The sequence below is a fragment of the Sipha flava genome, unplaced genomic scaffold, assembly GCF_003268045.1.
Source record: "Sipha flava isolate LNK unplaced genomic scaffold, YSA_version1 236_pilon_pilon, whole genome shotgun sequence".
In the NCBI taxonomy this organism is placed as follows: Eukaryota; Metazoa; Arthropoda; class Insecta; order Hemiptera; family Aphididae; genus Sipha; species Sipha flava.
The window spans coordinates 1817464-1889552 of record NW_020272878.1 but is presented as its reverse complement, the minus strand read 5'-3'; the positions used below and the strand labels follow the sequence as shown (position 1 = coordinate 1889552).

Genomic DNA, 72089 nt, shown 5'->3' with positions numbered 1-72089 from the left:
AAATGTAATTTATATATTTATATACCTATAAAAAACGTTTATTTTTTAATGCCCTTTTTAAAATTATAAGGTCATGTAGTTATTATCTATTCATCCATCCATCTCTATAGATATTATAATATATTAGGTATTATGTGTGTGTGTTTTTATATGTAAATGTACTTTATTTATACACCTAAATATTCTAATATATTAGTTATCTTGATTATGTTTTTTTTTCAGAACAATAAGTCAAAATCTCTATCACTGGATTTATCAAATTTAAATACTGCTAGTTTTAAGAATTTATTAGAAGAAGTGGTCGCGTACGACACGGCTAAACAGACTAAAAGTGAATTGTACAATGTATGTATAATTTTAGATATCTTATGTAAATTAATAGTTAATGATCTCTGCTTTACTAATGTTTATAAAACTGTGTGTAAAACTATCATAATCTTAAAACTTTAATTCATAGTATCAACTAGCATAGTATTAAGTACAAAAACATTGATCTACTTACATAGAAAGTAAAAAAAAAATTTTTTTTATTTTAAAAGTAAATTTATTTGAAATTTAATTTTAATTCAAAGTTGTAGAGTAGGTATACATGTTTCTTAAATACTTAAAATTTTAACCAATAAGTTACAATATTCCGATAAATACCTAATATCAAAATTTTTTTTGAATGTTTATTTTAAAATTACATACCTAATGTTATGCTAGATAAATTACATAAGAAAAATTGATGAATATTGCTTACCATCCTTAAGTTTTATATACCTGATAATTTTTCTCAGGTTATTGGTTATTGGTTGTTTTTTTTTTTTTAATTCAAATTTTTAAACTAGATTATATATTGCATAGTCTGTGTTACAGAATCTGCTGGAGGATGTAACTCAAAATGGCGAAGATGATGTTAAGCGACCGTTGCTCAATCAACGTTTAGTTGATAGCCAGACTGATCTTGATAAGTTATCATCTAAAGACCAACACATCAAGGAAAATTCATCTCTTGAAGCTTTTGATTTGGCACCTGACTTCAAAAAACGTCTGTCTGGTGTCAGTACTAAAGTTAGTGCACGTCAACTAGAAGGAGGTTCATTGCCAAGTCATGTTAACCATGCACAAGCTCTATCTGTACTGATAAACAAAAAAAATATCCAAAACAATCGCAAGAAAATTGCTGAGTCTTCAAAAATGGCTAAAAATGTAGACAAAGTAGTTGATCTTGGAAACTTTGGGTATGAACAAGTTGAGGAAAAAGATATGTCAAATTATACTAGTCATGCCAGTTTGGAAATTTTTCCTGTAAAAGATGAGACTAAAATAGATGATCGGTTGACTACACCTTTATTAACCAAGGTAAAAATTGTACTAAAAACTGTTTCTGAAATAATTAATTTAGACTATTGTAATAGTATTAGGTGTATGAAATAATATACCACCTAATTTATTTTATTTACTCCTTAAAAGTAAAATTTAAGTAAATTTTTTTCCTTGTTTTTCTTATGTTTATTGTCAAGTTATGTCAAATCCTAATGTCTAAAGTAAATCAGTATCTACATATAATTAGTCTGTTTTACCTGTGATATTTATTTATTGTTTTATCATTTATTTGTTACATTACTATTCTTAAAATTGTAAGGGTACATATTAAATAATTTTCATAAATAAAATATGTCTTTAGAAAGTTAAAAAATAGAATTTATATCAGTTTTTAAAGTCTTAGCATTCTATGACCATTTCAAAAAATGTACTGTCGAACATTTTATTTTTGTAATTTAAATTTTATTTCATTTTTGTCTAGTATTTTATATGAATTATTCAAAAATATTTGGTCAGTTTTTACTAAAATACTCTAATTCTATTATATCTTATAATTAAAAGATTTTTTTTTTTCGTTTTTTAGGAAGAATTAATTTATAATATAAATAATTTGAGGAAAAATTGTTCAATAATTTGATAAGTATAGTTTTTGTATTAACAAATGAATATAATTAAAATAATTTATAATTTTTAGGTAACATAACTGAACATTCATTTTTTTAATTTTTCATATTTTACTATTCTCATTTTATAGTATGTAAATTTTTTGATTTTTTTTTTTCACATTTAATTTGGTTATAAAATGAGTTTTTCTTACAAGTAAAAAGTTTTCTCATTTGAAAAAAATATTAAACTTTATTATTCTTATGAAATAAATAACATTATTTAGATAATTCATATAAATAAAACTATTTTATTAAAATTTCAAAAAAATTGAATGTATCGATTAATAAATTGTTATAATTATAATTATCAATATATCATATACATCTTATACATATGGATTATTTATAAAATGTTGTATTATGAACATTAGTATTTAGTAATTTTTTTACTTGTACTTTACAAAAAGTGGGTCGATCACTAAATATATTATTTATGTTGTGAAATATTTTTTACATTCTAAATAATTTACTATAACTAATTAATAAATATTTAAAACTAAAAAGACAAGTAAATACTTAATGTCAATATGTTGATTTTTCCATTGTTTTGTATTTTATTTTTTTTTTTTTTATTATATTTTCTAAACAAAACTATATAAGTAGAATTTTTACAAATTAATAAAATTTTATTAAATCTAATAATTTAGTGTTAATGTAATATAATGCAACAACGCTTATGAATGTGGTTCATACTTTTTATTATTGGAGACAAGTGTTTAAGATATGCTAATAAGTTTTGAAAAAGTAAATATTAAAGTTTGGTATAAACATCCTAGTCTGGGGTTTTTAATAAAGTTACATATCTAAAATATCTAGCCAGAATAAATATTTAAATTACAAACTTTGACCATAGATGTTAGATATGACTTCTAAGTGGTCTATTATCAAACGCTATAGACATTCCTGTTTTCCTATCTCTTATTGACTCAAAAGTTCCTTAATGTTATATTTATTCACCTATGTCTTTTCATATTTCCTAATTCAAAAATAATAATACAAAAAACCAACCAATAAGACATTTAATGTTGCTCACCCTCTAACGATACCTCCTTTTTTATTTACTATTTTTATTTAATTAATTTTTTTGTATTTTGTTTATGATCATTATTTATATTACTATCTATTATGAATTATGTTATATTAATTTTATTGTATTCAATGGGCACCGCCTGTTGATTGAAAAATAAATAAGTTAATAAAATCAATCGAATACAGTAAGTTATAAATCTTATCAACAATTTTATTTTAATGAATTACCAAATTATTAATGATCAACTGAATTTAGATATTGAATAATACTAGAATAAATGATACAGTAAAACGTCTAAATAGCGGAATCTCACGGAACCATCAAAATTTACCACAATTAAGAAGGGTCCACTATTGTATGTTCCTCATATATATTTACAAATGTTTTACTGAATAATTTATCATTTGTCTATACAATTTTTTTTTGAGTATACAATTATAATCAAATTTTTTTATTATTAGTAATATTTTTATTTATAGCAATCAAGTCAAAATTATGAAGATCATGATGCTTATATGGAGATAGATGCTTCACCATACACTAAAGATTCTAAAGATGTAATGACTAAAGGTAATATATTTTTAATTGTTTTAGTACAAAAATATCAATTTGATTTTGCTTTAAAATTCAAATTGGAAGTATAATTCCTGCATTTATGCTTTATTAGCTTTTTAAATCTTTTTTAGATTTTTCACGGCAATAATATTAAATACACTGTTTTATTCAATAAGTAATTAATTGTGCTTTTCTTTTGTGATTTGTGACTAAAATGAATATTATACACTTGTAATTTCTTTTGTAATATTTTGTTTTAATATTAAGAATCTTACTTGACTATATATTACTTCATATTAAGAATCTATTAACTATTATATTTACATATTATAGATTTTTATATATATATATATATATATATATATATAGATGTACTATTTTGACACATAAACAAATTTTTTTACTATACTATTTATTGTGCTTAATATAAGTTTTTTTGAGTTTAAATTTGATTCATTTAAACTTGCATGAATTATGTGTTTAAAGTAAATTATTTAAATTTATTTTCATCTGATTGGGTAAGTGGTAAATTAAATTAGTTTTTTGCTTTTTGCAATATAATAATATAAAAAAATAAATAATTACAAGCTTAATTTATCCATAATAAACCTCAGCTTATGTGTATAAATTACATGTATTTTATTTTTTTATATAATAAATCTTATATTGAAGGCAAACATTATTTTTAAGTTCTTGTGTTTTATTGTATAATTTAATATATTGACAAAATAGAAATAAAAATAACTATTTTTTATATTCTATTGATATTTGATTTAATATTTGAATATTTGTAATTTTAATATTATTGTTAAATATTTCATTATTTATTTTAAATATATTTGATCTGAGAAATTATTGAAATACATGGAAAATATTTAAGAAACATAACATTTCAACCTAACCTTAACAGTTTTAGAAGTATATAAATATTTTCAATATTTTATTAATATTTTAAATCTAACTAAGGCAGAGGCACAATTAATTATATTTAAATTAGTGTAGAACTAATTATTTATCTAATAAAATGAATTTTTATTTCAAGAAATATTGCTAACAATTGATTCCATTTTTAAGAAATTAATTGTTTAATAATTTATTGGAGTGTTTGGTGTTTTTCTATAATTATTTATCTAACTTCTCTTAATGCAGAATATTTCTTGTTTTGTTTTTCATTTTAATTGGCATGCTTTTTATATTCTATTTGGAAGTACTGCCACGGACTTCAGGTGAGGGCGATCAAGGCGTGAAAAACTTGTTACATCAACCAGCCACAGTGGTAACGGATTTTAATAAAGATGCACAAATGATAGACCATCAATTGTTCCACCTATTTGGCAGCCAAATTAATTGCTATCAAAATCCGTATAACGGATATACTCCACCACTGAATTTCCATTTTTTAACACCAAATGGTAACTTGTTATTCACTATAATTCTTTCTAAGTATACTAATATTGCTTAAATTAATTTATTATTCTGTTAAAATTGTTGCAATGAGTTACTAATATTTATTAGGTGTTAAAAAAAAAAAATTTAAAATTAAAAAATTAAATTATGACTAAATATAAACTAACATTTTTTTTACTTATTTCTTTAAATTAAAATAAGTATTATTTTATTTTTATTATTAATAACTGTGTTACAATATTTCAATTATTACCTATTATGGTATTCTCTATTAAATATCAAATAAATGTAAAATATACATGTTTTCTGATAATTTGAATTTTGAAATAGTGAATAAAATAAATAGATAAATTTAAATTTAAATAAAAATAAAATTTTTCAATGACATAATGAAACAAAATTATTAGAATTATTTTTCAAGATATTTTTATTATAATAAATTAAACAACTATTATACTTTTGTATACAACTTTCATAATTTTTACATAATTCCATGTACATTATAAATATCTATACATTTTTATGAACTGTTTATTATTACAAATATTTATAATAATGGATCATAACTGTGCAATGTGCTTTTTTAAATTGAATAATATTATTTTTTTTAATATTACACTTAATGCTTCAATATTTAGGTTATCAGAAATTTAAATTTGTATAGGCCTTAGTAGTTAATAATTAGTATAGTACTTGAAATTTATAAAAAAAAAAAAATTGATACATTGATGGTTCTTAAACTTAATTTATTGCAGTGCTGCTATTTTTGTTTTATTATAACTAAATAAACATTTTAATTTTAAATCATAAATAATTTTAACTCAAAATTATGACAAAACTATTGTAAACTATTGTAATCAGAATAATTATTTAAACAAATTCATAAATTTAAATAAAAATAATATATGGAAATAATTTATAAATGTTTTCGTACATTTTTTAAAAAAAAATTTATTTTAGAAAATTCGTAATGGGCCACAGAATACTTTCGCGGGTTGGGCACCACTGCATTAAAGAATAAAAATGTATTGGTCTGCTGATTTTTCAAAAATTGTGTATTATTTTAACTATTTTATTTAATCAGTTAGGCAATTATTATAAAAAGCTATCATTTGGTTTGTAATTATTATAATTAGATAAAATTATTAAAATCCAATGTTGTGGTGAATAATAATAGTCAATTAAAATATGTTATTTAAATTACGAAAACATATTCATTTTAGCTAACCAGATGTCAAAACTACCATGCACATATTGTTTATAGGTTTTACGTATCACATTTTCAAATATTAAAATAATTTTATTTTTGCTTTAATTTTAATTGCTTTTAGTGGTTTTTGTTGGTTTATTTTATATTGCAAAGGATTGTTCACTTTTATTAATAAATGGTCTTATGCTATGGTATATGGTAAGAATTACAATTATAGAGTTTCAATTTATTATAATCATGGATATGTTTTTAATAAATAATTGTATTAGTTGAGTAGATATTTTTTTTAAGTACAAAGATGCATACAAATAATTAATGTTAATAAAGTTAGTAATTTCATTTATAAATTAAAACTTTATTACTATTATTAATAATATATTTATATTAATTATTATTTGTGTAGTTAAAGTGTTGTTTTAATTTATCTGAGCATTTTTATTTGTTTTATATAAATAATAAACACTAATTATTTTATTTTACTTAGACAAATATAAATAGTTTAAGAATAAAGTTAACATCAGTTTTACATTTTAATAAATAATTTTAACTAATTTAGGGCCTTTAAATTATTTTCTTAAAATTAATTTTATTTTAAACTATGCAATATAAATTAAATTTGATCAATTCATTTTAAATATTGTTCTAATATAATATTTGTATCATTAAAGCTTTAAATTTTTTAGAAATTCAGATAAATCATATTTTTGAATATGAATTAAAATGTTGTTAGGCAGTTGAACCATTAAAAATTGTTTTGTATTCAGATAATCATTGAATATATTTTCACAAATTTTATTTAATTTATTCATTTTATTCTAAGGGTTTCATTTAAATATTAAACTTTTAATTTGCAATGTTTCAGATAACCTAGGATTACAGACTGCATATAGTAATAATAGAGTAAGTTATATACTTCTAATATTTTTATTTATAACTTTTGTTATCATTTTTTATATTAGAAATTTAAGAAATCAATTTTTACTAACTCTTGAAATTTGGAAACTATAATTACTTAAGTATTTAGTATTAAATTATTACTTTAAATTATATTTTGATTTTCTTGTTTTTTATATCTACTGTTACCTTATTTAAAAATATTAAAAATTGAAATAGTTTAGGATTGAACTTTCAAAGAAAATAATTCTAAATATTTTTTATTTCCTATAGAAAAACAATTTTGAAGATACTAGTAATGCTACTGGACATAAAAGAAACAAACAAAAAAAAGAATTAAGAAAGGTTTGTAACATATTTATTTGTATTATTACCTATTAATCTTATAAGTTTTTTATTATTATTTTTAGAAAGATGAAGTTGTTCGTTCTGAAGATATTCAAGGTTATCGAGGGGACAAAAACATTGATGAAATTTTAAAGTTCATTGGTGATAAAAGTAGTGATAGTAAAAAAAATAAAGGTAGTAAGACCAAAAATAAAATTAAAAGTCGAAATGGCAAAGGTTCTGATGATGACTGTGAAAGATCAAAAAACCAAAAAATGAAAATGACTAAATATAATAGTGTAGAAGAAGTATCTATTACAGTCTTTCAACATATGGATAGTTCAGATGACGAGTCTAAATCAATTAAAAGTAATAAAAAACAAAAAAAAAAAGTAACTAAACAAAATAAATCTTCCAAGAAGTTTGCCTCAACAGAACAAAGACTTGATGTATTATCATCAGAATCACAAGATACTGATTCAGCAGATTTTTTATTGGTTACCAATAAGCAGAGAAGAAAAAAACAAAAATCACAAAATAAGTTAAATTCGACCACTAGTAACTTTCCTCCTCATGACTCCTATTTATTGTCACAGTACACACAACCTAAAACTTCAAAAAATAAAAAGAGAAGGAAATCTACATCTTCGATGCCTCATTCTGATAAATCTGAAGATAACTCTGATCTCGACTCTGTACACTCTCTACCCGCCTCATCTACACCTTCTAAACAGCCATCATATAAAGAAGCTCCTAAAACTGATTTGATTAAACCTGTCTGTGTAGTTACCACTTCTGAAGAGTCAATACCAACAGTTACCATTGCATTACCACTACGAAATGTCGACATTGCTAGTAATGTAAATGATGCTAATGAATGTGTCAATGGGGATGTGCATGTAACATATATTGTACATGAATCCCAGAGAGCGGATCTTGAAACCGCTAAAAAGACTGTCGTTTTAAACAAAGTTCCTGCACCGATCCCCTCACAGAGCGCCTCGCTAACTGTGCGTGTACCGTCAAAGAAAAAACAGAGCCCAATTATGTATAATAAATATGAGGTAGATACAAGCTTATCATTCGGATTTGAAATCGACCAAAATTTATTGTGTGATAATGGTGATGATTATTCACCTCCCGTACCAATTCCTATGCCTATAGAGTACAACTACAGAGAAGTAATATTGTTCATCAAACAAGGTAATATAATTTGTACAATTGAATGCTTAACATATTTACTATGTACTAATGTTTTAAAGATGTATTAAACATTTGGGATTTTTGGATTCTGTTTTTACATATATATATATATATATATATATATATATTTTATTTTTAAATTTCACTATGATATAAGTTTAATTTTTATATTTTTTATCGATATTAATGATAACATCTTCACAACAATTCTTATTGAGTATTAATGCCTATTAGTGTTTTCAGCATTAAAAAACATTGACACCAATTGGCATAATTCGCAGTGAATATGTTTGTAAAACTTGTATTTTAATCATCAATTAAATTATAGTTTGTAAGTTGTTAATTTTGTATTCATAAAAAGTTTCTTTTCATTTTCTAAAGTTTACTCATAATGGCAATCACTCTTTTATTATCAAAAAATCCTAATAACTTAAAATCTCATCAGTAGTCAAACATTCTGGTCCTGATAAATTATATATAGTTTCTATTATTACTGACAAAAATATATTATATTCTTATTCATATTATTATTAATTATTATATGATTTAATTCATACTATTAATTTAATGGGAAATATTAAAATATAGTTATTACAAATTCTATGCAAAGTAAAAATGTATTTGTTTTTCTACATTTAATTTATGTTCCCATGTTATTTTATTGTTCCATTTACTTGTAAATTATCTGAGAAGTGAAACAACAAATATTATTTCAGACAATTTTTTAAGATTTTCCCATGTTTCATTAAAATTTTTTTGATTTCAATATTTACAAATAAACAAGGATTCCCCCCCCCCCCCCCAAATTATACATAGAACAAATATTTTCTAGTTTAGAAAATTTGATTAGAAATTTGACTTATTAATAGTTGTTTTTTATGTTTAGCTTGGCAAGACGTTGAAAAAGAGAAAATCAATGGTAGATCCAACATTTTGGAGTACAAACGAGATAACAGTAGTGTTTCCTGGGACATTTGAAATTTCTGCCAAACATAATTTGTGTTCAACAACTAATCATATTTTGTAATAAATAAAGAATTTTTTTCATTCCATAGAAAAAAATTCTACTGAATTCGTTAATATTCTTCAAGAAGTTTTTATATATCATAGTAATTATTTATGTATGTAAATTGTATATAATGGAACAGTGTTGAAAATTACTTTTTCTTCTTCTTTACAAAAAAAAAAAAATATATATATTAATTTAAATAAGTGACTTTGTCACTGCAATTATTTCTTTCTTGGCAAATATTGTGTATATGATTGTTAATTTAAAAAGATCATTACATTTTTTTTTCTTTTGTTAAGTTTGTACGTTCAAGTTTGTTTCGCTTATATAAAAACAATAATTATATTATGGGGGCAACTAAAAAACTGGTCACAAAGTCAAATTTGTGAATTATTCAAGTTGTTGGAGGTTAACACGTCAATATTAACATTTTTTTAATGTACTTACATACTATTTGTTTCAAAACTCAAAAAAATGTATTTGTTATGTTCAGTTTTGGGATATATTTTTTTATTTTAAATTATCTTCATTGTGTACTATTATTGAGTACCTTATGAAATAATTTTTATACATCATGTGTTAGGATTTTGTTTCCGTTATAATTATGTGTAACTTTGTAATATACTGATTGATAACAGATAATTTCAAGTAATTTAATTAACCTAATTTGTTTTTATTATATTTACTTGATTTTCTAAGGTTAAATTTAATTCAAAAAATATTTTTTTTATTATTTTTACTAAACAGAATATAAAAGATTTCAAATGTCTTTGAACTTGCTCTGTGAAACTTTTTATAATTAAATAAAATTGTTGAATTGAAAATTTTTCTCAGGTACTAAATTAGTTAAGCTAACACGAGAAGCATAAAAATCTAATATAATATTAAATTATTTAAATTGATATAATTCAGTTAGTTCCTTTTTTAAAATTTAAAATATGTTTTTAACAAACATAACTTGAGGATAAACTAAGAGTGCGAACAAAAGACAAATTATAAGTGAAATTCATAATAATTACTTTGTAAATTTTAATTTGAAAAAACTTGTATATTGAATCACACCACAGAATCAAAAACTTAATTTGTCTTAATTCTGTTGATTTTATCTCAAATTAAATTATTATTTTTTTTTTTAAACTATGTTAAACAATGGTTGTTATGAAAATGTAAAAATTAAATTGCATAAAATATTTGAAATTTGAAGTTTCGAAAAAGAAATGAATATTAATGTTTGTCTTTCATTAGAATTTTCTTACTGATAATTGTAGAAAATCACATTTAAATACATTGATTGGTCATGGGAAATTATAAATGTGATTTCTAAACAGTGGCATAAGTAGTTCTAGTGTCCCAGCCTTCGCAAGCTTTGAAGATTTTGTGGTCCCGATAGAAGCAATGCTCAATTTAAGTCACTTTGTCCATAGATCATATATTGTATATTTAATATATATTTTATGCCATTGCACTTACATATGTGGTTCTATTAGTTAGATGGTTGCGTGAATGGTATACAAAGTATACAGAGCTGGATTAAAGGAGAGCATCTGCTCCCCGAGCACAAGACTTTAAATTAAAGGCGCTAATCTTTTAAAGAAAGTTCTATTTAAAGCCAAAAATGAAGTTAATTTGTTCTTAATATTGAAAATGTTTTGCTCACATCAATTTCATGGTATGAATGTATTGACCAATTTGCTAAACAGAAATCAAGAAAGTATTTTTATAAAAATAAAATAATGTACTCACGTAATTTACCCAGTATTGTACATAATAATTTTAATTAATTAAACTTAAATTTTAGTTATGTTTACAAGATTAATATTTTCATACATTTTTTCATTTTTATTATAAAATTAATATTGCATGTATAATTATATTAAAAAGATAATAGAATTATTTCATAATTTTTCTTTTGACTTTTAATAAAATATTTGGTAGGTAATTAAAATCTGTATAGTATATAAAATAGTACCCCCTTTTTTGTATGTACGCGCATAGCTCAAAAAGAACCCAATGGATATTAGTACAGTTTTCACTAATCAATAGATTCAGGCAAAATTTTAATGTATAATTCATACGAACGTAAGTTGAAAAAATTTAGTGAGAAAGGGGCTCTATAATAATCCATTTTACCTTTTATTAGAGAATAAAATTAATAAATACTGTTCGAGACGCACAACTATTTATCTCCGAGTGCCCGGAACCGGTCCAATATCTTATCGGATCGAGAATATATAACCTTGGCCGTCTAGAATATTCTTGAGATCGGCGGTGCTGTCGTCGAGTGACTCCCATTCGTTGCTGAGCCGTCGCATTCATATGATAGTATTTTTTTTTATTTATTTATTTTTTTTTTATGATTCGCCACTAACTACGAGGTTTATCTTCGGGATTTATGCCTGTTGGTTGGAGTTTCCGCCATTTCCAGTCATCAGTATACTTGAGCAAGGACGGACTGGCCCATCGGGAGGCTGGGAAATTTCCAGGTGTGCCAGTGCTTAAAGTGGCTAATGGTCATTGTTGTCATCAAAATTAAATGAAAAATAATCAATATAAAATTATATAATATTGCCGGCTAAATTACAACTCATCTGATGAATTGTGTGTACAGACATATTTTAAATAATAAAATAAAAATAGTTGTCGGTTTTTCGATCAGGGCTGGACTTAGGGAAGGGCCCAGACCCCGAGGCCACCTTAAGATTCAATTAATAAGAGGCCTCCACAAAATAATTAAATTTTATAATTTTTCTAGTAATTTGCAAATTTGCTATTTTTTTTTTAAGTTTGGCAAGTGGCGCTATTAGTGTGTAATTAAACGAATCACTAGATTGGGATTGGTAATTTTCTACCATTACTACTTCATTATAAATATAATTACAGTGTTGAGTGATGGGTCATAACAGTTATTTTAATTTCAAAAATAGAATTATTTCGTGTATGTTGTATTAATAAAAATATATGATTTTAAAGGTTACTTGTATTTACTTATTAATTGTATTAAAATTTTATAAATCTGTATTAATTATGTTCAATAAGCAAAATTGATGTGATAAGAAATTAAATAGCATGATGAGGGAATAACCCATCAGTAATATAATTTGAAATCTTTAGTTTTAAAACATTACTCGCTTAAAGTAGTGTCGATGGATGCCCCTTCACTCAAGCCTCCAAACCTAGTACATAAAAAAAAAATATATCAAATTTACTTATTGTTTTAGTATATTACAGATTGTAAATACATATTTATATCTATTTTAATAAAAAAAAAAGTTTTAAAACACGTAGATCAACTAAAAATTCTTATATTTCAATCTTATGTGGGCCTTGTATGATCGCATTAACTAATATATTTGGGTATATTTTGGTTTTATAATGGCTTTAGAAGAAATTTCTTCTGTCTTATATTTTAATTCATTGACGCGATTTACAGCATCATTGCTCGACAAATTAATTACATCTGAAACAGTTCTTACTGAAAAAATTTATCTAAAGTTATTTGAATTTACAAATCCACTTTCAAAGTACCTCTAAACTAATGGAATGGATGTCATTCAATCACATTGCATGGTCTTAAAAACTAATCAAGAACTGAAAAAAATTTAAATAAAAAAAATAAATTTCAAGTTACGTTAATAACGTAGTATTCGATACGGCTATTTTTAGTTTGGAAAAACATTTTAGTATTTCTTTAAAATTTATATTTGATTCAGCATGTTTACCTACACACTTCCAGATTTGAAGAAGTTTAATATTTAAGGGCATAAGTATATAAAATTTGATCCATCTATGACTTCATTAGAACTATGTTCTCAACTGAAAGATTTTGCACAGAAATGGTATACCTTAGGATTGTCACTAAACTATGAATATTTTAAAAAGATACCTTTAACATTTTTAGATAATTATTCAATTCATTAATTGACTTGACAAATATGTATTATACCTTTGTCATACAGTACCTACTGCATCATTCATCACCCTAACCAGACTTGGTATAGTGCAGATATTAAGGTTATCAGTTATCAGTGGCGTATATAGAGTGGACAAGTGGGCTACAGCCCCCCCCCCCCCCCGAAAACAAACTTAAAAATTATTTTAAACGTTTGTTATATTTTAAAGGCGCTTTATGCTTATTTAGAATTTGCGTCCAACGTCAAATCGTTTTGGGAAATTCTGTAAATTAAATGTAGATAAGTACCTACTGTGTCTTGTTAGTAATTCTTAGATAACAGTAGTAATTTAACTCTGTCCATAGTAGCCCCTCCCAAAAATATTTTTTGTATACGCCACTGGTCGTTATGTATGATAAGGTTACTTACGTATCACGGAGCTTTAGTTATTAGTAGGGCTAGAGATCTAATGCTCTAAAAATTCTTAAAATATGCATGTATTTATGCTCTAAAAATATGCAAAAATGCTAAAATATGCTATTAAAAATATTTAATTTTTCATTTAAAAAAACAAAAATTGCAAATTTATTTATTAATATTTATTATTCAAATGTTTCTTTTTTAATCTTGCTTTTAAACAAAACAAAAAGAAATAAAAATTTCAATTATAAATTCCTATAGTGTTTATAATTAAATAATTTTTTAAATCTTACCCAAATGAATTGTATTGTGTGACTAATATTTTTTGTTTATTTTCAAATGTGAAGGGGTAATAGCCCCCCTGAATCCATATTTTTAAAAATTTGTTATATGTGGGATACACATTTCAAATTTTTTTTATGTGGATCATTTTATAACGAAATCAAATTACACATTGCTGTGAATACTGAATTGGGCTTTTTGTCGGGTCCATACTTAGTGAAAAATCAAATAAAACACAAGCGTAACTTTCAAAACACAGACAGATGTTAAAAAATAACTACACAAAAGTCGATTCTATGTGGATCCGGCATTAGATTAAAAAAAAACCACATATTACTAAGGATTCACCTGATTTAAGTATTACCAAAAATTTAACTTGTACATTTTGAGCCTGAATCGAAGAAAAAAATTGAGTAACCCTCCCCCCCCTAGAAGTAAGTCTAAATACGCCCCTGCAACAGGTAAAGAGGCTATTTTTTTATCAAACGAATCTTTTAGGAACCAAATTGATTCGAAAAATTGTATGAGTATTTTTAATATCAAACTATAAGAATTTATTAAATCAATGAAATATGGGAGAGAAGAAGCAGAATTTACAAAGAACAAAATAATAATTTAAAAAATAAATTTAATTTATCGAAAAAAAAGAATGTACAATTTAGAATTTCAGTCTATTGAAAACTTCGTTAATAATATTCAAGGGTGCCCATAGAAAAATTCTCAAGGAGACAACAACATTTTAATTTATCAATTTATTCATAAATAGGAATGACCTACGATATAGGAAGGGATTTACAATTTTACATTATACTATTACATCACATATAGGTATCAAACTGGAAGACTATAAAATAATAATTATTTAACCAATTTACCATAAAAGTAATTTATTGAAATTTTTATTTAATTAATAATATAAATTGGACATTTAAAACATTAGTTATATTTATTAAAATATTAATTTACAAATATTATATAAATATTATGGTTGTGTACACACACACATATACATACCGTATTTCTGGAAATACACAATATTTTAAGAATTGATAATTATCCATAGAATAGAAACGAAAAAGCGTATCGTTATTTATAGCTGATAACCTGATTTTCCAAACTAAATAAATAGATTTTTTATAAACAAATTATAGATTTTCATATATTAAATTAAATTTTTAAATTATATTTAAATAAATATTTTTTAATCATAGTAAACAATTTTCCAAGATTTTTGACATTTTCCAAGGAGGGGGGGCATATTCCTCCGTTGCCACCATATGAGCGCCCTTGATAATATTGGATTTCAAGAAATGAATAATGAAGATTGCAAAATAACTAGTTATAAGTATCCAGCACTGTACGAGTGATCGATGAACAGGTAAATAATAATAAATATTTAAATTTATTATTTGAAAGTGGTTTTATCTATTTCATAAGCGTTTAGACCAAATTACCTATGTAATTTAATCATTCATGTTAGGCCATGTAATTTTAAATGAGATTGAAAACTTATCGAGGAAATTAAATACTGGTGTGATATTAACTAATTTAATTGTTTACTGTAAAATATGTTTCAATACCAAAATATATAAATACCAAGCAAAGTTAAATAAAATTAATATAATTGTATAAACACTAGGAGTGGAAAAATGCACCGAAACAGTAAAAACTATTATCGGGGGTTAAAAAAAAATAAAAAAGGAACATTAATGTCCAACGGAGACCATTATACTAATAAATATTAGTCAGGAAGTAAGTTATAGTAAGTGATCACGTGAATCTTAATTCATGTTCAAATTCGAGAGCTCTAGAAGTAACTGGATGATGATCATGTAGGTTCACGAAAGCAAATAGATGGGTTGCTGAAAGTGGATGATGCGACATCATTATGAAGAATATATTAATATATTATCATATTAATATGAAAAGAAAACTTTCATTTCGTAGAAAATAATTTTTGTGATATACAATTTAATGGTTTTATGGTTCTATGACTATCATTAATTTTTATGTTACATGTATTAATTAGCTTTTGAGAGATAATTATTTTTTCATTTGATGCCAGTGGCGTAGCTATCATAGGGCAAGGGGGGCAGTGCCCCGGGGCACCTTGAACATTTCTTCCCTTAAATAATTGACAATGTGTCATGGTGTTTAATAATAACTTTTCAAATCATATGTGGTGGTTCCAGAAACAATCAGTATTGAAGTAGAATAATAATTCACGCAATATCCTTTTGTTTTTTAAAATACCTAATAAACTGAATTTTCTTTTTATCTTGTACGACTGTTAATTAATTTTATTTGTCGTTTCGTAAAAAATAAGTATTGATATTAAAAAAAAAAAAAACAATTTTTTTTTTTTTTAATATTCAAAAGTAATTAACAATCTGTATCCATACTAGACACAATAAGAAAATATGATAAAGGTTAACATATCATGAGGTTTTATTGAAAGAAGCCACCCATTGATAGCACTATCTACTAACTTGATAATTATTTATTAAAAAAACAATAATATAGTTATAATATGATGTGTACACCTTGACTTTTTATGTATAGATAATATTAGTTAGGGGGTCTAGTTTACTTACTGCACCGGAGCCCTTTTTTGTGTAGCTACGCCACTGCTTGATGTGTTTTATACAACGCATGAATGACGTATACATATGTTGATAAATGTATATTATTATTTGTGTGGGCACTAAATCTAATTAATTTTGAGGTTTTATCATCATATATCTAATACAAACAAGACTACGAAAATAATAAGAATATATTTTATTATTACATGCTTGTAAATTAATTGAATTGATATAATTTAACATATTATGTACGATTTACGAGTACTTACCATAATATGTCAATATATCTATTTATTGTGAAATTAAAGAAAGTGTATATTAGAACCAGGCGCGGCTTCAGACACTTACCAGGGGGGGAGGAATTTTTTTAGCTATCGCTAAATTGTATAGGAGACTTAGAGAATATACTAACCTGGAATGCAAGTTTGCCAATAAATAATTTCTTGTATTTATATATTATACTTGGTTTTATTTAATAAAATATTTTATATTACAAACTCCAGCTTTAATAATAGTTGTTTCCCAAAATTAGTAGTGAGCCACTGAGTCCGATTACGTTTTTATATGATACACACCTCATATTACTGTCATATGGTGTTTTAACAAAATAAAATTGTTAGGTAGGTATCTAATTAAATAATCGGGATTTTAAAGTTCAAAGGACAAAAATATATTAAAAAATTTTAATTTTTGAAAAGTCTGGGTGCATTGCCTCAGTTTCCTCCCCCCCTTGAAGCCGTGCCTGATTAGAACGGTTATTTTGACATTTTTAATCTGTTCATGATTATGCATTTTATAAACGAACACGTTATTTTTCAAGCCTTAGGCTGTTTTTTATAAAAATAAAATAATGTTCATATTCATGTTATATTTCATGAAGATAAACGTATTTATTTGTTAAAATGATTTTTATAAATGCGTTATGTGTTTATCATCTGGTAGTACAAGAGTAAAAAAATATACGCTAGGCTAGTTACAAATATATCGATTATTATTTTGATAAGAGATTATCTATTATTAAGCTAACAGTTTAGTTACTTATATTTTTATTTATATCATTGCTAAAGAATTGTTATCTTTTTTTTTCATATAAGACCTATTTCTGGATAATTCCAAGATTACCTCATTAGTTGAAAATATTTTAATAAAATTGAGGTTAAGGAATATAATGTCATTATTCGTGAAAATATTCAATTTTGAACTATAAACTTTATAATTTAAAAAAATAAACTGTCAAATATTTTGAAATGAAGTAGATACTATATTGTAAAATGGTTAACCTTTCATGAATGTTAAGTTGCAAGAATGAAAAGCTTATTTTGTCTTTGGAGTATAAATTGATACAATTTAATATTTAATATTATGAACATTTTTTGTAGATTTGTATACTTTTATGAGTTCTTAATAATTTTGAAGTTCAATTTTCGATTTTAGAAAAAAACTATGAAATTATTGGTGTGGTTATACTAAGATAGTTTGATCTAAAATGAAAAATAAAAGCATTCAGAACCTAAGAACAGAAATCAAACGGTGAAAATTTCCTTCAGAATGAATCAGTTGTACCATAGAATAGAATAATTATTAATAATTAATAATATAAACAGTAAATATAATTAAATGGTCTACCTTTATATAAAAATCCAATTTTACCTGACGAGTGATAGGTTTATACTCGTAGTATGCATTTATATGTCGTGTTAATTTGTAGATATATTAGTAATAGAAGATAAATTATCTGTTGATGTGATTTCGATTTGAAAAAAATAAGTGCTAAAAATCTAGAGTGATTTGAATATTATGATATAGGCACGCATATACATGGAATATACGATTTACATAAAAATATAGACTTTGATTTCAATCGACCAACGCGATACTATATAAACATAGCTGGTCAGTGAATCTAACCCACGTTATACCGGTCGTTTCGAATTTTTCAAAGGTCATGTATTTCAACCGTTGCTGACTGCCGAGTGTTTAGTGTTTTTGAACGGCGTCGGCGACGTAGAAATTTGAGTGGTGGTCGGAAGGGAGTGGTCGAGAGAAGGATGGGGGGGAGGAAATCGCCTTCTGACGATAAAACTGTGAAGCGCATCGTAACTCCCATAATGATCGCATAATACGCGATGTCCGGACAGCTGGTTTTCATTGGCGTTATCGCGCGTAAATGCACGTATACGTATATGTATTTATATCCGAGTACTGCGGTGACCACGGTGACCGATTCAATTTGCGGGTATCGAGAAAACACCGTTTATCTTGACTTCCTCTGCCGTCCGTACTCCACACCGATCACCAACAGTCGTAGGTACTACGCGTTACTCGCGCGGTGTGTAGTTGCACTTTCCGCCGCACAGCGCCCGGCCGCTCCGCTATGACGTCACGAACGTACGGTGGCGATGGCGCGAGGACGGTGACGGGCACGCGAAAGCGGTACCGGCGGTGGCGACGGCGCGCGCGCGCGCGTCGGCCAGCCATCACAGAGCACTGCCGGTGATCCGCACGAGAGTACGGTCGCGACACCGTCGCTATCGCCAACGCCGTTGAGGCCTCCACCGCTGCCCCCTGTCGCAGTTCCGTATTATTATTAAGATATATCGGCTAGTACAATAACAATCACAACAACAGTACACGTTCGTCACGTACACGCAGATGCAGTCGACGAGATATTTTCCGGTTTATTTTCTTTACTAATCGGATTATTATGCGGATCGCTTCGGGTTACCACCGCAGCCGTAGTTCGGCGATCGAGCTGTGGATCGCCACCTCGGCCGCAGCTACCGCGATCACCGGTTCCGTTGCCGTCCACCGCAATCGGGTGGCGTAATCACGCACGACGCGAGGACGCCGCGGCCGACACGATGGACAACAAACCGGACACTATCGGGTTCTACACTATTGACCGGCGCATCGGCAAAGGAAACTTCGCCGAGGTCCGGTTGGCTACGCACCGACTGGTCAGAAGCGAGGCAAGTGGTCGGCACGCGGACTTATAATGCGAATCATCGCGCGATCGGAGGTGGGGTTGGGATGTCGAACTCGGGGTGCAGTGCTTAATTATAACTTTCGCGCGCTAACACTATCATATTAATGTAATGTAATTATTGGTATTGATGTAATGATAATCAAAACTTGGTGATGGATGTCTATAACTATTCCTCTCTAGTTGTGTCTGGCCAGTTCTGTCATTATAAACAGTTATATTATCAATATGATCACATATGACGTTGATTAATTCGTTCAGGTCTGCTTAGACAAGATTGTATTGGTCTAAGGGCTCTGTGAGGACATTTAAGAATTCAGTTTTTTCATTTTATTCTTATCGACGATCTTATTTTTTTGTTTATTATCTATTATTCGTTCTAATAAAAAATGTATAATGTATAATTCAAATAAATGTGGTTGGATATTTTGTTGGTCTTGCACAAAAGTTTACTTATAGAGTACTTACCTATAAGTTTATATATAGAAAAACTATCTCATTGTATTGATAATGATTGATGACTTAATACGAGTACATGTTATCAATAAAATATATCCAACTATAGGCAAATAGAAATTAAACGTTTTGTAGGTATTAGTTGGAAATGTATTCAATATAAAAATTGATGATGTATACATTCCTATATACGTAGGATGTGTAGCATATAAGTTAACTAGTTAACTAGGTACACGTACAAAATGTATAAATTAGTTATAGAATTTAGTAGGAACTAAAAAACTAAAGAAGTAGAAAATAAAATAAGAATTTTTGACATTCATTAACATTTGATAATGAATGCATTTTATAAATTATGAGCTAGATACACACTAATTGGTTATTGTATTAATCAATTAAAATTCAGTTTATCAAGTTAAGCTGTTGGTGTTTTCAATTTTTTGTATCAACATTTTTATATTTAATCTATACAATTATAAATTTTGTTAGAGAATATTTTAAAAAAAAACTTATGTGAATTATTTTTATTAAAACAAATCTCGCATCAAAAAATTGCTAATAGTGAAGATCAATTTATTTACTATTATATTTTCTGTTATATAAATAAAATTATATGCTACATATAAATTTTAAATTAGACAACTTTAAATGCTTAAAAATGACTTAGATTTTAATTGATATTGCAACTTTTATTGATACCCGGTAAAACAAATTTGATCAAATTTGTATACGAATCAGATTAATTACAGTCTTCCTATTGAATTTAATAATGCAATTTTTTTGCAATTTTTGCAATTATTTCAATATTTGTATACTTTACGTGATAAAATATACAAATTATTATTTTCAAAGTGATTTTACAAAAAAAAATAAAACTACGACGTAAATTTTTACATGTAGTTAAATGTAGTTTAGGATTTTTAAAATTATATTTATCTGAGTTATCCACAAAACTCACAAGTTTTGAAGAATCAAATAGTCAATTACTTAATAGTTTAAACATATTTAGTGAAATTGAAAATATTTCTATAAATATTCTAAAAATAATTCTAAAAATATTAAAATATGTCTTAGAAAAAAATGAAGGATATAAAACTATTAAAACTTACTCAGATTATGAGATTATGATAGGAAATCAAAATGTTTATTTAAATATAACACCAAATGTATTAAATTATTTTAAATATGCATCGATAACAAGTTTCGACGTTGAACGTACTTTTTCATTATAAAAACATATTTTAAATAACGACGTTACAATTTTCAAGAACACACTTTTGAGATGTATGTAATTATAAATTTTAATTCAGAAAAATTATACATTTTGTAAATATTATATTATTTAAGTAAGTAATTAATGATTATGAATATGATATGATTTTACTATGTAATTTTAATATGTTTCATTGCAATTTCAACATATTTATACTGCAATTTTGATACATTTTTATTTCAATTTTGGCATCTTTTTAGTGCAATTTTAAGATATTTTTAATGCAATTATATCAGATCTTTAATTATTACATTCTTTGGTTATAGTATTATACTTTTGAATATCAAATAATTATTAATTACACTTAAATCAGCTTGACAAATCTATAAATTTACTTATAAATAAAATATGGTTTCTTATTGTTGATGTTAATTACAATATCAACAATATAAAAATATTTAATTTTATTAAAAAAAAAAAAAGAAAAATGACACGTTATTGTATATTACCCGAGGAATTACCCATTAACAAAATTTACCTTATAGTTTTTGTTATTTAAAATGTCAATTATAAACCATACTGTCTTAATTTTTATTAAAAATCTACCTAATTATTTATTAAAATACGAATTAAATTTAAATCTTATTAGACATAGATAAGTATGCGTTTTCAATGTACTCAACATTTATTTAGTTAACAAGGACTTGGTATATTTGGTAAATCTCATAAAATAACACCGGAATAATGGATTTTTAATGATTGTCCAACAATTTTAATTTTCACAACGAGCATTTCTCCATAAATTACAACAATTTATTTTAAGAGCATCTGTAACAGATTTATTTAGCGGTCACGTTACAAGACTGTCCCAAGAGGAATGTATGCATCACTGCTACCTATTTGCAAAGACTTATATAAAAGAAATTTAGTATACAAATAGGTGTAGGAATGTAATATTGTATGTTTTCTATGTATATTTATTTTTATTATAAATAAATAAAATCATTAATGAATACTGAACTAAAACAATAAATGTTAAAGGTACTCGATTACGACTAATAAACTATACATTTAAAAATATGTGTGTATGATATATTTTAAGTGATAACAATAGATGCATTTTTACCATATTCCAAAAAATATTAAGCGGTTTTGTATTTTATGAAAGTATTTTTTATATGAAAGTAAATTCACTCAGTGTATTTTTGATGCTATTAAAACTGTATAATATGTAAGTACTTTTATAAGTTATGTGGTACAGTTTATTGAAATTTTGTTCCATAAAAAATGTTATAATCAGAAATAATTTAGTTTCTTATTTAGTGTGTTTATAAATGATACTTAAAATTTTTTTGTTAATTTGAAAATGAAGTATTTGCATGAACACGCGTAATATTTAAAATCTAGGAATATTACCTAAACATAAGTATTATTTTTATCTAGGGTGTGACGATTATTCTTTCATATTATATATTCATATTTAAAAAGCTTTTATTTTCATCTCAAGTTTACTTATAATAATAGAAAAAATATAAAATGAATAGGAGGGAGGCGTGAATTTATATTGTTTCTTGGTCACTATTTTATGTAAACAATATAAGTTCCTGTGTTGTAATGTGCTGTTGACGTCACTTGTCAAAGCGATGATAGTTCAAACAAAGATAACGCACGGAATTTGAAATGAGCTTTTACGTTATCATTTTCGACGAAGTCATTTTGTACTCGAATTTTCAACAATGGGTTTTTTGAAACGTAGTTATTATTTATGACAACTTTTGATTTATTTAATTTAAATTGATTTCACCGTTTGCTTATCAATTTTAATTTTATCATTAATAATACATTTGTAGTTACGTTTTTTGATTTTCTGTAATTTGAATAAAATTTTTCAAAATTTGAATAGTAACAAATAATTATGGCATTAGAATTACAAAATGTAATTTCGGAGGAACTGAAGTACAGTACACAAGTAATTTTGATGTGTTCATTATTAACTTTTAAATCTTATGATCATAATATTTATTATTGGTTAGAGGGCCAATCAATTATTGAGAGTATTTTTAAGGGATAGATTTATTCATAAAAATTACCTGTTTGAAGAAAGAATTTGCCAGCTTATATATTTATTATCAGACAATCTTAATGAAGACTTAAACGATAACACTTATTGTAAACAAAGTCTACCTTGTTTTGTTTAATAAAAATAGAACGGTAAAATATGAATTGTATAAACATTGATAAATTAACTTGTATTAAAATAAAATAAATAATTGTTGATTAGATTACAACAGGAGACCCTTTTTTCTATGCTTTACATAGAGTATAGATTAAATATTCATTCGAACAACGACTAGCCGCGATAAACTGAAGTAAATTTTATTTCCTTTTAAATAAATATTATTATTAATTAATCAAACAATTATAGTATAGCCTATAAAATCTAGACGTCGTTCTTATTTATTGAAATAGAATTAATTATATTTCAATTCTCCAGTACTTGGTTTAATATCTTTATGTAAATGCCAAGCCATGTAATCGATTATTACTTTGCTATTGTTTTATGTTGTTAATACTAATTCATTAAATATAGTTAAAAAAATGGCTATGGCATTGATTATTATTAATAGACCAAGTCGTTTTTGTAGAAGTTATCTGTTTATATTTAAAGTGAAATTATTTATTTACTAAATAATTTTAGTTGAGGATTTTTAAATTAAGTTGTTAGATTAATACACAAATTAGAAAACTTTTGTTATATTATGTGTACTATAAATAACACTTTTAATTCAGTTTTTGATGTACTTATAAAAATGTTCCGCTAAATTTATTATTGATATCAGTGAAATATAATACATATAAACAACATTGCCAAATAGTTTTCTTGTTACAGATCAAAAATTCATTTTTTATGGGGTGGAATAAAATTTGCGTGACCAATAAATCGATCCCACGTCACCTACTATGACGTAAACGCTATGATTTTGTGAGCGAGTGTATTTGCGCGCACGGCAAAACATTTCTAAATATATAACACTATAACAGCACTATGTGATACGCCAAATTGCTAGTATTTATGTGTTTGTGTATTAATGCTTGTTAGTGTGCATCGTGTTGTATGTGTATATATATTTTAATACATTCCATTGAAAAGGTGGGTTGCATACTAGGGTTGCATTGTATTTCATTATAATTGTTGAGAAAGTCAGTTTTTGAAAGAACTATAAGAGATTATTTAATTAGCCATAATATTCAGTTATTAAAATTGTTTTGGAAATGTTGATATTGATAAAATTACCAGTGAATTTGTTTGTATGTATTTATAATTATTTAGTATTCTTCAAAAATTATAAATTCTATCAGCTATTAAAATAAAATAAATATAACAATTATTGTATAAAAATATTATTATAATTAATAATTAGAGTACGGATTTTAAAGCAATAAAAAACTAAAATAAAGCACTAAAAAAAAAGCAATAAAGCTGTCTAAATCTTCCAAAAAAGCTTTAAAAAAAGCATTAAAAATAGGTTTTTAAAAAAAATTTATCACAAAAAAAGTATTAAAATTATTTAAAAAAAAAGGTATTATAATAAACTTATTAACAACCCTGCTTCTTCGAGTTTTCATTCTTCCACAATTATTAATCTGTAAATTGAATTTATTCTATTTAAGATAATTTATAAAAAATAAATTAAATAATAGTTATTAAATGATTTTTTTACCTATATCATCGGAGTTGCATTGGACAATCAAAACTTTTTTCAAGTTTTCAAATAAAAATTTTCTACGACGATCGGACAATATATGCTTGTATTTTGAAAAGCTACGTTCGACGTCAACAGATGTAATAGGAGCAAATTTGTAATGGATTAAATCATCACATGTTAAGTCTTCAGGAAGTTCCTCTCTTAATACTTTTTCGCCTTTTAGAATATTTGATATTATGGTAAGAATTTTAAATCCCGAATTTTTGTTTAGTACATCATCAAGTTTTTTTGTAACCATTTCTCCCGTTTTTCCCAAAGCTTGTTTAATTTGTTGTTTAACCTTTTCTATACAACACACGGATTCTGATAATAGCATCCCAGATGTTTCTAAACGTGTAATTTCAGTAGCCAAAAATCCAAAATTACTTTTTATGTAGATTAAATTTTCTTCAATTTCTGGGTTTTCGACTAATTTTTTAGCGTTTTTAATAGCCAGTGCATCATCTGAGTCCAATTGAAGTATAACATTTTTGATATGTAGAAAATGTTCACAATAATAGTTTACGGCATTTAACCAAGTGCCCCAACGAGTAATAATTGGTTCTGGAGGTAGAGGAATACCCGGAGCCAAATTCTTAAACAAATTAATACGGTATGGAGCTTTTAAAAAAACTTTTTTAATATTTGATATTAAACTATTAATTTCTGGAAAATTTATTCTGATCTGTTCTGCCACTCTGTGTAGGCCATGTGCCAAACAAGTTATATGCACCATTTTTGAGTAAAGAACTTGTAAAGATTTTCCTGATTTTACCATATATGGTGCTGCATCCGACACAAAAAGTAAAACGTTGTCATGAAGTATGCCTTCAGGCCATAATATAAAAAGAGATCTGTCAAATAATTTAGATATAGTAGAGTGATTGGCTTTTTCTAACACCTCTGAGTTAAGTAGGAATATTTTTCCAGGATTGTCTACTTCCAATGTACCAATTATAACATTGGCTACATATCGCCCCTCAACGTCAGTAGTCTCATCTATTGACACCCATACATTTTTGTTCCTGACGTAATCTCTAATTTTAATAATAGTATTTGTATAGCATTGATCTATATAGTTTTTTCGAAGCGTAGACTCGTCAGGAATAATTTGTTTTGTATGTTTATGCAGAAAATCGCGAAATGTTGGTATATTTAATTTAGTGAGAGGGATATTTGCGGACAAAAAAACATTACACAGTTCTTCGTTGAATGATGACTTCATTGACATACCTGTGACTAGAAGCTGAGATTTTGATTTTTCTTGTTGATTTCTAATATTTAGCTGCTGGATATGTTTACCTCTAGCGATATGTTGTTGAATATTATATTTTTTTTTGGCAGATACTTTAACACCACATACTTTGCAAAAAAGTACAGCATTGTCACAAGAAAAAATGTCTTCACCAAATTCTTTTACAAAATTGCGAAGACGAGCACTACAATTAATAATTTTTGGCATTTTGTAAGTAACTATCGGTAAGAATAACGAACTATACGGTGTTGCAACGAAAACTAAACTGTAATTCTGAGTAGATAATTTCCAGAGCAAAAGCAAATTTTTGTGTTTATTGTCGTTTCAAGATAAAATAATTTACTATATTCAATAAGCTATATACGTATCTAAATTACATCGATAAACATACCTATAAATCAAACATAACGAGATAAAATCGATTGAGCCAGCCATATACAATATACGATATTGGAAAACACATTATTTTACAATAAAATAAAAATTAAAAAATACGTTTCAAATACGTTTATTTAGAACACATTTTGAAAAATGTACCAAAAATGCCCAAAAAAGCATAAATATTCAAAAAACGCAAAAAAAGCAAAAAAAAAGCAAAATAAAATGTCGTGCATAGCAGTATATCAGTATAAATAGAATTTGTAGCTGACATAGCTTCGTTTTAGAGCAATAGAAAAAAAAGGCAAATGCCTTCAAAATCCGTACTCTATTAATAATATTATTATTATTATTATTATTATTCACACATATATATTAAAATTTCATATTCTGATGATTTTTATTTTTTCTTGATGTTGATAGATGTACAATTTCTACCAGAAGAATTGCTACGATCTTCAAATATATTTTTTCTGATGTGAAATGTTTAGTTGATGCTTTAAGAAGATTATATTTTTATTTATCAATAGTCTTCCAAATAACTGATAAAAACTAATGAAAAGATAAAAAAACCGGTAATATTTATCGTTTCAACAGAATTAATTTTTTTCTCCGTAATTCAGTTAATGTTTATTTCAGTTAATTCAGTTATTATTAATCATAGAAATATTTCAAATTTTCATTTAGTTTTTACCGAATTCTATAGATGGTATAATCTTCAAAATATTCAAACTTTTTCTGTGCCATAAATATTTGAAATTTACTTGTTTCATTCGTGAAATGTTGATATTCAGGTTAAGAAATTGTGTACGAAATTCTGCACAAGTTCTCTTTTGTGATAAGAAAAGTATATCAGAAATCCGCTAGCAAATTTTATAATCCTTAGAATATTGAATTTTTGCAAAATTCATATAATGTAAGATTATACTAATTCTTTTTTTTAAAAAAAAAAAAAATAAATAGATTCTGTTTATCCATCTTAATAATAAAATTAAGAGTTATCTCTGGCAGGGATGGCGAATTGGGTTCCAAATGACCTTTTCTCAGTTAATTGGGTCTCTGAAAAAATAAGTATTAAGTAGATTCAGTTCTAATCTTTTTTTTACTTGAAGTCAAATTTTAGAATTATGGTATAATTTTTATAATTTATTAATAAATACGTATTATTTTTGTTATATTTCATTTTTGGTAAAAACTTAAATGATAATGATTTAAGTAACTCAAATCAGGCCATTACATTTTTTAAGTATTTTGTAATTTGTTCCCTTAAATTTTGTTCTTTGTCGAGCGTACTTTTTTTTTTCTTTTGTTTCATTAAATTTATATGAGACTTTGGCTGTATTTCTAATAATTAGTCAATAAAGTTAAAAAAATATTAAAATATGAGTTATAAAATCCTAAATAAGTTTTGATGACAACACCGATATCTCTTCTACCCCTTTTTATTGAGATAATTACTTAATTTTTGCCGTTTTATGTCTTATTGACTGGTTTTATTGTGATTGTGATCATTAAAAATCTTAGAATTAACTGAATTTTAATTATAAAAAAACCTATATACTTTTACAAGAGGTCCATATTTGTACTCCATTATTCAACATTTTGTTAAAACCTAAATTTATAGCCATTTTTTAAAATTACAGTTTTGTTTTTATTTGTTAGTCATTTCTTTCAATTTTCAAAATTTAAGAAAAATATAAGAATTGTAAAACACGTTAGTCATAAGTCGACGTGTATTACATACTTACAGATTTCGTATACTCGTGTCGTAAGAACTATCATAAAAATTGATGATAACTGATACACAATATGTGAAAAACATATGTACGTATGGCCTTGTATATACAAGTATGTGTCTTATTTAGATTTAATCAAAGTTACTATAGTTATTAAAGTTAAAATTAGAGTTTAAGTTTAGTTTAGTTAAAGTTTACTAATTATTAAAGTTATTAAATCATAATGGAAATGATAACTAATAACGCATAGTATGAATTGCGATATAACTTTTGTTTTACTCTTCATTTCTAATAATAAAAATAAAAACTTATAAGAATTATCACGTTTTTGGAGGAAACGACTATGGCCAGATAGTGGTTAGTAGTTATAATCCAAATTACTTATTACCTTATTTTTCCGGTACTCAATTTACCACTTTCAAAATGTACACAAATTATCTACTTACCTTTCTGGACTTGTTTTTTACGGGTAAAATGCATTTTTTTAAATAGTTAAAACTATGTTGAGACGTTCATATTATTTTATAATTAATTGGTTAGTGATAAAAATATAGGAAAATTAGATTTAATAAAATATTATGGAATATTTTTTTAAAATAATACTTAACATATTTTGCAAATAATTTAAGTTATATAAGGCGGGTTTTTAAAATCGTGCTGGGAAATATTTAGATTCTGGAAAAATATATTTTAAGTATGTTTAAATATTAAAAATAATATTAAACATTATTCAGTATGTTATCCCAAAAAGTGAATTGTATATGGTAAATGCCTCACTCGAAGAAATTTTAAAAAGTTGGCAATTCTTTGTCCGATGATCAACTGCTAAAATCAGTAAATCGTACATTTACTATTTTATACTCAGAAATCAGATAATATTCTCTTTTAAATAGACGTTCACGGTTTATTAAAAGTTGGGAAACACTGGTTTCTCCCTGGTTTATGACAATCGTTATTACGCGAACCTTATAAACTTTGTTTTTAGTATATTATATATTTTTATATATGTGATCTTTATGAAACAGTTTTTGTGTTATATATTCTATAAAAATTGAGCTCATAATCTATAAAAAACCATTAAAATCGTTTCTATTCACCTCAAACTACGGTACATTATATTTGAGATACAATTTGATATTTTTATAAATAAGTTCTGTATAGTATTAAATATACAAATAATAACATTATAAGTATTTATTTAATTAGATTTATATTAATATTCCATTAAACCTATTGATAGGTAACTTATAGCCTATAGGATAAGTAAATTTATTAATGTTTTACTATCTTTAATGTTATTATTTAATTAGGTAAATTAAAATGTATTATGTTCTTTGTTTATCTTCATGACATCATTATTCATTAATAATCCTTACATGTTTTGTTCCGAAAAAATATTTTATTGATAATCTATGGTCCATAAATATTAAATATTTTAATACATAGGTAACCATAATTTTTTAAATATTATGAAGTTGGCAAATTTAAACAGTTGCCCCACCCTTTCAAAAGTTGAAATGACGCCCCTGTGTATATTTGTATATTTTTAAATGTGGTTAAGTATCTAAGTAGTTTAAAATTAAAATAATAATAACTAAAATCAAGAGCTCTAATTAACCTCTAATTAACAACACAGCATACAAATAATCTAAATTGTTTTATTTATACATGTAAAGTCGGCTTATAAATTATAACAAATACTGTTATAACTTAATATTGTTAAGCAATAAATTAAAGATTAATTCATGGGTCTTGATGAATTTTACCAAATATTAAGTCAATTATTTTACGAGTTATTTGAACCATTTTTGATATTTTTCTTTATTTGTCGAGTTAAAAATATTTGAATTTATTAATATAAGCTATTAGTATTTAACTATGATAGCTCATATTGTAATTTTAAGAAAGTGAACTATAACGAACTAACATTATTTCTAAAAAAATGATTCAAATAGGGAAAATTTAAACATAATTATATTGACTGAAACATGGCACAATCTTTTGAGTAAATGTGTTGATACTATTAATGGGTATAAATTATTTTTCTCAAAAATAAAAAAGAATTGAAATTACATATGTTAGTTTTTGTTAAATATAATTATAACGTAGACTTTTTTGAATATAATTTGATTGAAACCAAACTTTCTTTTAGTAATTTAGGTACCTATGTCAAATAATTCATTATGCATTTATAGATCACCCACAACTGATATTAATATCTTTTAGAAAATAAAAAAAAGATAACGTACCGTTGTTATTGGATATATAAATATAAATAAAGGGGACAACGGTATCAAATAATGATAATCTTGAAATATTATCGGAAAACCGTTTTGAGTCTTAAATAAACTTGTATATTAGGTCAGTGCTTCTCAAACTTTATTATCATGGAGCCTCATAAATTTAATGTAAAATTGTCAAAGCTCCCATAATAAAAATCATTATTTAATTATTTTTTTTTTTAATAATATATTAAAACCACATGTTTAATTTCACACAGATGAACTATTAATATGTATATTACATTAATATTTTTTATTGCACTTTTGAAAAAAATGTTTTATAGTATTATACTTTATACTTGTATAAATACAAATTAATAGTCTAATAAAGTCTAATATAGTCTAAATAAATAGTTTAGATAAAATAAATATTTTACGGCCCTCCAGTAATACAATTATGGGGTCTAGGGGTCGTGGCTCCCAGTTTGAAAAGTATTGTATTAGGTTACCTATTGGGCAAAAATATTTCTTTCTGGATCATATATTTGTTCATAATGACGACCAAATAATTACTCAAGTAAATATATACAGATATTACTGATTATCTCATAATTTGCGTTTCCATACCCATAAACATATTACCAATAAATACAAGTAAATTTGTTTTTTTCATTGATCACAAAAAAATTAAAAATTAATTATTTAAAAAAAAATTGACAGTGTCTAATAGAAATAGTGTGGATGAGTGTTTTTCTAAGTTTTAAGAAATAATTTCTAAACTTACCGATAAATTAGCAGCTGAATAATTTGCGATTAAAATAATGGATGTCAGTTATTTTGTTATGCTCTACCCGCCATAAACAATCTTTATATCTAAAGTATAAAAAAAAAAATTCAAAAAATATTAATTTAGTCCTATACTGTAAAAATATAAAAATAATCATACATAAATTTTGAGACTCGCTAAAAAGATATTTTATGAATATAAATTAAAGTGTTTCCAACAATTTTAAACTAACTTGGCAATTCATAAATGAAATAACATACTTTAAGATTAGTAACAATGATGAAATTAAACCATATTTTTCGATTACCAGGAACATTATGTTAATAATGAATGACCCGAAAGGTGGGTTAAATATTTTTAATAAATTCATTGTAAACGTTGAGAAGAGACTAGTCGAAAGTATAAATTATGCTGGTGAAAATGATGACTTAAAAAATTATAATCATTTTTCTTTTGGTGGTTTAAAAAAAAAAAATAAAAAAAAAAAAGAACGCCGAAATTATTAACATAGTTTATAACTGATAATACAGTAGATAATACAACAAAGATAATACAGTAGCAGGTATAGATAGGGTAACAATTAAATTATTAAAATATATTTTTGAACTTATAGTAAACTCTTTAATTTATATTATAACTTGAGTAAGTATACAGCAACATATACTTTTTAGATGATCTTAAAGTAGCAGTAATTAAACTTATTTTCAAAGCCGGTTATCGTAAAGATGTAAATAATTATGGATGATCTATTTAATACAACTCTCTTTATAATGAACTAGATAACAGTAATAAAGTGATAGTTGTGTTTTTGGATTCAACTAAAGCATTTTGATACAGTGAATTACATAATTTTATTACAGATATTACCTTATTTCGGTATAAATAATCTAAGCTTAAATTGGTTTAAAAACTATATAAAAAATAAGAAACAAATGATAAATCAAATAATAGGTTAAGAAGATGTTGTTGAGCATGGAATCCCTCGGGGAAGAGTACTGGGTCCAATTTTATTTATATTATACATAAATCTGGTCAGTTATATAATTTTAGATGGGTTAGTTATTTCATATGCTGATGGTACTTGTTTACTTTTTATCGACAACTTTTGGACTAGAGTTTAAGTGACTGTTGGTTTAAACAAAGTTGTAAAATGTCTATATGATAAAAAATTTACACTCAATAAAGAAAAAATGATGTTTATGACCTTATAAATTTATAAAAGTTTTCAAAATCTTAACCCAATAACAATCTTCTTCTTGTCGTATTGGACCCAATAACAATACATGTATGTATTGAAGATAACAACTTTAATAATATAAATAAATGTGTAGTCAGCAAATAAGTAACAAGTAATCGATATTTAAGTATTATTTTTGATAATAATTAACGATGGAATCTACATATTCAGAATTTAGTTGAAAATCTTTTTTCCATAACATTTAAACTCTACAAACTAATTAGCGTAGTGCCCAAGCAAACACGAGATCCGGATTTACGGCTGGGCCTTTTCGTCCGCACATTTTCTATTAACCCGAGGCGTTACTCAAGAGTGCCCAAGCAAACAATGCGAATTATACATACATATTTTACGTTATATCAATCAATCTTAGAATGAGGAGATTAAGGAAATGGTTTTCTAAATAAACTTCAAACAAACCAAAACAATATAATAAAAATTTATTTAAATAAGTATTCCTTACAAGGATCTACGTCACAAAATAATAAGGAGTTGAGTGTTTTACCAAATACATTTCTTTATAAAAAAAAAAATTGTCATTCTATTCACTTTAAGAAGCTTACGCAAGTTAAGGATTGTAAATTGCCTGAAGGCAAAAGGAAAGATGGAATAATATTCCTATAAATAGTTTGGTCAATATTTTGGAACTATTTAGTTCTGTGCCATATACTCGTATGTAAATAAATCTTCATTGTTCCAAATGTAATATTAAAAAAAAAAAAATGGTATATCATTGGTTGTTTACTCAATAAGTTTAAGTATCTTTTTGTACCTTCTCTAAGGCAATAATTAATGCTATATTTTTTCTTATAATTTTAAAATTTTAAAATATTATATAAACAAATTTAATTTTTGGATTAATTAATTTTATTCTTTATATACCTCGACAGATGTTTTCAATTATCATTATTAATTTTGCTTCTGACACAAGCAATGCTTAAAAGAGATAGATAATCACTGTAAATGTAATTAAATTAAATTTTAGATATGTAATTTATAATTAATTATTATATTATGATTATTATTAATAATTTATTTTTTATTATTTATTAATATATTATATTATAATTAATTTATTAAAAAAAAAAAATTAAAAAAATATAAAACCAAAAATACTAATTATATTTATTTATTATACTTAACAGACATTTTTCATTGTTAAAATTATATTTTAGTTTATAGTTTTATATTAAAGTTTAAAGTATATTTGAAAATATATATTATGTACCTGTATACGAGTGATATCTATTTGGTATTAAGTATAAAATATCCAAAACGAAATTTGAAATTTAATATTTTTTATTTTATTATATAATTATCTGGAAAATGGGTATTTTACCCGAAGCATACTAGTTGGGTCCCGAGTACTAGGAGGTAATCGCAGGTAGTGTACTAGTTGAGTACTGGATTTTTGTAGGTACTACACTAGTTGGGTCCCGGATTTTTATAGGTACTACAGAAGTTGGGTCCTGAATTATTTAATTTAGGTATTACATTAGTTCCTGAATATTTTTTGGTAAGTACCACATTATACTAACATTTGCCATCCCATTTTAACAAACTTAGGACTATCTACGATATATTTAGACCAAAGATATGGTTAAAAATATTTTTTATAGTTTTTTTTTGTTTTTTAGTTTCTTTTCAGTTAAAATATAAATTATTAGAATTGTGGTGGTAAAAATATTAAAAATGTTAAAAATCAAGTGTAAAATACATATTATATAATATAATTGAATCGGTCATTTCGAAAAGGCCATATCTCCATAAAATGAAAATTGTCAGGAAACATAAAAAACTATTTTTAGAGATCAAAATTAAATTTAGATAAAAATTGAAAATGTGCTGAATTATTTAATTCCTTAATAAAAAACCAACTATGATATGGCTGTCTCGCTGGAAATATGCATTATTATTAGTTAACACATCTATCACATAAAACTAGTTTTGAAAATGTATGGAGATATGGCCTTTTCGAAATGACCGATTTAATTATAGCCATATAGGTAAATGAAAAAATATTAAAAATGTTAAAATCATTATATAATATAAATAAAAATTAATGGAAAAGAAACTAAAAAACAAAAAAAAACTATAAAAAACATTTTTAACTATACCTTTGGTCTAAATTGATTATAGATAGTTTTAAGTCTATTAAAATGGGAAGGAAAATGTTAGTACAATATAGTACTTACCAAAAAATATTCAGAAACTAGTGTATACTTAAAATAATTCAGGACCCAACTAGTGTAGTACTTAAAATAATTCGGGACCCAACTAGTGTAGTAATTTTACATTCGGGACTCAATTCGGATGCAGCCATTTTACTTAATTACGGTGTGAGTAAATTTGTGTATATTTTAAATATGCTATTGAGAAAAAAATATGTTTGATTTTAATTTTTACATTACATAGTATATTAAATTTATTTTATTGTTTTAAATGGTACAATACTGTATATTTTGAGTAAAACAGTTGTGATTTCATTAATATAAAAAATAAAATCAAATATATTTTGACGAATTGTTTTATTTTATTTTTTAGGTGGCTATAAAAATGATCGATAAAAGGAAGTTGGATGCAGTTAATCTTGAGAAGGTACATCGAGAAGTAGATATTATGAAGCAGTTGGACCATCCTCATATCATTAAACTATATCAGGTTAAGAAAGTTAAATACTATTATATGAATAATGTATTGTTTTCGAATACATGCTTTAATTATTGTTTTGTATTTATATATATAATTATACATATTGGTAAAGAATAATACCTTAAATTAGAAAAAAAATATAAGAATTAAATAGTAATAAGCTACTAAAGTTGTAAAAACTTCTTTTCTTTTCTCCTCAAAGTATTTATGTAATTGGATAAATCTCAAAAGCTAATGGCCTGTGGTGTCGAAGCTTTAAAGATCGATAAAAAAAAAGTTAAAAAGATAATACCTTGATGAGACGATTGTTTTAAAAAAAACCATTTTGAGTAAATAGTAAATATAAATAAGTAAATAGATATAAAATGGGTAAAATTTAAATTAGCTTAACTTCAAAACTAAGCTAGTGCGACAATTTTTAATCTACTCAGATTCTGGTCTCACTAATTCTGTTTTTTTTTTTTTTTTTTGGTTATATCTCTTAAAAACAGCTGTTATAAAATACATAGTTAAATAAAAATAAATGTATAATAATTTGTTGAAAAATGATGTGGTCTTTTAGCTTTCAAAATATTATTGAGTACTTTTCCTGATTACATGCTTCATTACTATTATTACTATTATTTACTATTTTAGTTTTTTATATTTCTTTATTATAATTATAGATTCAGATAAAGGATTATATTTACAAATAGGTTACGTTATATAAAAAATATTTATAATTTGAATAAATAAAACATTTAGTGTACATTATATATTTATTTTTAATTGCATTTCGAAGTACAGATTTATAATTACAGAATTATAATTATAATTATTAATCGGTTATATTAAAATATTTTGATAATTATCATTCATTAATTATTTAACTCACCTGTGATTACTCTATGTATTTTAATTTTACTAAATTATTTTGTCTACAAAATTTACAGGTTTTTAATTTTGAGATGTAAATTTAGATTTTTATTTTATTGTGGTTAATGTTAGTAATTGAAAATAAGTTATTTTCGTCATTATTAGTGTGAATATAAATTAATTGTTTATAAATTTGAATAATTATATTTTTTACAGGTTATGGAATCGAAAGATATGATATATATTATTTCAGAATATGCCAGTCAAGGAGAAATTTTTGGTAAATATATAATTATATATATTGCTATATTTATAAACGTTGGACATAAAACTTAAAAATTATAAACCAAATTGATTGATTTTTCCTTTATAGTTAGTTTAATTATTAATTTATAAGTTGGGAATATTTTACTACTACTACTACAAAAAAAAAAAAAAAAAAAAAATACGAAAAAAATAGTTTTCACAAATTTATAAATATTTCAATTACCTATATGAACACGAGAAAAGATTTGATTTTAAATTAGTGATGAGCAAACCAAGATCAAGACCAATACTATGGTAGTCTTGATCTTGGTCTTGTTCTTGCAGACTCATTCTTGGTTTTGGTTTTGTAGAGCCATTATAGTCAGTGTTGGGCAAATCGTAATCTGATTCATGACGATTAAAAAATATGTTAATTTGTAATCATGACTATTTTTTTAACGATTAATGATTAATGATGTTTCAATAACGATTTTGGACTGAATAACAAATATATTATGAGATAAAAATGTAAAAAAGATGTAGTTTATTGATCATTGTAGTGCACTTTAAACGTATTATACTTATTGATTATATGTAGTATATTGTAAAAAAAAACGAATAAATAAGGAGTAAATTTAACAATGATTATGATGTAAGCAGTTTTTATATATTACAGACAAAAAATGAAGATTCACAATACAATAACATATTTTTTTTGGAAAAATAACTTTTTAATAATAAACTAAATATAAACATAGAAATTATAATAAATCCAGTTCATAAAAATAATAATAATTATGTAATAATAATATAATAATAAAAATAATAAATAGTGTAAAAATTATAACATTTTTATAATATATTTGCTTTTAATACAATACGTTTCTCAAATAGTTGATCGGATAATTTATGACTTCTTGGTTGATTTATCATTGTTGCAAATTAAAAAAGTCTTTCCACTGGTACCGACGACGGAAGTGGAGTATTGTATTGAATAAAAACTTGTTTAATAATAGGATACTTGTTTAGATTATTGAGATTATTTTCTTTATCGGACAAGAAATGTAGAACTTCTAATTCTGATTTTGTTCTACCAGTTGATGTCGAAGAAGAAGATTTGAAGTCAAAAATATCGTCCAATTGATTTATGGGTGATTTTTCTGAATGTAAGGGTGAGTTTTGTGCACTAACACATCATCTGCTGCTTTCTTGAAAATATGAATGAGTCTATCATGGTTTTCTGTTTTTACATATGTGAACCAACGTTTTTTTAAAACGCGGATGTAAATACTGCTATTGAAGCATTAAGAGATTCAGGAGAAGAAAATCTAAATAATTTTCAAATCTTTTCTCAATATTTTGTAACAATGCATCGATTATATGTTTGCAATATACCCAGATACGTTTTGCTAAATCTTAAATTTTTCTTCTTAATGCTAGAAGACATGATGGTACTAAACCATAATAAGTATTGGTTTCACCTTGCATTATATCCAATGTTTCAGCTATTGGCGCTGTGCATAATAAATATTCTTCAATATAATTAAAATCTTGTTCCCGTAAACTTTTTTTATTTATTTCTAAAGTAATAATTAAATTTAAAATATTTTTTTTTTATATTTGATATCTGTCGAAGTGAATCGTATAAACTGTTCCATCGGGTTTCTCCGGGCTTACTTAATGCATTTTCTAATAAATTATGTATAATTTCAGCCGATTTTGGCTGTCCATTTAAATACCAAAGAATATTACATTTATTCATTACTGAAACGTGTACTAATGACAATTCAACAGAATTTTTCATAACTCTATTTATATCTGCAGTTACACATAAATTAAGAGTACGTGCGTAACATCTAAAATGCATTGGCAATATATTTTCTACATCTGCCCTATGTACGTAATTTTAAAATTGATTACTTTCGTTAAATTCTAAATTAAACTCTGATAAGTTTGAGGTATTAATATTATCAACTAAATTTTCCTCTTCGATAACAATTATATTTATTTTATTTAATCCAAAAATGTTGAATGTTTTTACAAAATGACTGATTTTATCACTAACTGTAGTGATAATTTTAATAGGATTCAAGCTGATTTCCAAATGTATTTCATTAATTAGATCAGAAATATTATCATAAGTATGACTTCCTTTAAAACAATAAAGGATAAATGATAAAGCCTTTGATACCCGATTTAAATTAGTCGATGAAATCCAGTGACATGTTACCTCTAGAAAACTTCTTTTTTTCCAAACCAAATATCTACAGTAGTACAAACAAATTGTACATATTTTAAGTTTTCTTTTATTTCAATTTGGTTTTTTTCATAATAAGTATCAATTTTTCGACAAAGAGATCGCCGGCTTAAAATGGGTATGGTCGAATTGCACTTGGGTTCAAAAAAAGTAATGATCGAACTGCACTCGGGTAAAAAGCAGGTATTGGTCGAATTGCACTTGGGCTCAAAAAAGTATTTCAATAAAATTATCATGCATTTGAAGGGGTGAGATTTATTTTATTTAGTTACATTTATTACCATTTAATAATCATTAGCGTGGTTAAAAATTATTGTTTTATACATCACATTATTAAATGTTAATTATATATATTTACATTATAATTTTTATATTATACATTATATTATATTATATTATACATATTATTATTATTAGGTATACATTTTTTTTTTTTAATCATATTTAATTATTGTCATTATTATAATTTTTTGTAGTAATAACTAAATGTGTTCAAAAATTCTACCCGGGTAATACGCTTCTGAGTATATATGTTATTATTATATAATATTATCTGTGTTATCTAAATGGCACGAACTAATATATAATGCTATTAAATAAGTACGCTGTAACGTTCTTTAACAGAAAGATTCGTAATATTTTTAGAGGGTTTTCTATTATAACTCTTTTTTTGAACGAGTGCATTTCGATCATTTATTTGTAGGTAATAAGTGCATTTCGACTATCCCGCTATATTCCAGAATTGGATATATTTAAATATTAAATATTTTTTTAAAATATGGGTTTTCTACACATCTCATCATTGAATGTAAAAAAAAAATTCATAATTTCACTTTTGAAGTTCTCTTGTGTTGTTTTAATTTTTAATTGCTTAACAAAAATTTTAACTTTTGTATTTGGTGGCCTAATTGATCTCATATGATTTTTATATTCTTCTGTTGCTTCAGAACCATGTCGACGTTTTAAATGTGTAACAAAATTAGAAGACAAACTTCTATAACCTTTTAGTTCTACTATTTTTGGCTTACATTTTACGCATTGAATCACCGTTTTACTTTCAGATGTGCATGATTTTTCAGCTAAAAATTTAAAAAAATTACTATAAATTGATCGTTGAAATAGTGGTGGAGAATCTGGAGATGATGAATTTCGATTGTTTTCTGATACAGAAGTTCCTTCGTTGTCACTCATTGTAATATAATAAGTAGAACGTAGGTTTATCGTATACGAAGCAGAATAAAACAAAAAACAACGAAATGCAACCAGTAATGTACCAAACCAACTAAATACAAACGTTTGAACATTATTAGATAAAAAAAAATAAATACAATTTATCGACCAGTTTAAAGTAGTTCTACAATACAATATTGGGCGATTGTAAATTCCACCGATTTACAGGTAATCGATTTTAGGCTTGGATTTATAACATGTAAATTCCACTGATAATTTTTTTTACCTGAAAAAAATGTAAATTCCACCGGTACGTATTTTTTACCTAAAAACACATAAACTCCTTTGAGAACACACATCCAAATATACATCTAACTTTACAAAAGCTCGATTAGATATTAAATCATTCACTTATATTAAATTAAACAGCATTAATGAACATAATAATCTTAGAAATTCACAATCAAAATCACGCCAAAAATATTTAAACACCGTAATTTCGGCATTAAAAAAAAAAACAATATTACCATTATGCAATTCGTCAAAGCTGCACCTAAACATTACTTAACCAAATTTTAAATTTAAAATTATTGTATCTAAATACACTAAATATATTATAATAAATCTATACCCACATAAATTATGTAATCCTAATTAATCAGATTGAATTTGGATTAAAATTTTACCAACATAATGTTACTTTTATTTCAGGTAAAAATAACTTATAGGTTGAATTTACATTATTTTTTTTAAGTAAAAAAAAACATATCAGTGGAATTTACATTTTTTTTTTTGGGTAAAATAAAAACGTTAGAACAGTAGAATTTACATGAAAAAAGGTCTAAAAAGGTACCAATCGGTGGACTTTACAGGCGCCCACAATATTGTAGTTATGCAATAAATTTTGTGATAATGATTAACGATTAAGAAAATGTAATCATGATTATTGATTACTTTGAAAAATAATTAAAAGATAAATAACTAATGTAGTTTGATAAATTAATCGTAATCGATTACGTAATTTAATCGTATATTAATCGATTATGCTCAATACTGATTATAGTCTTGATCTTGCTGCAAGACTCTTGCATTATTTAAAATTTAAAAAAAAATTATATCCCTATCTAAGCTAGAAGTTTGTAGAATTTAATAATTGTTTATTATCTTCAAGATATAACTTAACTAGTACAACATACGAGTATATATATATATAGTATATACAAAATATGTTATATGATTCAAATTGCCAGAAATCTGATTTTTACTACTGGCGATTTAAAAAAAGTCACTAAATTTACTTTTGGATACATTCATTTTAATAAATATACCTTATCGCCATCGTCTGTATCAGTGATTTTGGTATTATTATTATGTGTTTTTATGCTCGCATATCAATATTTGTGTCATATTCCGCAGCTTAAAATAATTCCATTACGTTTCTGTAATAGCTATTTGTTACAAAACTATTTAACGGTGAATATCATAACCAATTATTTCTTATCTTGTTTTCAATAATTCAATAATTCGTTATTTTTCCAAACTTATGTCTTATGTCAAATTTAATATGACATTTTTATTATATTTTTAATGAATTATTTTTATTTAACCTACACTAAATGTGTTTTTCTGGGAACATTTTTTTTTTTATTACAATAAAAATTGCAAGACTGGAAGACTCTTGCAAAGTGGGTCTAATTTTGACCTTAGTCTTGCAGACTCAGTCTTGGTCTTGTTCTTGCAGAGCCATTGTAATCTTGGTCTTGGTCTTGCACCAAGACCAAAACCAAGACTAACTTTGCTCATCATTATATTAAATGAATAATGAATAATATTATTAATAATAAATTAATAATTATTCCGTTAATAATCATAAAATCCTTTTGTAACATAATTACTAGACTACAAGGATTTTTACCAATTTTTATTTTTTTTTTAATTAAAAAAATGCTAAATCTTAACTATTATAGCATATTACAAGTAGTTTTATTTAACCCATAACTATTATAGATAAATATAACATGTTTGTTTTTAACTGACTTTATACTTTAATCTAGTTTATATTCTATTTATAATTATGTATATTTTTATATTATTGTTGAACTGAAACTATTTAGAAAATATTTAGAAAGTTTTGAACAAAAAATTTAAGACAATAACTCTAGATATATGTTATTTATCTTACAATACTAAACAACAGGTGTACTTGCAATCATTTTCACCTTGTAGAAGTTGTGTTATATTTAGTTATATTATTTTTAACTATGACTCTCAAGTACATTTTAAAGTTATAAATAATTAACATATATTTATTGTTTCTAAATTACACTTTAAAATTTACATATAAATAATACGGAGTTTATAATTTTAATAAGTGTTTGAAAAATATCGACGAATGCATAAAAGACTATAAGTTGTTAATGAACAAAACCTTGAATAAACCTTTTAAGAGAAATTTGGGTTATAACTTTATTTATATTTTTTTATATCGTTGTTTATCAATTATATGGAAAAGTAATATTACATGTATTAACTATGCTATGCATTTTACGGAAAAATTACAATTTTTGGCATAATATTCGATGTTTCGAATTATAATTGAAAACCTTATGAAGTAAAAAAGAGAATTTTTAATACCTCATTTTTATGGCTTCTTGAATTAAAGATATCAAGTATAAGTATGAATTGATATGTAAAAAATATTTATATAATATTATAATACTATACACTTTTGTACATAATGATGACACTGTACGCATATTTTAAACATTTATGAATTTAATTTATATAATTCAATAATAATATGTAGATTTCAGGTTTTTAAGGAAATATGATTATCAATACATATAAACAAATATAAAAATTAGAAAATGATTTCTTACAATATTAGCATACATTATTTAAAATATTATAATTTTATTCAATTTACTCGAGTTTTCTCTTTCTGAACTGAATAAAAGACCGCAATTACGGTAAAAAATATGTGTGTGTTGTCACATTATGATAGTTATACTACATATTTTGGTAAACTTATACTTCAATTCATATTTATCTAGATTCTTAATTTATGAACAATATATTTTGATCTGTATTATATAATAATATATAATTTGAACAAATAATGTTCTTAAAATATTTGGTATATGTAAGAAAAATACATGAATTTTAGATATCTTTCTTTTAGATAATATTCATAGTATAGTTATATATTTTAAATATTTTTATTTAATACGCTTATTTATTCATATATACACAAAATTAATGAATAATATTTTTTTTTATATATTTTGTTTCTTGGGCATCTTATATTAAATTATGTAGTCCCTAGATTTCTGAATAATTTATGTAGGTCATTGGTAAGTAGATTATAGATACAGATTTATATATTATATACGTGAAAGAAAGTTTTATGTGAGAAATGGCTATTTTTGGTTTGCTTGATGCACGTCATTAATATTTATTATATTATAATAATAATTTATATTTAAATCAATATTTTAAACACATTATCCATTATAGTAATTTGATTAACTTATTAGTTGTTTTTAAGTATTCTAGTATTTCACTATTGAATGTCGATAGAATGAAATAAGTTACCAACATTATATTGTTATTTTTGAAATATTCACATTCTAGTAAGAACTTAAGCTTTTAAAATACTACTGTATTCTAAACATTTATTATCATTGTTATCATTAACTCGTTTTTATTTTTTCGAGTTTTATTCACATCATATTATTTAAAATAAAGTTTTAATTAAACTCTTCATAGGTATACTGATGTCGTATCTATTATAATCTAAAATACTTAATTTATGTAGGTAATACTTTAATAATTTGAATTGTTGATTGCTTTTCGAAAACAAACGCAATAGGCATTTAAAAATCAAAACATTCTGCGTATTATTTCTGATATACTATTTATATACAACCAAAAAGGTTACGACAGAAAAAATGCATGCAACTCTTATACAAAACTATTTAATTGGAGAAAAAAAAAACTCATAATACTTCTTAAACAATTATATTGTACGACATGTAATGGGTTCTTTAAAAATATTAATAATTGCAACTGCAAGCCGTTTATTACGATTTTCTAACGTACGAGTATATGATTTGTTGGTCATTCGATTAGAAAGAATTTCGTTCAATAGTAGTTTTCACGTAATATCGTAACAGTGTCATATTGAATGTATGTACCGGAGTTCCTATTTTCATTAATTATTGGAAAATCCTCCAACCAATAAATGATATTGTCATGTGACATCGAATGCATATTTCAGTGCATGTGTGTGGATATTATAGTAAAATTAATATATTGGGTAAAAGTATTAAATGCACAATACTGACACAGTGAACAAGGTGAGAAATGATGATGACGACGATGATGTGGAGGAACAGAAGATGGTGATGATGGCAGTAGTAGTGGTAGTTGTTGGCGGGGGTGGAAAGATGGGAGCTTTTGGTAGGTTACGTGTGCGCCGTTCGCAGTTCGTAGTCGTCGGCACCGGTGCACCCGGGTCGACAGTGGGCAGCGACGGCGACTGTGACTGTGTACAACAAAAGAGAGCGCGTGCTAGAGAGTTTATTGATCGTGCGAGCGGTCGCGACCGGCTTCAACGCACCACCGCCGCCGGTTGCTTTACGCCCTCGTCACCACCACAAGCAGCGATACTTAATACGTCGACCCCAAAAGTACACCGTCTTCGTCGTTAGTACTCCGTGGTGTGTTGTGTTTTTCATCCCACCTACACTACTATTACCTCGGCTGTGTCCGCAGTTGTTCGCGGCCAATGCATCGATGAGTGCATACTACATTATTGTATTATTAAATGTGCTACGGTTATATATATATATATATGTACAGAGGTAGGACTAGGGATTTTCACGCCTGGGGATAATTTTGAAATTACGCCCTATCATAGACCAATAATCAGATACTATTCTCGAGAATTTTTTTCTAATAATTATTATACAATCATAATTATTAAGTTTTAACCTAATAACAGTATTTAACAAAGTGAAAAATATTAAATTAGTTGTTAATAATTACAAAAATTACATCCTCTAAAATTTTACGCCCGGTGATGAACCCCCGTCTTCTACCCCCTAGTTCCGCCACTGTATACGTAGCCAGTAATAGTATTCGTTCCTTTCGTATTAATTTTTCATCGTTGCTGTTATATACACCTATATATACCTTAAATGCCTATATAATATATATCATAGACATTGTTAAATTATGTTCGGGGATTTGAGATGGAAAAGGTTTTTTTTTATAGATCCTCGGGGGTCGGGACCATGATTTTGATATAATAATGATAAAAAATAAATTGAATCATTCTTGTTTTCAATTTAATTATGTTAAAAAAATAATTACGCCCAACACAGGATATTTTTTTTCATTCATTTTGCTTTTGTTTAACACATTACAACAAAGCAATTAGGTAATCGTAAATTATAATTAATATAAATTACAAAATTATAATACAATTACATTTACATATAATGTAAAATTAATTTATGATTTTAATAAATAAAAAATCGAAGATTTTAATTGGCGGAAAGCTGTAATAATAATAATAGTAGTAATAATAATAATAAAAATGTTATACAGGATAAGAATTATGTAACAGCGTTGTTTTTTTGAAATCGATAAGATACAGATTCTGATGTTAATTTTTATGACACTACAATGAAGTAAGGAGGCTTCAAAAAATAACTTTTCCTCTTTCCTATACAAAGTATTATATTGTTTTTATATCATTCGGTTTTCACAATAAATTATAATACATTTTATGTTGCAAAATTATGTTAATTTCATATATTAACATAAAAAAATCCCAATGGGTGACCTATTGCTTTATAGTCTTGTCTTTTTCGACCCCTCAAAATCTATTATTATGTATCATTTCCACGGGTCGATTCAGTTTCCTATAAAAATTCCGGGTTGATACAAGACTCTTTTGTACTTGGGTTGCGGTGTAGATGCCGCAGATTGGAGCCCACACCCAAAAGCTGACCGCATGATCTTCATCAAGTATTATATTGTAAATTACTACTCCAAGTGTTTGTTCAAATAGCACGTTCATTTTAAAACATTGCTTAACTCGAAGAAACCCAATCGGCCACTATAATGTATATGTCGTCGAGTATCCATTAGAACAGTTATTAAAATTAATTATTAATCACAAAAACAGTTTTGCGGCTTTTACATACAATACAAATAATTTCAACCGCATACAAGTTAATTTTCAAGTTCACATACCACTCTTTATAACCACACAAAACTTTTAATGTAATTCTTAAGAATAATGTTCTGTTATAAAAATTAAAAAAAATAAAAACAATAAATAAACATTTTTATTTAAAGCAATATACTAACGGTATTCAGTTATTTTGTTTTTTATAAACTTCAATGTGTATATTTTATTTGAAATATTATTCTGTTAGTTTACATTATTTTTATAATAAGCAAAAAATATCAGGACTATAGCTAGTAAAATTCGTAAAGACTCATTTAGTGAGATTTTTTCATTTTATTTCTAAATGAATTTAGAAGTTTTAAATAAATACTGTCTTGTTAACTAACTGTTTTATAAAAATCTATGTTATAGCTGATTAAGGTTTTTTAAGTGGTTTGAAATATTTAAAAAAAAAATATTTTACTTCTTTAATTTACATTTTCTATGTATTTTTAAAATGTATATTATACACAAAACTTTTTGTGATAATTTATATTTGAAAAATATCTTACAAACACCATACTAAAATAGTTAAATCTTTTTTTGAGTGAGTTTTTTGTAATATGTTTTCAAATTTATAAAATATTAATTCAAGAAGTAATTGCATTGAAATGTTAAAAGTTAGAAGAATGACCAAAATATAATGAACATTTTTTATGTATGATTAAGTGCATCTTAAGTCATAATAAAATGCTTTTTGCAATAAAAAAAAATCATTTATTATTCGATGTAACATGTACGTACCCATATATAGAAATATAAGTTACGCATTAGTACTCGTATATCATTTAAATTAGAATCTTTAATATAATTTTGTTCCAAAATTATGTTCTTTTATTTATATATATTTTATAGTGTAGATATAACAGTGATATTGTTCAATAAAATTAATCGTTTAAAATATTAATTAATCAATGGATGTAATTTAAGATAAATTAACTATGGACCTACATAGATATTATAAGCAATTAGTATTATTCTTAAATATTTTAATTATATTCGTGTTCACTATTTGAGAATGGTGTATATATGGGAAGTTATATTTTTAAACTTAAAGATTTATTATTTTACAGTCTCTATTTTATTCCAACCGTATTTATAATATCATCAGATATTTACTATAACATATTATTAAATTATTGATATATTTTTTTCAATAGATTACATTGCTAAGTATGGCCGAATGACTGAAGCAGCGGCAAGAAAAAAGTTTTGGCAAATTCTCTCTGCTGTAGAATATTGTCATAACAGACATGTTGTACACAGAGACTTGAAAGTATTAAGTTATTAAGCCATAGAATTATTTTTATTTATAATAAATTATTTTTCAGGCAGAGAATTTACTACTTGACGCTAATATGAATATCAAAATTGCTGATTTTGGATTTAGTAATTATTTTACACCTGGTGAACAATTGGCTACTTGGTGTGGATCACCTCCTTATGCTGCTCCTGAGGTTTTTGAAGGAAAAAAATATTACGGTCCTGAGATTGATGTTTGGGTAAATATTTAAAATTTTGATATGGACTAATACTTTTTATGGACTAATATCTTCTAGTATTGATTAACATTTTTTGAATATTTTAAAATAATAATACTAATATTTTTTGTATATACTTGTTTTACAGAGCATGGGTGTAGTTTTATATGTATTAGTTTGTGGAGCACTGCCATTTGATGGAAGCACATTGCATTCGCTTAGAGACCGAGTTCTTTCTGGAAGATTTCGTATACCATATTTTATGAGTACTGGTATGTATTATAAACGTTCATCACGTAAACATTTTGTCTTTGTATTCCGAAAGAATCATTGTTTTTATTTTGATCCACTTGGGTAAATCTGTTACAAGTTCAAAAACGTAGTGATGTGACAGAAACATCAATATAACACTGCTCAATTTTATTAAGTTTTAAAAAAAATTAGTAAAAAACCAATAGACCAAATATTATAAATTGTGTCTAATATTCTTAAAAGTTGCTACCGCCTTTGTATACACAATATTAAATTATAATTTTTTAATTTTTTTTTTTGCATTATATATATAATAATAGATAAGGAATTGTAATTTAATGAAACACGGATATTTTATATTTTTGTGTAATCTCGTTAGGTTTTAGCTTTTATAATTTTATATTTTTTTATTTATGATTTGATATTTTTGTTTTATACTTATTAAATTAATTACACATTTTGATAAAAGTTGTATCATCGTATATCTTTACTTGATTTATCAAGTAAACGGAATAGCATGATTATGATACATTTATTAAATTTATAAATTGTAATGTTAATTAAATAACTGAAAGGTTTCATAAAAAATGAAATCATATAAAAGACAATTTACAAACTTGCATTGATGCAAGCATGCGTATTTTTAATGAATTCAGTGTGTACTTAGCGTTGTGTTTATTTATTATTTTTTAGAATAGTTCACTATTTTAATTAATAAAATGGGGTTTCCTATACATTTGAAAATTTATCTGTATTCATCACAATTTACAAAAAAAAAAAATGTAATAGGTATATTATATATGTAATTAAAATAAAATATGCTTTTTCGATATCAATTATTTTCCTAAGAGTATTGTAATATAAGTTATTTAAATAAATAACTTTTAGTAAACGAATCGTTCTCATTTTCAAATGTGAAAAAAAATATTCAACTAAAAGTTTATAAGTCATATGTAAGATACCTAAGCTTATTTTTTATAAATGTTTGTTTATTTGCAGTATTCTCTAATACTTTTGGTACTATTTACAAAACATATACTTAGTTTAAAGTTACATTCACGGTTTATTTACATGTTTTGAAAGTTTTTTTTTACTTAATATTCTTTTGAATAAAAATGCTTATCTGTTGAATATTTGTAAAGCAAAAACATTATATATATTTTTAAAAGTTCAAATAAATACATTATAATTTGATTGACGTAAAACATTGATTGTACTAGCCTCGGAAGAATATATATATAATATATATATGAAGAACATTGTGTATCAAATTTAACGATTGCGATGACGTAACTATATGTCGTTTTGTCGTAAATTTTCATGTTCAAAAATCTAGTCGGTTTTATTTTCATTCGGCGTTGAGTCTCCTCATGTGGCGTGACGCACATGCAATGACGTCACTAGCGTTAGCGACGGAACGATCAATTTTACACAATTGTTGGGCGCGCTTGGTTGGCCTAAAATAACTTTACTTCGATTTTAATATCTAACGTTGGTAATAATTAATTTTTATAGGTTGTGAATCATTGATACGAAAAATGCTCATACTAGACCCGAACAAAAGGTATTCTGTTGAACAGATTAAAAGACACCCTTGGATGTTGGAAGAAGCGCCCAGATTGTTACCGGGTACAATAGCGGAAATGCCTGCAGAACCTAATGATCAGGTGCTAAGGTTCATGAGTAGTTTGGATATAAACACAACAAGAACTAGACAGGTTATTTAATTTTTTTGTATTGTTGCTACTTAATATTTTACTATTTGGTGTGTGTTCGTTATTACTAAGACGAAATGATTGTTTCAAAATATTTGTATTTTTTTCCTATATCATACCTACTTATAAAAAGTAATAATCAAAAAACAATTTCGTTTCATGATCTTTTGAATTCAAATAATTTCAATGATTCAGACTTTATTTACGTAAGTATCATTATTTTATACTTGTTTATATGGTGCTTGAAAAATATTGAAGTATTTTAAGAATATTCTCTACATTTTAGTATTTACATAGAACAAGATAAATTTCATGTTATTTTGTTACATAATTTGTTTGAACATTCCAACAAAAATTAGGCACCAATTATTTTATACTGGCGATGGTAAATATATCAATTTAGATATCGAAAAAAACTTTTCCTTCTAAGAAATAAATATGTGATAAAAACTTATCATTATTTTACTGCAAGTTGAAAAAATTTATTTTCATTCGTACAGAAATCATTTGTGTATTCTCAACCGATTTCAATGAACATTTCAAGCTTTTAGTGTATATTTTATTAGTTTCAGTTTTCATGAGTTACCCACTCTAGTTGTTATAATCTATTACGAGTAATAAGAACCATTTTCGAACAATCAATAAAAATAATACGATTTATAGTAAAATTGTTTATATTGTATGCGATTGCAGTCGTTAAGGAATCGGACGTACGACCATTACGCGGCCATATATTACTTGTTTCTGGAGAAGCTCAAGCAGCAAAAGTCGCAAGAAAACAGTAGTCATTATTTACAAGATAGGAGGCTGTCGGAAAAATTGTTTCCGACTGCGTCTTACGAGCCGCAGTTGTTTATGGGACACTCGAGTCCCAATAAGAGGGCATCGATTGACTGCCCGGCTGGACACCAATATCTGCCGGACTTGTGGAAACAACCGAAGACCAGTGCCACGGTGCACCTGACCAATCACATGCCGTCCAACCGGCCGCGGTCGTACAGCCAGGGCCGCGCCGTGCAGCATTCCGTCAACTTGGCCGATCTCAAGCTGCAGCAACATCCGCCGTTTAGAGAGCTGCCGCAGCTTCCCAAGTTCAACAAAAGCAAAGCGGAAAAAATACCCGTGGCCGAGCTGATCGCCGGTGGCTTGCACGACGAGATACCTAAGATCTGCTACCACGCTCGGTTGGACCACATGACCATGATCGCGCCGCAGTACTCCACGTCAACGGACGAGGGCATCGAAACGGATTTGGAGGACGCGGTAGCGTCCTCCAGTCCCACGCAACCGTCGTCGTCGCAACGGCTCGCGTACCCGCCGGCCGCCGGCTCAGTGATCAAGAGCCATAGCCAGAATCTGGCCGAGCTGCCGTGTGTGGTCAACCAGTACGAGTCTGATCTGGTGTCCAGTCTGCCGTCATGCGTTGCTAACGAAATGAAGTACGCGGACTGTTGCGCGGCGGTGATGAGCAGCGCGGCCACGATCAATAGTTGCAGCGGGCCGCCGTACTCACCGTGGGACAGGCGCACCACTTTCATGGCACACAACCAGGGCGCGAGCGAAGGTGTCCGGCCGCGGTTGGATAACATGTCGCCCGTTAGCTTCCGGGAGGGCAGACGGGCTTCCGACGGACTGATGAACCATATCGATCCGGCAGCCGCGACTGCTGCGTCCACGGGGCCGTCGTCGCCCAGGTCTCAGACGCAGCAGCAGTACAGTAATCGCGTGGCGACCACGGGGGTGTTCAACAGCCAAAAATTGCAGAGGGAGTGCTGCGTTGGCAAGGCGGTGGACCTGCATCACGCGGAGCAAAAAGAGTACGAGACGCTCAAGACGCTATACCAGAGCTGTTTGCCAGGCGATGAGCAACTACGGAAACAACATCAGCAGACAATACTTATGACTGCGGAGCCGATCGGACGGAACGGTGTTGCATCCCAGCAACAGCAGCAACAGCAGCAGCAGCAGCAGCACCATCGTCACCAGCACCACCATTCCGGTGAGTACCGTAAGGATTCGATGCCGCCTAGGTCACCGTCGGCCACTATGGCTAAACGGTTCAACTATACGGACGGCTACGCGTTGGACAAGGCCGGGCTCCAGCAGCAATTGCTTCAGCAGCGGTTGCTCCAACACAAGCGCACCGTGCTTCAGAAGCAGGGAGCTGCTACCACGTTCAGCCAGTGCAACGTGACCGCTGCCATGGCGGCCGCCGTTGCCGAATCACCCACCAAACGGTCACACCACGGGCACCGGCAACCGCTGTACAACAAAACAACCGCTCAATTATCGCCCCAGCACAGCGGTGACGGCCACACGCAACTCCAGGCGGACGGCAGCTGGCAGTCGCTACCGCACACAATGGCCACATGCCAGATCAACGACTTCGACAGCCAGGCCAATTGGCTGTCAGTGCCTGACCCACAACATCACTGGTACTGTTCCACTTCCGGACAGCAGTACAGTTTCTCCAAGAATTATTCGCAGGTGAGTGTCCGTTTTGCACATTTAACCATCGGATTTAGAATTTTTATGCGTTGAAAATCATTGTTAATTCGATTAGATCATTATAAACTTTCATAGAATTTATTATTTAATATATTCATTTCAAAATGAATATTCGTTGGAAGCTGATTTACTATATTATATAATGTCAGTCCTTTAAAAGTGGGTCATATTTATGAAAAGTTAGGAATGTTTGCATCTAACTAAAATGTTGTTCTGACGCTCCGTTGCAATGCTGTTATTCGTTTGTTCAATTATGAGTGGTCATAAGGTCAAATTTTATTATATTAATCGAAGTTAACCCTGTTACTTTTCAGTAATTGACGATATTATATTGATCAAATATTATACTATAATTATAGTATTAATAAAAGTAATGTTAACTTTTATGCGGAAACTGATAATTTACAATGGTGGGTTTGTTAAACGTTAGGGATAAACATTGATCAAAATCTAGAGTAATTTTAGTGTATAGTACTTAACCAATAATGAATGAAATAAAATTTTAAATAAAATCTTTATATGATTTTATACAATTCTAAATGGCATTAATACTCCGCCTTTTGATGATGTATTTTTGCTATTACTAATATGACTATGACAATATACTTAAAAAATATATACATGTACAATAAGATTAACTGTAATATTCAGAATTATTTAAATATTTTCATATTAACACATACATATATTTTTGAAAACAAGTATATTTCTAAAAACTTGGAAATATTTAATTAAATGTGAAAAAATGTATACATTTAAAAAAATCATTAAGTTTATTCGAATAATAATGTATATGCCTCTTTCTTTCTTTCTCTTTCTCTTATTTATTTTTATGTGAATTTTAATTTGATCCGATACTTAAATAAAGACTCGTGACAGAAGAACAATGAGAGGGATCTGCGGTGGATACATAACTTACTGAAATATGATCCTAATAAAGTGAAAGTGAAAAACCTTAACCTATATTTTAACATCTTATTGCCTTTATACATTTTATTTTAAATAAAATCTTATGATCAAATTCCGAAAAGTTTATGCTGTTACTTATTAAAAAATTAAATTGTATAAATTAATAAAGACATGTTTTAAAATTACATTGATATAAAAATACAGCAGTAAAAATTATAAATTATTGTTTGTTAGGTTTTAAATAATTATTTCATACATACCAAAATATTTAAATATTTAATTTAAAATAGTTACTAAAAAAGTGAGTTAAGAATTTTTGTATGTTTTTATTTATTTATAAAAATAAAAATAATACGAGTACTTAAAAAAGTAACTATTACAATTTCATATACTTTCATTGTACTTATAGGTGTTTTGGTGCATATGTTTGGGCGAAAACTTCATAAGTTAATATTTTTGTAACACTTTGAAAAGCAATTGAATTATTGTATATATAATCAACTTAAATTATAATTTTGTTTAATTAAAAAAATTAATTTAGTTTTTAAAGTTTATATTAGCAGTTACTATACATTCTGGTTCCTTAACTTAACCAGTTATTAAGTAATTTGTATATGCGAGTAAAATATTTGTGTTCCACGATTAAAGACATTTTATACAGTTATTTAACAAACTTAAATTGTTGTTTAATTATAACAAACAACAAAATTAGTTGTTTGTATATTAGTTATAACTTTATAAAATACATATTACAGATATTATTTTTTTAAGTGTAATATTTCATGAGCTGAATATTTTTTATACCAATTAAAAGAAATTTAATATGTATTGATTCAATGTTTTCTTATGTTGATAAAGTATTACTAAAATTAGGTACAATTAAGAAATAATTCCATACAAATGTAACAAAATGTTTATAATGTTATTGATTTGTCTCTTCAATGCATTAGGGTCAAACTATACGGAGTGTGAGCGTGGGTGCAAGGTCATTAAATTCTAGAAATTCACAACGCAACTTAAAAGCAATGTGTACCAAAGTCTGGAGTGATATTTTGAAAAGCAAGTTCTATTTTATTTATGCGCTATGCTTTGCAAGGCCGGTATGAATAATTGATTTTAAGACACGTTTACTTACGATTCGACATTATTATTGTGAATATTATAGGCTATGCGTAATTATTTTCAAACGACTACTAAAATCAGTGGCGGATCTAGTATTTTTTCATGGTGGTGCTATTTTATTATTAATGATCCTTAATAAACGACTTTAGAGTAAAAACAAATTAATAATTTGGGATTTAAATGTTCAGGAAAATTAGTTATGTTTTGTACAAGTTTTGTTTATTCTCTAGAAAAATATGAACTCTATAACAGTGGTTCTCAACTGGAGTAACATGAACTCAACGTAAGGATAACACAAAACCTCAACGAGGAAATGAAAAAAAAATTTAAAAATAAAAATATATTATTCCCTCACTGTCATATAAATAGCATACCTCAATTGATGTATATATTTTTTATATTTAATTTTGAAGTTCGATAAACACATGTAGTATTTTGATTTGCGACAACGCTGCGTTATTGCGTTATTGATGGACTTAACCTATCATTATTCAATTATTTTTAGTGATATGCAATACTTAAATTTATCTAGATAAAACTCTGGTATCTGTATCTTATATAGATAAATTAAAATAATGATACTAACTGTCATCTAAGATAGAAACTATGGTCTTCTAGATCAGTGGCTTTTAACCTTTTTGACTCGTGACACATCAGTTTTGTTAGCCATGAAAACCAAAAAAAAAATTTTTTTTTCAGATATATACTCAATATTTAATTTTCATTATAAGTATTGATACAAAAAAAAATAAATAGATTATAAGAAAAAAAAAACGTAGTGATATTTGACTGTTTTCACGCAAAATACTCCATCTCGGCTCAATTTTACACCATGCAATTCATAGATAAATGATAGAGAAATGAGTTTTATTGATAAGTCGAAGTAATGGTATAGCGATAGCCTATCGTTAAAGCATTACTTCATTTGATGTTCATTTTTATCTTCTACTCATATAAAATAGTTTCGGGTCTATTCTAAAATGATTTTATCCGATGTCATATGTCATATATAATATGCATAATATTATAGTATATAATATGTCATATACTATATATAATATAGTATATGAATAGAATTTTTTAAATTTGAAACTGAAGACTTATCATGACCCAATCTTAAAGCTAACGTGACTCACCAGTTGAAGACCATTGATCTAGATAAATTTTTCTAGATTTTTTACGAGAGTCTATACGGAAATTATTCTTTCAAATAACAATTTTAAATTTATTTAGGATGACCATATTTATGAGTAAATTCTAGATATTATGCATAATTTATAATAACAAAAAAATTAACTTACTATAGGTTATTAAATATAACCTATACAGTATAGTCTATAAGTATATTTTCTTAATAAGTTATTTGTATTTTAAAATCATTTATATATATGTATATATATATTTATATAATTATTAATTTTCAGGGAAATTATGTCACTTTTCAATAAATTACGTCATACACCTCGGTGACTGCTTTCATCGTAACATATAAGAAGGGCTCATAACTATAGCTCTAAAAATGGTAGTTACAAGGGCTATAATATGCTCATATAAAATGTATAAAAAAATTTCAAACTCTTATTATTAAAATACCGATCCTGTCGCTTTATGATATAATTAAATATATAATTTAAACTAAAAGAAGAAAAATTAGTTAATTAACATGAATTAATTACAAATATAAATAATTAATACTACTATAATTACTTGTTATTATAAAAAAAATAAAAATGTAAATGCTGTAAGTTATGAGTCTTGCATATAAGTATATCTATAAATATAAATGTTGTAATTGTAGACATTTGCCAGTTAATTGACATCTATTACCAGTTAAATCGGAAAATTATGTAGTTAGTGCGATTTGACCACTTCAAGAGTTGGTGAACTCACACTAAGGTAGGTGCAGTTTTTGATGCTGCAAGAAAAAATGTAAATTTAAATATTGAAGTATATAAATATATTTATCTTTCTTTATTTTTTGATTAAGACTCAGTTAGGTCAGCATACCGCTTGTTAGTATAAATCTTATTTATGGATACCCAGGAATCATCATATGCTTATATTAGCGACAAAAGTATCATTAATCAAATATATCATAACAAAATTTGTTCTACATTTAATAATATAAGATAGTTAAAGATGATTTGTCAAAAATCAAATTTTATTATTGTTGATAATTTATTAATCCCAACTCGCAGTAATATCAGATTATATTATTATGTACGCCACAGGTAGATTTAAAGATCAATTGAACGGGCGAATAGGGACGTAGAAGAAATATTAGATTCATGGATATTTGATAATAAATTGAAAGACTGACCAATGACATTAAAATTTGTGTATTTCCGAAAAATTGGGTCATGAACTTTAGTAAGCTATTGAATGATATAAAGTGTACAGCAAATATAGAATTGGTTTCAGCAATAATATCTTATGATGAATGATTATTATCAATTCATTTGTATTAACATAGTAAAACAATTTGATTTATTTTTATGAAAAATATGAGATTTGTTATAATTTACCAGAAGTCTTAGTAAATTACGTCATTGACCAGTGAAATTATTAAATTTTAATTTAAAATGCTCTTTTTTTTCATTTACTTACATAATTGAATCATTTTGGTAAAATGTTTACCAATGATCATCTTTCACCATAACATACACATATAATATATATACGAGTATATTCTATATATTCGTGTCATTGTTTTACGATTCTAGAATAAATATGATTTAATTGATTGTCAATGGATCATGATGTAATATTATGTAATATAGATATGGTAATGGTTCATTTAACCGTATGTATATATTAAGTCAAATAAATTTGGTATGTATTATAATTTATAAAATACATATTATTATAACTCAAAACTAATAGTCAAATTGTATACCTCTAAACAAATTATTTTGGCCCTTATGTCCACAACTAGTTTCCCTTGTCAATAGACTATTATTGACATTATTGCATTATTATTATTATTATTATTATTATCATTTTTGTATTATTTAACATATTTTATTAATAATTATTATAATTACTATTATTAGTGATTTAACATTTAAACTTGACTTATATATTCTTATTAATATTAATATTTAACTAAATTATGTTTGAAGGATAAAATGAAAAAAAAATTATCTCATTTCTGTCTAGATAAAAATGATTTCATCTTATTAGATAATGATAAGAAATGTAGATCTCTATTATTTTTTCATTATCAATCTAGATAAATTTTGAATTCAAATTTTTTATTTATATCTAGATAAAAAAAATTATCTAAGCACAGCATTGGTTATTCTATAGTCACTATGTAGTATTATAGCTCTACAACTATAGAAAACGATATGAGACTCGCTCATTCCACTAACAACTCTCGAATTTCTTGTATTTTTATAAACAACCCGGGTAAAATTTCCCACATATAAATCATTATTGTTTTTACTCTTATTTTTTTATGTTCTTATGTTCTTACTGTTTAAACTTTAAAAAATCAATGTTTATTGAACACTGCAACTCAAGTAAAGTAAACGTATTCATCACAAAATATTAAATATTCTTACATACATTATTTTGTTACGTAATGATGATGTTAAATATGTTTTTTCAATGTGTTTTCATAGCTCAGTAGTACTGTTAACGTGCCAATGGCTAGTTCTTTGTTGGCGGCCAACGATATGACGTGGACATCGCCAAGACTGCAGTCGCTGTCGGAAAACACTATTTCGGAACTTGGAGAACAAATGGAATCCGGCTGAGTTCATGTAAGGTTTATTGTACTATATAATTTACATTCACTGCTATAGTTTATTTAAAAATATTTTGAAAAAAAATATTTAAAAACACTGATTGATAAAAAATTAGTGTGATTTTTCACATTTTTCCTGCTTAATGGACGGAAGATCATGTCGATAAAACATCGATTTATAATTTTATTTTATTTTTAGCTCTCATAACATTTTACATGATTTTTGGTTTATTGTATTTTTGTCAGTTAAGCGCCAAGGTACTTGTGATATATTTTTTTTGTTATGGTCGGATATATTGACATTGTGATGATGTTTTTAATATATTGCTATAATTGTTTGGTATTTTTTCAGATCACAGACAAACAAAATATTATCACACAGATATTAAAATATATTTTATACAATACACACTCAACATTCGTTAGTCGAGACATCGTGTTATTATTTAATTAGGAATAATTGTGTTGGATAATGTTTTTTTTTTTATAACAATGTTTTTTTTTTTAAGTACGCTTAGAATTCACTTATGAGTATATTTGTAATTGAAACAATCAAATTTGTGAAATAAACGGTTTTTAAATATATTGTTTATAACATACGAGCTCAGATGTGAAATAATTATTATTTGAATTATCATAATGTTGCCATTCAAATTTGATGTCTATAAATTATGTTAGACTAGAGTAAACTTACATAATATTCTATATTACTCGTTTTTTATTAAAAATTGATGACTTAGTGTTCATGTAAAGTTGTGATAAGTCCTGCAGCTGTATGATTTATTTCGGAGAAACTTAGTACATTACTGCAGTACCGTATTAAATAGGTAAAATTTAAATTTTCAGGCGTTAATCCACAAGAAAATTTATTACTTAACATGTATTAAATATTACACATGAAGGGTCAATTAATGGATGACCATCATTATCCCACCAAATCAATAATACGAAGTTATGCATTGTTTACTACTTACATATTTAGGTATCATAAAAAATATTTATGATTTGTAAAAAATTCAAAGATAATACCTACCAACTGGAGCGTATTTAGATTTTTTTTGAGGAGGGGGGCTGGCGAATTTCCTATGAACAAAATTTCACAATTCAACCAATTCCAAACAAAAATTAGAATAATTAATTAATCTATATACATAATTAGAATTTTATGGTATAATCATAACTTTTTTTTTACAAAATTAACGAAATAATATACCTTCATAATAATAGAAAATTAATAGGTACATTACATAACATGAACAATTTGAAATTTATAATTCATGAGATAATGATAATATGAGCTTCTACTATTTATATTTTTTAGGGTAAAACCAGATTTCAAATTTTTTTCTGAAATTTAAACATTATAAAAAAATACATTCAGACAAAATTTATTAAGAAATTAATAAATTATTAAAATACAATATTTGTTTCTTCTGTAGAATTTTATTATTATTATTAGAACAATAAACAAATAATATACATTTTTTTTTTTTTTTTAGTATTTGTAATTTACTTATTACCTAATAATTATAAATGTGTGTTAGGAATATGTATTTTTCAATTAAATTATAGTAGTGGGAAAAATGTTTAAGTAGGAAAGGGGCTTAGATAAAAATTCTAAATATAAGAGTATTATGTTGTTTATTGTATAGGTATTATTTGTGGGAATGTGGGGACGAGCCCCCACAGGTCACTTTGATTTATATATAGATAGCCCCACTAAATCAAAAACTGAAATTGCATCTATGGGTTGGAGTCTTAACCATAATGTGGACTTTCTGACTTTGCCGTCCTGATGATTTACGAAGCTCGGGGCAGAGTAAAATTGTGGGGCCTAAAATATCTAAAATATCACTTTCATCAGTTGTATATATAGATATATAGCTCTCCAAATTTTAAACTTAAACGTGCACAAATAGTCTTAACAAATATAATACTTTGCACAGTTACAGCTACAAAAATATGAATAAGTAAATTAATTAATAACACAACATATCATATAATCAAACTTAGCATAATAAATAAAAATATTGAGAAAATAAGACACTAAATAAAAAATATAGTAATAGGTACAATATAAAATTGTATTGCAAATTAATTTTTCTACTTCTAAAATCTACGAATTGATTAATAATATCATCATAATTTAATTGGTCAGTAATTTCTTTTTCTATAGAAATTATAGCTAAGTTGGTTTATTGTGACAACGTAGTTCGAAAGTTAGTATTTTCATAAATTTTAACTTGGAAAAAATTCGTTCTGCTGAAACAGAAGTTACAAGTATAATTAACAATATTCTTAATACATACTATAGACAATGGTGTATCCAGGCCCGTACTGGCTGCTCTTATGGGGTGGTTACGAAAATATTTAAGGGCGCCTTAATTTTTGTTATTTAATCCTTCAGGTTACCTATAGCCCAATAGATTACAGATTAAAGGATCATAATTTAGGTTTAACGCTTATCTTCACAAAAATATAAACGTTTTTTCAATTACATATAATTGAAGACCATCGGGTTATTATTTGTTAATGAGAAACAATGGATACTTCTCCAAAATCTTATTATAGCGGTAATTTTTATGAGCACATCATGCATCATAATTTTTGTAGGCGCGTCGTGCATCTGCCCGGTTGCCCGGTGGGCCAGTACGGGCCTGGGTGTACCTTTATAATTATTAAACCAATCGACTAATAATCAGACAATTAGACGATGATAATGAGTTTATTTTTACAGTTCTTTTAATTCAAATATTTGAAAAAGTTTAAGATTTATAATATAAGGTATATGAAACAAATTATGGTAAATTTAGTTTTCTATAATTTATACTCAAAAGAATTTTTTGTGACATTTTTTTTGCTGGAATTGGATTGTATTTTAAAACAAAAAAAACTATTTTGACATTTTTTTTTTCAATTTCAGACTTTTTGTGGCACGTGTTAAAATTATTCGATTTGTCTGAAACTTTTTTTGCTTCATTTTTATAAGTAATGGAACTTTTTTAAGGGGGGGGGGGGGGTTATAAAACATTTTTTTTTTCATAATGGAGGACTTCTCTAATAGTCCACAGAAGTTAGGCGCAAAAAGCGACTTTATTCGGAATAAATCAAACAAAAGGTTTTGATTGGTTTTTCGTTACAGTTTAGGGTCCTGATTATTATCCTAAAAGTCCCCGGTGATAACGCATGTGCTAAAATTTTAAGGGTGGTTTTAAGGGGTGAAAATTGCTCAAAAATCAGTTTTTACTAATTCTTCTTAAAATATTAATTGGACAACTAAAATACCTATATACTAAATTAAAGCTGAGTAAATTATCTATAAAAAAGTATCCTAAGTCTTTAAGCCTACACCCAAAAGGTTTAAAAAAAAATGTAAGTAAAAATTAGTATTTATAAGAACTTTTTTTTAGACATAGATATTTATGAAAATCGTCGTTGTACGGTCCAAGCTAACACACTTTAACTTTCATTGATATTTGAAGTACATTATTTTTACTCTATTCCACACCACCTACGGAGGTTGAGTATTAGGCGCGTTTTTTTTACGTGGTATCCCTAGTAGGCCTATTCCACAACTACAAAACTCTATCACGGATAAAAATAAAAATTGCTCCATGACATCTTTGGTGTAAATAGAACTGTTATGGGAATTATCATTCTCCTCGACCGTACTTTCAAGTGGGGGTGAATTGTAGCATGATTGTCCGTGACAGCTAGCAGTCCAATCCTAGTTTTCGACAGCCACATAGTGCTCCACAACCTTTCAAGCACTTGCAGAAAATCATATTAAGTAAGCAATCTGGTACAAGGAGCTGCAACATTCTCCTTGGCGTTAAGACACCTTCCCTTAAAATCCAACCCCAATCTGTGGGATTTAAATCATTACCCAACCATTTCTGAACCTGGTAGTAAACACGTAACAGGTGCATCTCAGCAGTATCAGCAGTCGGTGGAAGTAGATTTAATTTTACTGTCTTATTTTTACTCACAGATTTAATAAAACTCGAGTATCTGTACTCGTTAAGAGAGGTTTCGTTGATGGGTGCTCCATAAATACCAAGCATAAATTTGATACCATTTTCAATCAATTTTTCCCTCAAAACATTTTGTGAATTAAATACCTGAGTTGCAAGTCATAGGTCTTCTCGTTTTGTCATTAGTTTTAAGGCTGATGATTTGCCTTTGTGGGAAAGAGCAGATGTCGTGTCACAGCCCGAGAAAACATGGAGAAATAAAATTTGATCTCGAATAAGATGATGTTGATCGAAGCTTTAAGATGAATATAGTTTCTTTTCAACATTTTTTTTTCCTGGTTTGAGGAACAAAGTTTCTTTTATCGTTAAGGCACGAGCAGTTAATATCATAAGGAAATCCACGTCTTCCCCAACTACAATTGTAATATTATTCACAGCCTCATTTATCGCTGTTTCAATAATTAAAACATTAGCATCATCGGTAGCTTGTTTGACGATAAAATTATTCAATCGAAATTTGGCAGACACCATCGAAATCAGCCTGATTTTATTATTTCTATTAGAAAGCAAGTTCTCTTGGCTTACTGTGCAAATCATCGTGTCTTCGAAATTAATATCAGGAGATGAAGTTTTTGTTGCTCGGCAAGATTGCTCCATTGTTTTTACACTGTTTTTGGGATTACTGTAACCATCAAAAACTGTTATACAGTTCGATCCAAAGTGTTTACTCACATAATTAATATACGCTGTGCAAATAGCTTCAAAAGTTTCATTTTGATGCCACACCACTCGATGTAACAAAAATCCTCCATCAATCACGTATTTGCCATTTTCGAAATGTAAATCTTGCTCTTGTTCAGGCGTGAGTGATTTGAAACTGCCGTACAATGCTAATTTATTTGTTTTCCACATTCCTTTTTCATCAAAGAGCGATACTGGAAACGGAGCCAACTCATAATCTAAATAATTTCGGAGCTCCTCATTTGATCTTTTCATAACACATATTCTTTGAAACAATAATAACGGATCGATCGGCACTGTTTTGTTGTGAACTTTAACATTACTGTTAACGCTTAAAAGTGGAAGTACTCGATCTGCTCGCGAAAATTTAATATCGAAAAATATTTGGCCAATTTTTTTTTTCATAGCAATATTACCAATCCTATTAGCATCGTGACAATTAATTTTCTCATCTCCAGTGACTCCTGATGCAATGGACATTATTTTTTCGATAAAGGCAAAAGGGTAGTGGCAATCTAACCACTGTAAAAGTTTTTGAACATCTTCATTATCTCTTTTAATGCGAGAAACCCTTGCGTCTACGTGTTGTTCTCCAGAATGAAAAGAAATTTGGCAACATTTTTCAAGGGATTCAAAAATGTTACTCGCAGTCAGAAGCCCATAAACCCATTTATTTAACACACTTTCGTTAGTACTTCTTCCATGTGTAAATCCTCCTTTTATTTTTGATGACTTCATCAGAGTCTGCTCAATTATCTGGTCACTCCATGTTCCACAGAAATATTTGTTTGATCGTTTAACTGTGTAAAAACTATTTGTAAACTTCTCAAAAGTTTCACTATCCATTGAATTTCTTAAATTTTCCATATCTGAAATATATAAAGTAGCTGACTTTGCGTACAGAAAGTGCCCTGTTGCGTGAAAATAAGGAATCATTTTTTTTATAGACGCTAAGTGTCCTCTCCAGTTGCCCATTCTTTCTGATCTGATAAATTCCTTCAGAATTGTCACCATCTCAAAGTATTGTACCCACAACTGTGCCGTTGGACCTCTATTTTTAATTTCCTTCAATTTTTCGTCAAATATTTTTTTTAATTCTTTGACTGCACTCGAGTCTTCGACACTTTGAAAATCTGACAAATTCGATAAGCAAATATTCAGGAGTTCTTTTTGTTCATGATTTAATGATAACTCGTTCAATATTATGTGAGCCAGAGCAAGTTGAAGTAATGTGTGACCTCTAATTGCGCGAGAGTAAGCGTGACATGATAATGTATGGTAAACAGAGTTAGAAGCGAAAATAACGGATAGTACTTCATTTAACCCACTTCTACCCATTATATAGCCAATTGATCCCAAAAACGACATTAAAAGGTGAAAACCTCCAAGCCTCACATTTACTCTTGAAAGGGGAGAATTTTTATCTGCTGCTGTAACTATTTCTTTTGCTTTAAAATAAAGTGGTTGGTCAAATGTAACGATAATAAACGAATGCCCGTATTTGTTTCCGTCATCGATAATATAGTTTAATGTAGTGTAAAGAGTATTATAATCACTTGCTGCTTAATTTATGAATGGCAAAAAAAGTATCCGTGATTTGAATACGGTTCGTCGACAGTTAAATTTTCCATATAACCACTCCAACCTGGAATTTTTTCTACGTAGTTCCATTTAGCGTATAACCATAAGATATCAGCATTTCGAAGCATCGATGATGTTGATATTTCATCGCAATCAATAGCTTTTACGGTAACTTTTTCAATCCCTTTACTCCTATATTTTCATACAATTTTATTGGAATACGTGCTATCTTTGCTATTTCTTCCTCCGTTGGTAACTTCTTTAGACGAATAATTTTTGTTTCACTATCCATTTTATCATGTGGAGTTATGATTCTAATCATACCCATAGAATGGAATGTATTAAATTCATCGATTGTTGCTACATTATGATCCGCATTATAAGCGACGTACTGTATGAAACATCCTTCATCTGGTGAAGAAATTCGCGGTTGGGTGTGAAATAACGTTGATGCTTCATACAGAGAAGTTTCCTTATAAGTAGCACACAAACCCAAGCATGATAAAATATCAATTAACCTTTGCGAACCGAATTGCCGATGTAAATAAACCGAGAGTCCCAGTTGTAGATTCGAAGCAAATGCTCTAGGGCGTAGTGCAGTCATAATTGCATGGCAAAGCGTTGTGCATTTTTTTCCTAGTGGCTCTATTTTTCCTTTTTTATTTTTTAAAATTAACTCATCAACAAAAAAAAATTAATGATTCAGGAATATACTCATTTAGATTATCGAATAAACACGTGCTCGAAGTACAATATTTTGTTTCACAAATTTGATTGCACGCGTCTTGACGTAAAATGCTTGCAGCTGCAACTAGAACTTCACGACGTTCTGCCTCAGGATTATTGTTTTTAAAAGACTGTTTCATTTGAGTTAAAACACTATTATAATGAGTGTCTCGGAAAGAAATAATAGTAGATTCAGGTATTTTAGCAGTGATAATGATTCGATCAGAATATTTTTCTTCGAGTTTTAATTTAATAGTTTTATCGTCTGGTTTGTAATCCGTTAATGTTTGTTTTAATTCAGATAGTGTAAACTGACAGTCCTCGTGATTTTCAATGTAAGAGAAAACATTCTCCATTGCTGCATTAATATTATTATTTTGAAGACGACCCTTCTTCTCACCTGTACCAGGATTATGTAATTTACGGAAACACTTCTGGTGGTATCGTGCTTCCGCTGCAACCAAATCAATCTCAAAACTAATACGTTTTTTTACAGTTTTTAAAACATCATCACCTTTTTTGTCTGGAAGTTCCAGAATGTTGTCTTTAAAATTAATAGTGGAAACACAACTTATTAAATCACGAGCATTTTTACTTTTTTTTTCTTTTACTACGTCAGCCTCTAATCCACAAATAAAACAAAGTTTTTTAAAATCAAAAGTTGTACGTACCCGACTCTTTGGTGGGCTCGATGTGGCACCTTCATTTTCGCGTTTTCTTTTAAATGCAATAATACTCGATACCCGGCAATATTCTTTTCGGCAATTCACGTGAACTTTGATTGAAGATACATTCATCATAAGTGCGTCTTTGCCATCACCTCTTTCAATACTCGCCTTAATCAACGTTTGAAGTCCACGATCGACTTGCACAATATCTCCATCGCTGAATTGTTTCGAACAAATTATACACAAATCTGCCATTTTAATAAAACTGACGAAACGACAAAATTAACGAAACCAAGAAACGAGAAATACGTCAGTCGCGCTCGCAAATAACTCAATACTGCTGAATATTTCTACATTGCTGTTACGTCTCCTCGGATATGACCAATAAACGATAACACGATTATAAAATAATACGATAAGACAATACAACAAAACTTTAATACTTCCATCAACGGTCATTTAATGCCTAACTGGAAAAACCCACTTATTATAATAATAATAATTATAATATAAATATAATCCAACTTATCAGATGTACTAAAATACTCAATGAATGTTAATAATGTGTGTTAGCTTAGACAGTACAACGACGATTTTCATAAATATCTATGTCGAAAAAAAAGTTCTTATAAATACTAATTTTTATTTACATTTTTTTTTTGAAACCTTTTGGTTGTAGGCTTAAGGACTTAGGATACTTTTTTATAGATAATTTACTCAGGCTTTAATTTAGCATATAGGTATTTTAGTTGTCCAGTTAATATTTTAAGAAGAATTAGTAAAAAACTAATTTTTGAGCAATTTTCACCCCTTACAACCACCCTTAAAATTTTAGCACATGCGTTATCAGCGGGAACTTTTAGGAGAATAAACAGGACCCTAAACTATAACGAAAAACCAATCAAAACCTTTTGTTTGATTTATTCCGAATAAAAACTCAAACTGCTGTGGACTATAATGGATATGTTGCAGTAAATATCATCAGTACTATAACTAAATATTTTTTGGTGCAGACTGACTGTTTGTACCAAAAAGATTTATCTTTTTATAGAAGGATATTGTAAAGTTAGGTAGACTTTGTATGATAGGATAACGCTATCTTACTTATTATGTGTGTATAGATTTTCCCGTCACTTATGATTTTGCTTATGATTTCCGACATAATGCCATCTAAGACTAGGTTTGCATAATATAGGTGGAACGAATTTTATTTTTCTTTCTAATCAATTAGCTCTTAAAATATGTGTATATACATCAAAAAAAAGTGTGTGGAATTATTAATTAATAATTCTTAAATTAATTAATAAATTAATTAATTTAATTAATAATAATTAATTAATAATTATCCTATCGAATTGATTTATTAACGACTTAGTTTATCTTTATTTATCTTTTCGTTTCTGCCGTTTAATGTCTAGTATAGAACACAGTCTTCGATTTTTTTCAACGATTACCGACGACCGACGACCGACGTACCGACGTGTGTAACAAGTATTTTATTAAATAAAGATGTTTAAAACAAGAAGTAAATACTTTTGTGAAATTTTGGGCAATCCGAAAGAAATGAATCAAAGTGTTTTACCAACGTACCATGATGTAATGCTCTATTACTTATTTGTCCAACACGAACAAACAAATTTGAACTCAGGAAAAAATGCTGAAGTGGGAAAAATATTAGAAATAGTAGTACCAAAAATTATAAACATTTGGAAAACTTCATGTATTCCGACCGTGTCTCATATTCGAATTTGTAATATGATTAAAAAATTTCACGGGCATTATAAAAATTTACAAAAAAATTTTAAAGCCAGAAAGGGGACTTCAATTATGCAATCGAAAATAAAATGTTTTATCGATGATGCTTCAAAACTTTTTGAAATTGCCGCGTGTAAATGTGATACAAAAATTTGTAAGTGTGAAAAACTTAAGAAAGTGCCTATAATAGAACGTGACTTTTTACGAGATCAAAGGACTGTTCGAAAAATGGCCATTGGATCATTAGATATTGCAACTACAAAAAAGATAAATAAAAATAAAGAAAGAAAATTTAAGAAAACAGAAACTACTATTGCAAAAGTGAATTTAAACAATAAACGTGAAAGAGACAACAGTAAAGAAATGAATGTTTTACTACCGTCTACATCTACATTTTCGTAAATGAGATTGAAATTACCAGCTTTGGCCACTGCCTGCGACAAAACTGGAGTATCGGATCGAGCTGCGGCAATGATTTCTAGTGCGGTTATAGAAGATGTAGGTCTTCTTTCTAAAACAAATCCTACAATGACGATCGACAGAATGAAAATTAGGAGAGCTCGTAAAGAACAGCGTGAATTATTAATACATAAAGAAACAACACCTCTACTTGCAATATTTTTTGATGGTCGTAAGGACAAAACATTATTATATAAAAAAAACGAAGAATATGAACATTTTAAAAGAATTACTGTATTAGAAGAAAATATTACTATATTACAAGAGCCTGGTTAAAATTAGTTGGGACACATTACGACCAATAAAACTACCGTAAAAGAGGTAAAAAAATCAATTTTAATTTTTCTTTCTACAAAGTATGAAACTAAAGACCTTATTGCAATCGGATGTGATGGTACCGTTGTTAATACTGGTTATAAAACTGGTGTAATTCGTTTAATATAAAAAGAACTCGGTAGACCATTACAATGGATTATTTGTCTTTTTCATTTTAATGAACTCCCACTACGACATTTGGTAGAATAACTCGATGGTAAAACTAATGGACCATATGGACTTGTAGAAAATATTTATAAAAACTTAGGACAATGTGAAAATTTGCCTATTAAAAAATTTAAAATTATCAAAAACAACCTTCCTACTATAAATACATTCTTAGATCTTAGTACAGACCAAAAATACTTATTAGAAATAGTACAAGCAGTATCATTGGATGAAATTGATGTCTCGTTGTCATTTAGAAACCCGGGAAAACTTTCCCATGCTAGATGGTTGACAATGGCTAATCGAATTTTAAGACTGTATGTAGGAACTGAAAACCCTAGTAAAAATCTTCAACTTCTAGCTGAATACATAATAAAAGTATATGCCCCAATATGGTTTCACATAAAACTAAATCCTTTATATATTGACGGACCAAGACATATTTTTAAAATAATTGAACTATCTAGGTGCTTTCCAAAAAATATTATAAACATTATTGATACGGTAATTCAATGAAATACTTATTTCGCGCATCCAGAAAATATATTGCTTTCAATGCTTACAGATGAAGATTCCACGATAAACAAATTTGCTGTTAAAAAGATTTCTTAAGCGAGAAAATATAAATTAAATAACATTCGTGTCTTTACTGTTCCCAAACTTAATTTTAAAGCAACAAACTACACGGAAATCATTTTTTGGGATCAAGTAGCAATCTATGAACCGCTCTTAACAAAAAATTTGGATTTAAGAAACCCCATTAAAATCATAAATATTCCGTCTCATTGTCAAGTAGTGGAACGAAATATACGCTTAGTAATCGAATCGGCCGTTGCTGTTTGTGGATCAAAAAACAGGGAAAGATTTATTCGTGTAAAAATTAAATCGAAAAATTCTCTTCCGACATTTGAAAAAAAAAACAAGATTATTTTGCTAAAAAGTAATTTAAATTGTATATTTCATAAAATAAAGTATATTTTGTTCGGTTTATATATTAATAATTTAGTTTTAAGATTTTTACGTTAATTATTTTTTAATTATGGGAAAGTAAATAAATTAAAAAACAAATAAAATTAATTTTCTGCTTTAAATATTAGTAAAAATTCAAAGTCAATTAAGAACCTTAAGGTATAATTAGATTTATTTTTGAGCTTCACACTAATTCTGTACAAACGTACAGTAGGTAATCGTAAAAATATTATTTTTTCAAAACAAATAAAATATTTTGTGTTTTTTTTTCGCAATATTATTAAATTACGAGAAATTTTCTAAATATATATTTTTTAGACCATAATAAGACCTACAATTAAAGTTCTTTACAATTTTACGCTATATATTATAGTTTGTACAAAATATGTTAAAATTTGCTATTTTTTTTTTATTTTCACTATTTTAGTAAAAATTCATACTCAATGAAGAACCTCAAGATATCAATATATTTATTTTTAACTCCACATACTTTTTTTTGATGTATATACACATATTTTAAGAGCTAATACAAGTTTGATTTAAAAAAAAAATAAAATTCGTTCCACCCTGCAATGCATATATCTGCTATGTGAAGTATATATATATATACAACTTGTATATAAGTAATTAAAATACATTTAACATTAAATCTATTTCAATAATATAGCATTATATTAAAATTTTAATTGTATTTAAATAATGCCATTAAAAATTAATAAAACAGTAAAGCGTTCAATGAAAAAAATTTTAAAAATTTAAAAATCAAAACCATATTGTAAGTGAATAAAATAAAATTTTACAATTGATTAATTCTAAAAATAAACGATGGATGAATATATATAAATCATTGGACACAAGGGCGGACTGGCAGGGTGGGTAGGTGGCCATACCCACCCAGGTCCTCTAAAAATGTTGTATTTGGGCCTCAAACTATATTTTGTTATTTTAACGCCACGCCGTAATCATTACCGATAGCTGAAAACCATTGATTATATAATAGATATTATATATTATTATATTATATAATCAACGCTGAAAACGAAGAAAACAATACAATATACAATAATAAAACTGGGATAGTCCGACTGCTGCCGCAGTGGCTATGAAAATTATTATTAGATTCATTTTTGGAATTAATTAAGTAACGGTATACGTATCGTGAAATCTTATTCTTATCTATGTTTGATTGACAACATTTCTATAATAGTTCGACCACGGACCAATATAAATAATTAATATAAAATATACATATATTATTACTATTCCGAATTCCAATCATTTGTTCATGACGCCTCGAGTTGTTTGGTTTATTAGCTTATTGTTTATAGTTAATACTCTAGTTAAAACTTAAAAGCATACAGGTAAATACTAAATTTATTATATTTTATTTTTTTTTTATGTTCGTAATCGTAACTTTTTAAGTAAAGGCGAAAAGCTAGAAATTTAAATTTATAATTATAATAAAAGTAGTTATTACTACACTAGGCATTTTTAGCTATACATGGAAATATTCGGTTCTTTCTGTTACACCCTGTATATTATATTCTATCAACATTAATCATAATAATATTTTTTTTTAAATAGTGGTTTCTGGTTTTACAATGGAAATGGAAGTTAAAAATAAGAATAAAAAACAAAATAGTGGTTTTGAAAAAAAATTAGAAAAGCTGGCGGCATTATTGTCTGCAGCTGGGTCGTATAGTAAACAACGAAAGCTAAATTTTACTGTGACTTAATTTAAAAAAAAATCAACACGAAAATGTATCTGAAATTTCAAATCTTCCACGTGCTATTGAAAAGTCTTCCAATAATAGTGATGAAATTCTATTTGAATTAACCCCGGAATTTCCTACAAAAATGTCCAACATAATATATCCTAGTTCAAGTTTACCGATTAAAGTTTCAAGTTACCTAGATGAATCAAATGTAACTATTAATAAAAATGATATGGTTTCTTCATCCGAATCCGAGTCTGACCAAAATAGTATGGATGAAGTAATCGAGTCTAATACAAACATTAGTCTTTTTATTCCTCCTCTATTTAGTAGCCATCATCAAACAAAAGTTGCATTTGTTGATACACACCCTTGTCAACCACAAAGCAATGTACCATTTGCTTCTAATAAAGTTTATTTTAGAAAAATGCTAGATGGGAAATATGTAAATAGAAAATGGGTTACTTTCAATGAAATTAATAAAAAAGTATACTAAAAGTATACAAGTATATTGGAATCTTTATATTTTCTCGGTTCAGATAAATCGATTGATTCAAATACATCATCTGATGCAAGGTTTTTAATAGAAAAATGGACATCTTTTGAAACTATCATAACTTCATTTATATTTCTTGAAATTTTTCATTATACTACTGCTGTTTCAAAATATCTTCAATCTAAAGAATTGGATTTCATTACTGTTATAAATCTAATTAAGTCTTTACTAAGTGATATTAGAAAAGGATCATCGAATTATGCCAAAGTTGAGGAAAAAGCTATTAATTTTATTTCGAGTAAAAACAATTCTGATAAAATTAAAAAACTTGAAAATATATTCATAGAACAAACATTTACTAATAAACGAAGGCCAAAAATTAAAAAAATGCCCGGTGAGAAAGCTTCAGATGATAACAGAAATATTTCACCAAATGAATATTTCAAGATCAATACCCATCGAAGAATTTACGATGTTTTAATAAATGTGTTTGAAAAAAATGAAAAAATATATGAAGTATTTGGTACATTTAATACACAACGTTTTAAAGAATTCGCCAAAAATC

At 26.7% G+C, this 72089-nt stretch overlaps 3 protein-coding genes across 4 annotated transcripts in view; 2 read left to right on the top strand and 1 right to left on the bottom strand.

Moving 5' to 3' along the window:
- LOC112683810 overlaps nucleotides 1-10100 on the top strand; it is a gene marked incomplete at its 5' end in the record, with an annotated part of 12228 nt that extends 2128 nt beyond the window's left edge. The window contains 8 exon segments of one of the 2 annotated variants that reach the window (XM_025554979.1): nucleotides 223-345; nucleotides 859-1344; nucleotides 3483-3573; nucleotides 4767-4970; nucleotides 7038-7075; nucleotides 7343-7414; nucleotides 7480-8599; nucleotides 9486-10100. In XM_025554979.1, the coding sequence (XP_025410764.1) occupies nucleotides 223-345; nucleotides 859-1344; nucleotides 3483-3573; nucleotides 4767-4970; nucleotides 7038-7075; nucleotides 7343-7414; nucleotides 7480-8599; nucleotides 9486-9577 (2226 nt within the window). In that variant the 3' untranslated portion in view covers nucleotides 9578-10100. 2 annotated transcript variants of the gene reach the window in all.
- A 9124-nt stretch (nucleotides 10101-19224) lies between these two features.
- Nucleotides 19225-58566, top strand: LOC112683806 (serine/threonine-protein kinase SIK2-like). Its single transcript, XM_025554974.1, has 10 exons — nucleotides 19225-19754; nucleotides 35343-35459; nucleotides 36522-36585; nucleotides 47380-47495; nucleotides 47551-47721; nucleotides 47849-47972; nucleotides 49468-49670; nucleotides 50361-52154; nucleotides 57833-57973; nucleotides 58310-58566. Exons 1-9 carry the CDS (start codon nucleotides 19647-19649, stop codon nucleotides 57965-57967), a joined length of 2832 nt encoding a protein of 943 aa, XP_025410759.1. The 5' UTR covers nucleotides 19225-19646; the 3' UTR covers nucleotides 57968-57973; nucleotides 58310-58566.
- Nucleotides 24993-26727, bottom strand: LOC112683807. The gene is made up of 2 exons (XM_025554975.1): nucleotides 25160-26727; nucleotides 24993-25082 (listed from the first exon to the last, which is right to left on the bottom strand). The coding sequence occupies exons 1-2, from the start codon at nucleotides 26643-26645 to the stop codon at nucleotides 25078-25080; spliced, it is 1491 nt and encodes a 496-aa protein (XP_025410760.1). The 5' UTR covers nucleotides 26646-26727; the 3' UTR covers nucleotides 24993-25077.
- Nucleotides 58567-72089: the final 13523 nt, after the last annotated feature.

Bases quoted from the DNA above. Each gene is read 5' to 3' on its own strand.
- LOC112683806 (XM_025554974.1), top strand. From the start codon at position 19,647: ATGGACAACAAACCGGACACTATCGGGTTCTACACTATTGACCGGCGC. The intron at 35,460-36,521 runs GTTAAGAAAGTT...TATTTTTTACAG, and splicing joins ATATCATTAAACTATATCAG to GTTATGGAATCGAAAGATAT. The intron at 47,973-49,467 runs GTATGTATTATA...TAATTTTTATAG, and splicing joins ACCATATTTTATGAGTACTG to GTTGTGAATCATTGATACGA.
- LOC112683807 (XM_025554975.1), bottom strand. From the start codon at position 26,645: ATGCCAAAAATTATTAATTGTAGTGCTCGTCTTCGCAATTTTGTAAAA.